Here is a 72,089-nt window from a genome sequence, read left to right on the forward strand (position 1 = left end):
ATTTGCCCTGCAGAAGCTCTGCAACCTTATACAATCCCATTTGTCCAGCCTTTCTTTGATTTGTTGTGTTTCCGGGTCTTTATTCAGAAAATTTCGGCCTGTGCCAAGGAGACCCAGGGTTTCTCCTATTCCATCCTGTAATGTTTTCAGAGTGTCTGCTTTGAGTTCAAGGTCTTTGATCCATTTGGAGTTGAAGGGGATCCAAATAGGGAAAGAAGAAATAAAACTCTCCCTCTTTGCAGATGACATGATCTTGTATTTAAAGAATCCCATAGACTCCACTCCCAAATTACTCAAGCTGATTCAAAACTTTGGCAAAGTAGCAGGTTATAAAATTAACCCCCAAAAATCAATGGCTTTTCTGTATGCCAACAATGAGAAAAGTGTGGCTGAAATTAGGAAAGCAACTCCATTTGTAATAGCCCCACAAAAAATAAAATACCTAGGAATTAACTTAACTAAAGAAGTGAAGGACCTCTATGATGAAAACTTTAAAATCTTGAAAAAGGAAATCAACACAGAACTTAAAAAATGGCAAAACCTCCCATGCTCCTAGATTGGAAAGATTAACATCGTGAAAATGGCAATACTCCCCAAGGCTATCTACAAATTCAACGCAATACCTATCAAAATTCCACCCTCATTGTTCAAGGAAATAGAAGAGGCAATCCACAAATTCATATGGAACAATAAAAGACCCCGAATAGCAAAAACGCTCCTCAACGGAAAGAACACTGCTGGAGGAATATCAGTACCAAATTTCAAACTCTACTATAAAGCCATAGTAATCAAAACAGCTTGGTATTGGCATAAGAACAGACCTCAGGACCAATGGAATAGAATTGAAAACCCAGAAATGAACCTACAGACCTATAGCCATCTAATCTTCGATAAGGGAGCTAAAACAATAGAATGGAAGACAGACAGCCTCTTCAGTAAATGGTGCTGGCAAAACTGGTTAACTACATGTAGAAAACTAAAGCTAGATCCTTATATATCACCCTGCACCAGAATGAGTACATTTCTTATCAAGAATGCCTCCTCCTTTGTTTCCCTTTCCCATCCCTTCCCATCTCCCCCTCCCATCCCCTCACTGTGCCCTCCCCCCCCCCAAAGTTGTAAAGTTCCTTTTTCAACATAACTTCTTGTACATCTCATTGTTGCAATAGGTCCACCTATATCCCTCTCTCTCTCTCTTTCTCTTTCTTTCTTTCTTTCTTTCTCTCTCTCTCTCTCTTCCTTCCTTCCTTTTCTTTTTTTCTTTTTTTTTCTTTTTGGCTGTTGTGGGGCTTGAACTCAGGGACTGGGTCACTGTCCTTCAGCTCTTCAGCTCAAGGCAAGCACTCTACCACTTGAGCCACAGAACCACTTCCCCTTGAAGTGTTTAAGAAGCAATTTTTGAGATTTTTTTTTAAGTCAGGCAAATAGAGTTTTGTGTTGTAGGCTTAGTTGACCTGAAACTTTCAATGCTGCAACCTCAGCCTTGTGAGTCACTAGGACCATAGCATTACCCTGCCTAGCTTTTATGGAAGCCTTTCCCACAAACCATTTCTTACCACAGAATCTGAACATATTAAGTACAATGCTAAAATCATTGGTGAGTTATTACTCCTCCAGTTTAATGGACTGTTCCAATGTAAATCATTTTCTGGGTCTCATTAAACACTCTTGTCTCTCTTTTTTCAGATCAGCTCTTATGGAAACCATACTTCTACTGCTCCTTCTTCAGTTGAGTGCTTACCTTCTGTGAAGTATCTAGTTTAAATGTGATATTTCAGCTATGGTGAATAATGCTGCGATAAACATAGTTGTGCTGGTAGCCTTAGTATGGCCTTGTTTGTGATCATTTGGGTAAATGCCCAGAAGTGGAATTTCTGGGTCATAGGGGAGCTTTATGTGGAGTCTTGAGGAACTGCCATACTGCTTTCCAACAATGCAGTAGATACCCTTTTGGCCACATGTCCTCCAGCAACTGTCATTATTAGATTTTTTATTATAGCCATTCTAACTGGGATATGAGGTGGAATCAACCCAGATGCCCCTCAGTAGATGAGTGGATCAAGACAATGTGGCATATATGTATATGTGTGCATATATATATATATATATGTATATGTGTGCATATATATATATATATATATATATATGAATTCTATGCTTCCATTAGAAAGAATGACACCACCATGTTTGTTAGGAAATGGAAAGACTTGGGAAAAAATCATATTAAGTGAAGTTACCCAGTCCCAGAGAAATTTAGGTCCCATGGTTTCCCTTATCGGCAATAATTAGAATACATATAGGATAATCTTATTAGATGAGCTGAAAAGCTCAAAACCATGACCATATAAGATGATGCTAAGTGAAATGAACCCCAAGATATGGATACAAGCGGTCTGTCTTTATTGTTATTTTACCGTGTGATTTTATTTTTTTGTTGTTTTTTCCTTTGAATGTTCTTTTCCCTATGGCATATCCCCTGTTGTTATTGAACTTGATTTTGGTACCCTGCATCTTGTATATATGTATGTCTAATCTGGGGAGGGGAAGGGGAATAACAAAATGCTGAAACAAGGATACAGGATGACCCATTGCAACAGGGATACCCAAAAGACACTATATTGGAAACAAACTTTAAAACTTTTGGGTGGGGGGAAGGAGGAGTGTAGGAGGTGAGGTAGGGAAGGGATAGTGGGACAATAACAAGGAAGGGAAGGGGTAACAATGATCAACATATAATGTACTCATTGCCTTATTCATGTAATAGTAACCCCTCTGTACAACATCTTAATAATAAAATGAAATTAACTATAAAAAATAAAAATAAATGTGATATCTCCCAATGATTCCTGACTTAGACAGTAGCAAAATAGCAAAGTGAAGACAAGTGAAGACAAGCCAGAAATGTGACAAGGCTTCTCCTTTTCCATGTTTTCCTACAACACATGATTAACTATAAACTACTAGTTTTCAAATTCATTTATTCTTTTTGACCCTATAAGTCAATGCTCTCATCAATTTTTAAGGCACATATAATCTTTGAACACCTTCTCCTAATCTATCACTTGAACATATTTCAGTGTAGTCTACAAAGTAATAATTCCTAACAACACATAAATCCCTTGCTTAATTTTCTTCAGTATTTTACTACTTCCTTTGATTCCATTAAAAAAATCTCATATTATACCTACTTTTGTAATTTCTTTTCTCAGTCTTCATTCTCTTAACTCAAATGTTGGGTAATTACAAAACTCACCAATGCTCACGCTTATCATGTTTAAAAGGTTTGGTTAATATTATTACCTGTAAGAGAGTTTTGAGGAATTTTATATAAAATTGAAGCCTTTGTATTTGTGATACTAGTTTTTGATTTTCTGTTTGATTTTCTTTCAATGCTGGTTACTATGGAATGAGTCATTTCAACTAAATGCTGATAATTGTAGGTTAGTTTCAAAGTTCTAACAAAAAAATTAGTTTGCCACAAAGTGCTATATTTTTGAAATTCCCACACTTGACATATTGTGGCCTGAAATTATATACATTTGTTTGTGCTTCACTCAATCAAGCAGATATATATATGGGACATGTGTGTAATTGTACACATACACATTGTATATAGGAACCATACATAGAGGACTTTTAGATGAACTTTTCTAATTTGAGATCTTTGAAACTTCAAGTGAGGATAGATTTGAAGTGCTCAGCCTTTCTTTCTCCCTTCCCTCTTTCTTTTCCTTTCTCTTCTCTTCCTGACCGTTCCCTCACCTCACCTTCGTCCCTTCTCTTTCCAAGTTGTGTAGTTCACTTTCAACATAGTGCCTAATGGGTATCACTGCTAGGCATTTCTTCACCCTTTGTCCCTTCATTTCTCTGCTCCCACCTCATTCTCCCCCAAACAGATAACCTTACATACAACACAAAAGGTACACAAAAAGACCAGTGACTAGGTGTGTGTGTGGGGGGGGGGGGGAACCAAGAAGCAAAATAACATAAAACTTACTGTTTACATTTCTTGGAGTTCATTTCCATAAACCTAATTTTGTATGATCATATGCCTCTAGATATTGAAACTTTGTAATCTTCTCCTAATTAGATCTCCTTGGGTCTCACTTTGTGAAGGTCTAGAGTCTTGTATAATTTATCATGTCCAGTGTATTTTTGTGTGTATGCAGTGTGTTTCCTTGTAGATTTATCGGTACTTTCTAATTACAACAAATGATAGAATCCATGCAACCTATATTTTGAAACTAAGTAAAGATCCAGAATTACAACAAATCAAAGAAAGACTGGAAAAATGAGATTGCATCAAACTGAAAAATTCCTGCATGGAAAAGGACATAGATAGAAAGATAAATAGAAAGATAAATAGAAGAGTTTTCCTAATTCTGTATTTGTTCACCCTTTGTACTTCCATTTTTTTTCCGCCTTTCCCTCCCTAAGTCAAATAAATGAACAAACAAGACAAGAAGAAAAGAAAGGCAAAACAGAAACAAAGAAAACCCCATTTCTATTTTCTGCAATTTATTTTTATAAATGTTATTTTATGTGATCAAATACACATAGGTATTGTGGCTTTTGTGTTCATCTCCTAAGAATAGCCTCCTTTGATCTCATTTTGTGTGAATGCCTAGAGTCCTGTATAATTTATAATTTGTCAGTGTTTTCTTTTTCAGATCATATATATTTTTTTCCATTTCAGGTAGTTTCCATTTTCTCAACAGTAGTAAGCATACTATCAAATTGGCTTTTGATCGCTTCCCACAATCTGTGATCAGAACTCATATATACAAACAAGTTTAGAAATTAAAATCCATGTAACCTTATGTGGGGAAGCTAGAAATCAAGTGCTCTTTATACATGTTTTTTACCTTTCTTCCATGGACGTGCTAAAAATTGTTCTCTTAATTCCAGCTGGCTATTTTGAAGTGCTAAAATGTAAAGTATCTTCTGAAGGAATGTGGTATTTTATGACTTAAAAAACCTCATAGCCTTACCATTTGACACTGAGTATAGGCAGATATCTATGAATGTATGTATGTATGTATGTATGTATTTTTGTGTCTATCTATCTATCTATCTATCTATCTATCTTGCTAATCCTAAAGCTTGAACCAAGGGATTGGACTCTACCATTTGAATCACAGCATTATTTTTTGCTGTTTCTGTTTATATGGTACTGAGGAATTGAACCCAGAGCTTCATGAATGCTAGGCAAGCACTCTATCACTAAACCACATTCCCATCCCTAGCATCCTAAAATTTCACTGGATATATAGACACACACAAATAAAGGCTACATCTTGTTTTCTGGATGGTGATATTAAATGAGGTTCATTAGAACTTTATGAGTGTCATGACTAGACAATGGAGGGACAAATATCACCTTCTCTGTCCCCTGTAGAGCTAGATACGGGGTCTTGTATATTTTATGATCTGTATCTAGATATCTTAAAATATGTAAATCCAAACAGAGAGATGGTCTCTCCAGTCAACATAAGAGTCTGTGAGTTCTATGAGAATTTTCTTGTGGCAAAATCATAAGAGCCCTTGTGGAGGATGACCCAAACCCAGATGCTACATTGTGCTTAAGTTTTACACAGATGTCTGCAAGAACTTGACATCTGCAGGAAGACCAGCATCTAGGAAGTGGTCATAGACTATTCTGACCATTTACCAGAACTTTATTTTTCTCTATATCTTCTTCATTCACTTCTGCATTGTACTTAGTTAAGTATCAAGGATGACTGTTGAAGGGAGGGGAAAAACACATTAGCTCTGTCATCCTGAACAAGTTACTTTCTGTCTCTATTTGTCATTGATAAAAAGAATATAGTTAATTTAGCTTGTGTATTTGTGTGTGGGAGAGGGTGGAGGCAGGTTCTATAGTCCTGTAACTCTTTAGAGCATTTTTCAACATAGAGGCTACATTGTATGTCAACAACAATTAATTTTTTGAAAGATCATGGTATAATTATTACACTGCTTTTGATGATCTAAAAATATTAGAAATAAAATTATATATCCTCAAAGAATTACTATGGTTTCCCCTAAACCTCATCTAAAGCAGAAAGCTTTAGAAAGCTTTTAACTACTTTTGTGAAAGTCGTTGTTTATATGCTAACTATATATCTGAAGATATATTTTGAATATATATATATATATCTGAATATATATGTATGTATTTCAGAATGACTTATAATGTCAAATATCCAGAGTAAGATAGCTCTGATCATGTTTTAATTTATTATTTCTCATATAGAAGACCCTATTATTTTACTATGATAATCTTAGAACATCTTTATACTGTGAAATGCAAAAGACTCTGGTAAAGTTGGCATTTCATCTTAGGCTTAAAGGATGAATATTTGTAAGCGAACTCTTTATCTTAGAATTGCAAACTGAAATAGAACACACAAGAAGAATAGGTAATGTTCTTATGCATTCACCAACACTTTTTAAACAACATATTGTCTAAGCAAACAATATATGGCACATTGCTACTAATGAAAGTGTAGATTTATTTCATATTTCAGTAATTCCCTACTATTATCCCAAATATTTGTTTTTTTCTATTTCAGGATGAGATAGATTATATTAATTTGTCTTCATCATCATGGCAAGAGATTTGTGATGAGTTCTACAATAGTGTGAGCAGAGGCTATACCTACACAATTTTCAGACTTCAATAAAAATAAAAATTAAATGTGGAATAAATAATTAAATAATATGAACTATTTAGGTTCAAGGAAGATCACTTTTCTTAGTAGCTTTCTCTAATATATTGTTTTTATTTATTTTGGGGGATGGGTTGTTGAACCAGAACTCAGAGCCTGAGTTCTTTTTTTAATAGTATATCATTTTAATAATAGTGTATTTGTTATTGATTTCTTAAAATTGAATGTTTAATATATAATTTTAATTTTTGCATCTATAGAAAAGAAAAAGTGAAACTAATTTTAATAATATATTTCATGAATTGTAAAATTGAGAAGCATTAGAATTTAAACAAATAATATATCATTGTTGTTTCATTTCTGTGAATTAATGTAATAATTCAAAGTGTATCCTACACTCAGCACTCATCTTTTTTTTTTCTTTTTTTATGAAAATACTGTACAGAGGGGTTACAATTACATGGGCAAGATAATGAGTACATTTTTAAATCAAACATTGTAGCCTCCTCCTTTGTTTCCCCTTCCTATCCCTTCCCATCCTCTCCCTATCCCTCCCCCAATTCTCCTCCCCCCCTCCCCCCCACCAAAGTTGTAAAGTTTGTTTTCACCATAACGACTTGTACATCTCATTGTTGCAATGGGTCCACCTGTATCCCTAGTTAAACGATTTGTTTTTCCCTTCCCCTCCACAAATTATACCAACATCAAATACAGTGAAAGCAGGGGTTATACCGTGGGGGGAGGGACATACAAAGCAACAAAGAAATAATCTTATAAATGTATTAGAAGCAATCACATGAAAGAAAAAAAAAACATTTGAATACCTATCTTAGGGTTCATTTCCCTAACATCAACTTATCTGACCTTTTCTGCTTGACTCAGACATATACTAGTTATTGCAAATACTGGAAACCATGGGACCTATGTTTCTTTGGGCCCGGCTTCCTTCACTTAATATAATTTTTTCCAAGTCTTTCCATTTCCTAACAAATGGGGCAATGTCATTCTTTCTGATGGAGGCATAGAATTCCATTGTGTATATATACCACATTTTCTTAATCCATTCATCTACTTTTTAAATGAAACATTAGGCTACTATCCATTCTGATGTTTTCAATTTCCTCATCTCATAAATAGAGAAGATTTTCGTTCATTCTTAGCTATTAGTTGACTGTCTTTAGGTAAAACATTTATACAACAAGATATATCTTTTATACTAGAACTGTAAATGTAAAGGATCATTTAATAATTGAATAAACCTTGATATTAATTTTCTGTACTTTAGGCATAGTTGTCTTTAGGAAAGCTTCTTGGTGGATACCACTCTATGTGCTTGTTTCAATAAATAATATACAATTTATATTATTACTATTATTAGTTGTATCATAAATAATGAGTAGCACTCAAAGTATGTATCATACATTAATTAACAATTCTAATATAAGTAATTGATTTATATGGCCTTTGTGAAACATACTTATCCCTCAGATGTGTTCAGTCTTCTTAGTTTATTGTTAATAATTTAAAAAATTCCTACCATGTCTATAAATATAGCATGAAGCAATCCCTTATTATCCTTGGTTACTTATAGGTCTATTAAACCACTATCAGAAAGATCTTTTTTTAAAGGCAAACAAATTAAGCTATGTACTTTAGGTGGAAATGACACCATTTAGTTGTTTGTTGTAGCATGAAGGCACAATTATGGAAACTATATGAATCAGTGAGCATGACTATTTCCCAATTCAATTTAGTAAGAGTTAGAAAATCACAACCAAGCTTTGTAGTTGTACATTTAATGAAATTTGCATATATATACAAATTCTTTAAGAAGTCTCCTCTAAAATTCATAATTATAAAGACTGAAAGAATGTGACTGATAACAGTAAGTACAAAATAATGTCTATACTGATTTTCAGAAACTTTGAAACCATCTACTATGAATTAGCTCACATAAGGAAGGCCAGATGAATTACCTCAGACCTCTTATTCAAGCTACTCAGGAGGTAGAGGGATTGCAACTCAAATCATAGATAATTTGAGTCCCACACTCAGGGTTCAATTCAAAGTACAATAAATCTTCAATTTATAGATAAAATATTCAATAATAAATATACAATAATATTTACTTATATATATTCACTTTGAAATTTCAAAGTGAATATATATAACTGAGAATATATGATTTCCTAAATACATCTTTTAAAATTAAATTAAATTAAAGTTTCAGAATTGCACTATATTAAATTTACATTTCTATCCTCTATCTCTGTATCTCTCAGTCTCGCTGTTTCTTTCTCTGTCTCTGTCTCTGTCTCTGTCTCTTTCTGTGTGTGTGTGTGTGTGTGTGTGTGTGTGTGTGTGTGAGTGTGTGTGTGTGTGTGTCTGTCTGATGGCACCTCAGTAGGTCAAGATAGAATAAGAAAAAATGTAAATATTTAAATGTAAGAGACTTTAAGAACCCTAATGAGTAAACTAGACTATATTAGACAGTGACTGAGAGCTAAGCACTGGCACTGAGAAAAAGAAACATAGATGGAATATTAAATCAATAGATATGAAGAAGAGATGAGGTAGGAAGGATATTGATATGTTGAGGGAAATGGTAGTCAGAAATTCTAAATTCTTCATCAGATGTTCACCTGGTTTCTGCTTTATGCACCCCTTTTTAAAAATATATGTTTGGTAATCATTAGTGAGAAACAAAAGAAGATATGCTTTACTTCCTGAGAGTTATCTTGTTTCAGAGTAAACAGAGACACAATAAACACAATGGACAGAAATCATAACTATCTTTGAAAATAATAATCAATGAAGAAACAATAGGAAGAACAACTGTATAGTGTTAAGGTGAAAAGGTGCTGGGAGGAGAGCAATTTGTTTCAAAAATACAGACAAGGATTTATTGCAATTGGGAGAAATGGGTGAGTTAAAACAGAAAATGCAGTCAAGTGAGAGATGTTCTTAGTAACATATGAAATAGGCTACTGAGTGTTTGTGCCAATGGAAGTGATAAAGTGGATAATAAAAAAATTTAGATGTAGGAAAGTGAAAGGGGAAAACTGTTGAAATAAAGTCTTTGAAAAAAAAATAAAGTCTTTGAATCAGTGACAGAGGATGATATATGGTACTTCAGTCAAATACATCCAATCTTTTAGACTTAATCAACTAGATTTATCAAGGTTCTAGGCACTGAGCCCTGATATACAGGAAGAGGTGGAAATTCAGAAAGGAACAATGTAACTTCATTTACATACATTTTCACACACAAAGAAATCTATAGAGGATCTGAATATGTGTATATCTTTGTAATAAAATATAATACATAATCTATACACACATATATATATATACATATACATATATATATATATATATATATATATATATATATATATATATATATATATATATACCTTTACTAACTGGGGCAAATTCAAACATACTACTTTCTATAATATGAAAATTAATAAACTGTATTTTTTATCTTCCAGCTGTAACAAGTATATTTTCAAGGTGAAATTATAGAATAAATGCATTACAAACTTTGTTGTATGAGTAAAAGTTTGCAAAGTGTGAAGACATCTCAATAAAACTATTTTGTTTTTTCCAGTATAGCTCATTGACAGTCTTGCACATAGATGCTGTACTACTTAATCTACATATAGAGGCTAGAGTCTCACAATTATGGAGTGTAATTTTTCTGGGAGAGACTATCATTTGTCCTTCTATATAAATTAATGATTCATTATTATAATTCCATATATTTATTTTATCCTGTTTGTTACAGAATAAGTGCTTATATGTTAAATACATTGTATATCAGATAATGGTATTAGATTTCTACATGTTAAATACATATTTAAAATTTGAATGCATGATAGCAATTACAATTTAAATTCAAAAGTGAATTATTTATTTAATTTGTTTGATTTAAAAGCACAATGATACAACGTATGGAGCATGAAACATAAATTATGTTTCAATTTTGTTATATCAATTTCTCCTGCTTTCTTTTCTTTCCATCCTTCCTCCCTCCTTCCCCTCCTTCCCCCCTCCCCTCCCTCTCTCCCTCCCTCCCTCCCTCCCTCCCTTCCTTCCTTCCTTCCTTCCTTCCTTCCTTCCTTCCTTCCTTCCTTCCTTCCTTCCTTCCTTCCTTCCTTCCTTCCTCCCTTCCCCTCTCTCTGTCTGTCTGTCTGTCTGTCTCTCTCTCTCTCTCTTTCTTTATTTCTTCATTTCCTTTTGAATACTGTGTCTCATTACTTATCCTAGGCTGCCTTGGAATTCACTGGGTGGTAAATTCTGGCCCTGAGATTATTGTCACTGTGCTGACACTGAAGTAAAATTCTTTTTGAAAATGTAGTCACCATTCTGCCACTATTGAAGCTTAATTTTTCATTAGTTTTTCCCTTAGCACCATTAACATGATGCCAAGCACCATCCTTAATATATCTAAATATCACTTAACCTTTAGGTATTTATTTGAAAAATTTGAATGCACTGTGATACATAATTGAGTGAATCGAAATTCCTTATTCCCAGTATTTCAATATCACCTTGTTAAAAAAGAAGTTATATGACTGTTTACATGTGCTATGATTATATGATATATGTATATAATTTTAAATCTCTGTCATTATTTTCCAATAAGAAATGCCACTCTGACTTTTGCACCTATAACTAAATTGTGTAGAGAAGCAACAGCTTTGATGCTTGGTCCTATTGGAAAACAATAATTTCTTTTACAAGATTTATTTAATTCATTTGCCCTAGGAAAGGTTTGGAATCATAAATGATGTATGTGTTTACTCCTGCCAATTAAATTTTCCCTAAAGTCTAAAGCAGAAAATCTACAGTATTGGCAGGGATTCAGCTCAAGTGCTTTTGCAGCCTTGTTAAATAGTCAGCATTCGTTATTTTTAGTGCTAGGGCAAGCCCTGACGAGACATGCTTTGCTCTCTTTATCCTCATACTTTTTGCTCTCTTTGTGTGCACACACGTGTTTGTGTGTGTAAGACCAGATGTGCAGGTTTGTTTCTTTCTTTCTTGCTTGCTTGCTTGCTTTCTCTCTCTCTCTCCTTCCTTTGTTCCTTCCTTTCTTCCTTTCTTTCTTTGTTTTTGGTCAGTCTTGGGGGTTGAACTCGGCCTGGGTGCTGTCTCTCAGCTCTTCAGCTCAAGGCAAGTGCTCTACCACTTAAGCCATAGCGCCACTTCCGGGTTTTGGGTGGGTAATTAGAGATAAGAGTCTCACAGATTTTCATGCTGGCGCTGGCTTTGAACCGCGATTCTCGATCTCAGCCTCCCTAGTAGCTAGGATTACAGGCATGAGCCACCAGCAGCCTGTTGTGCAGGTTTTGTTTATCTCTGAATCCTCTGCTGAGATTCTTTCTAGAGCCTCATCGAACTAAGAGTAGCAAGAGAGATGGAAACACAAATGTCAGAAACAAAGTAAATGTAAACACTGAAAGTGATCTTGTTGTCTGTCAATAACAAGAGGAGAACATAGGGTTGATAGGTTTTAGTGGGAAAACATGTTAGGTAGTATGGAAAGCGGCAACTCACTATAAAGATCAGGAAGGGCAGGTAGAGGAAAACACATCATCGGGGATTACAGAATCTTACAGTTTTAAAACCTAATAAGGGAGAATGTAAATGTCCAAGAAAATATTTGGAAATAATTTTATGCAAGGAAGGGCTATATTAATTGTCTTCTGGATACAAAAGTTTCAGTGTGTTCTTTGGATTGGGAGTTTTATTTTCAGAATGTAAAGAAAAAATAAGGATCCTGATCTTTCTTGACACTGTAGATGACCACATAACTCTGCAGTGGGGAATGAGATATAGGAGAAAATTATTTTAGAGGTTTTCATGGAGAACCTTTGCATTTCTAAACCCAGGGATTACATATGTCATGATCCAGCTGAATATTGATACCACCGGGACAGCAAAGCCAGCATTTTCTCAGGAGAACCAGATATTGCCAGGTTACTTCATGTTAGAAGAGATGTGTCCTTATGTACAGATTAGGGCTTGCAGTTGTGAAAAGAATGTGCAAACTATACATATTTAAAAGATTAATTTGCGCCCTGGTAAGTCAAGTTAATTTTGCTTATATGTTATAATTTAAGTGTTATATGGATAAACAATTAGAAATGAAGAGGGTAGGAATCCTGAGGAAGTTTGATTTGAAAACTTTGTATGGTGAACTGAAATGTTAATTGCCAGGGGGAGACAGAGACAGAGGGTGTGTGAGTTACACCTTGTAATTATATTCTGCACTCACTTTGTTTCTTCATTTTTCACTGAGGAGATTTTGATGAGAAATTCCACTTGTTTCACACTGAGTTGTCAGCAGATGCAAAAGCATAATCAGCTATAGTTAATTCATATTTCTAGGCTCTTTCAAAAAATCTGACTGCTCTTCAACTTAATGTTACTCACTTTTGATGATGATTCATGTAATGATTATTGATTACTAAGAGCAGACTCTGGGATAATTCTTAACAAAATATGTATGTTTCATAACAATAGATAATAGAAAAACTTTGTGATGAATAATCAACATTGAATCATTGGAAAAAAAGGTGAGTGGAAATCTAAATATTTATTGATAATAAGGTAGATAAAAATTCTTGATAAATTAAGCAACACAGAGCATATATGTTTCATAACTTTTGATTTTTTAGTGATTATTTTTTTTATCAGAAAATTTATTACGATGAGTATAAAGTTCAAACTTTTGAAAGAATGGCTTGTGTCAATTTGCTTATTGCATTAGTCATGAAGAAATACTCATACTTGTAACAAATTTATGAATTTACATAGCTACTGCGAATTGAAAAATGACATGTTTATTAATAGAAAATGTGGTGCTTAAGACTCTGGCAATAAAGTGATTTTAAATAAATGCACATAAAGTTGCATTTTTATTTATGCAATGTAATTTTGTCTCTACCTGCAAATGATTCTGATTCTGACTTAATTGAAGAAGGATAGGGAAATAGATTTATTAAAAATGTACTTTGTGAGAAGCAGCATAGGAAGCAATGGCATAGCATAAACTCACAACATTAGAGAAATTTCCATTTTATAAGAGAAAATGAACTCAGTAAGATCTACTAATTAGCCAAATATTTAACATGCAATGGTAGCAACCACAGATCTCTTTGTATCTTTATCTTATTGCTTCCACTAATATTAATGTTTATTTATCCTTATGTAATATTTTAGGGAAAATAATTTATTCAAACATTAAGTCTTACTTTTGAAAACATCAATATTGTAGAAAATTAGTAACATCAGCATTTTTGGTGAGCAAAATCAATGTTTTTTTCAACAATTGAAGTACAATTCTTAATTATTGTAGCAGAGCTGTGGATTGATCTGAGGGTCTCAGAGCTTCACAGTTACTAGACAAGTACTTGAACATTTTTTTGTTTTAGTTTGTTTTTCACATGGCATCTCTTGTCTTGGTCCAAAAGAGTTTGACTTGATCCTCCCATATCTGCCCCCCACCATCTCAGTAGCTGAGCTTATATGTAGTAACAAAATTTCTGGCTTGTCTTAAGAGATGGAATATTGCTAGCTTTTTGGCTTGGTTGGTTGGTTTTTGAGAATGATCTACTGTGGCCTTCAGAGAAGACAGGATTAGAGGTATGTATCATCATGGCTGGCCTCCTATACTTTATATTCATTCAACTAGAAAGAAAAGAATATTCATTTGTAAGGTTTACAGACTATATAAAACCAGATGGAAATATTGGTAGCTCACTAGAAATAGGTAATTATTCTAATACTTTATTTTGTTGGTATTAGGGTTTGAACTCAAGGTCTTGCTTACTAGGCTGAACTTATTTTTATACATTATGCATATAATTCACACATCAAATATAATATAGATTACATAATATATACTTGATAAATACTAATTAATAAATATTACCGTAGTTAATATTAACAACTACTCAATAAAACAAATTTAATATTTAAAGTATTAAAATTTGTTATATAAGGGGCATAAATCCTTCAACTTTTATTTTTGTGCTAGTCCAGGGACTTTAACTCAGGATCTGGTTGCTGTATCTGAGCTTCTTTTGCTCAAGGCTAATACTGTACCACTTGAGCCAGAGCTCTAGTTCTAGTTCTGGCTTTTTCTGATAGATTATTGGAGGTAACAGTGTCATGGATTTTGTTGCCTAGGCTTGCTTCAAACCACAATCTTTAAATCTCAGCCTTTTTTTTGATCAGCTAGGTATGAGCCCCTAGTACCTGTCTAAATGTCTTTTTTTGGTATATTTTCTAGGACTTGAACTCATGTCTTCATACCCTCTCTCTGCCTCAGCTTTCCTGTTCATGGCTGATACTCTATTACTTGAGCCTCATTTCTACTCTTTTTCCTGGCTAATAGAAATGGAGTCTTGCAGGCTTTTATAACTGAGCTGACTTCAAATTGTGAACTTCTAGGCCTTAACCTCCTAAATAACTAGGATTACAGATTTAATTTTTTGGCACCCAGCCCAGGATTATTTTGTTGTTGTTAAAAATGCTTTAAGTAGTTGTGCAAAGGATTTCAATTCAACATCTTGATAATGTCATCCATTCTAACATGCCTTTATTTGGAACCTATTAGGGCACTATAGATAGAATGTTGATTTCTATTCAATTAGCAATGTTATTTCAACATTGAATTATTTTTATTTTAGCATTTAACTACTGAAGTTATAAAATTAATATCCACTTCCAAAACCATTGCTATAATTGATGTAGAATTTAAAGTTTGCTAAGATATTCAGCAATATCTAGCATTTCTAGGTGAGCATTATGTGTATAAAAAAGATTTTTAGAATTCATACACATGTTTTTACTTTTCCAAGAATTTTAAAATGAGAATATGATTAAATTGTGCTCCTTTCCTTAACTTCATGTTGTTTTCTTCATTTCTGCAGAGATTGTATTTGAATATATAAATTTTACTGTAATAAGCAAAATTTTACAGCAATAAAATAAAAATTACAGTAATAAGATGACATTTGACAGATTTCTTAATAAAAGGGGGTATAAGGACACAGAAAGAGGCACACGTAATAGGACAGTAAGTCAAAGACATAAAAAATATCTTCAAGCTAGAGAGAGTTCTACAACAAATTCTACTTCCACAACTCATTAAGAAATTAAAATTGCCAGCACATTTATTTGTATTCTCTTGCTTCCAGAACTGAGACAATAAATTTTATTCATCCCACCTAATTGTGGGTACTATGTTCAATGGACCTAAAAAATTAACATTATATTTGATATTGAGAAGTAGATATTTGATGTAGAGGAAGGTAGAGGAAAGCTGTTACTCTTGCTTATGACAGTTATGAATTCTGGACCAAATATGAAAAAGATTTGAAAGAATAGAAATGTACAGCAAGTATTTGATGTCGGTATAATTTGTGGAGGGGAAGGGGAAAAACAAATCGTTTAAATAAGGATACAGGTGGAACCATTAGAACAATGAGATGTACAAGTCGTTATGTCGAAAACGAATTTTACAACTTTGGGGGGGGGGCGGGAAGGATTGGGTGGGGGGGCAGGCGGGGGGAGGATGGGAAGGGATGGGAAGGGGAAACAAAGGAGGAGGATGTACAGTAAGTGTCCTAGAACTCAGTAAGCACTATATTATCTGGTATTATAGTTCAGGGTTCCTAATTCATGTAAGATGAAGTGAAACAGAATGTTTATTAATAAATACCTAAAGAGGCAAAAAGTAACTTAGGGATTGCATAAGAGGGAGTTGAGTACTATTTCAGAAGTTGCTTCTTAAAAAGCCCTAGATTTAACTAGACATAGGTGGATGGACAGTGGTTAGAAACTGACCCTGGGCAAAAAGGTCAAGACTGAGATAGTGTATGTAAAAATGAACTAAATAAAGACTGGAGGCAAGGATCAAGTGGTAAACCACGTGCCTAACAAAGGTTTGAGTTTAAACCCAGTATGGCAGAGAAAACAGCTACATATAACAACAACACATTGCTTTAAATGAAAATGTTAAAATATTAGACTTCTTGATCTCATGTGGATATGAATAAACAATTTATCAGAAATTGGAGAAAATGAAATCTTTGCTTTAAAAATTAAAGAATTTCAATTTTGCAAATGTCCATATCGATGGTCACAAATTACTATACATTATCACCACTGACTAGGAAACAAATATATTTAAGACATTTCAAATATGGTTATGGAAACAAGTTGTCCCATAGGGAAAAATTAACAAAGTAAATAAAAGAAATGTCATAGTAAGAAAAGTAATTTGCAAAAAGATTTTAGAGCTCTTACATAGAATGATAAGATTTTATGTTTATTAGACTGATACATAATAAGATTGTCTTTTAGAGGACAGCTTGAAAGTTGGAGAACTTGAAAAACACGTATTTCTTTACTTTGTTCTATGGACACCTAGAGCAAAAGTGAAATTATAAGGGAATACAATTTGAAACAGAAATAACAGGATTATAACTTTTCATTCACTCAGTAGCTTACTTACTAACATTAAAGTATACAGCAAGATGATTTTTGTAAACACTCTGAATCCTTTCACTGTTCTTTTCTGTACTTATTACGAGTGAGGAGTCTTCAGTAAAGCAGATGTTAGTTTCCCCAAGGTGTTTATTCAGTATTCACTAACCTCATACTGCCATTTTTGCCATTGTTCGTTGTTATCAATTATTTGATGTTATCATTAATTAGTTTGCCAATATTGGTGCTATCAGTTGTTATTTTTACAATGACTGCGAAGAAAAAAAATTGAGATACGACAGTAATTTTATGATACTTAAGTACATTTTTAAAAAACGTATTTGTGGTTTAAGAAAACCATAGTGAAGGAAGTAGGGTACCATTTAATTAAGAAGGGTTGTTCATCAGAGAAGGGAGGGAGGGAGGGAGGGAGGGAGAGAAAAGAGAGAGAGTGTGTGTGTGTATGTGTGTGTGTGTGTGTGTGTGTGCGTGCGCGGGTGCCATCACTGCCCACAAACTTCCTCATAGAAGCCATCACATTGGTTTGATGGCTGAAGTCAGTTCACGATTTCTTCACCGAGAGTTAGCTGAGGATCAAGTGGCTGACATTCTCTTCCCCTCTTTAGAATCTGTAATGCAAAGACTTGAAAGTCAGGCTCCAAGGGCCCAGAGCAAGGCAGTGAAGGAAGAAGGCACTCTGAAGACAAAAGCCCATGATATTTTCTTCACACAGGGAAGAAACTGAAAGATGTGTACATGCTCACGTTATTCTTTGGATCTCTAGTGGTCCTAAGAGCTAGCTGGCTTTTTATGTTTACAGTTACTTCAGCCACACTTTCAGCAGCCTAGTAAATTGCAGATGCACGATGCATATTTTTAATGAATGTATATTTGAATAGGGAACAGTTGCAGCCATTCTTAAATTATTTAAAAGTAGAACATAGAACACGCCTGTTCTCTTTTGCTCCAGAGAATTAAAATTATGACTAGAGCCTCATACATAGGCGCCAAACAGTAGAAATACATTTCTTTTTTTAAAACTAGAAATTGTCTGCTAACTAATACAATGCCTTATTAGTGCTGAGCCTCTGCCAATGGAGTCATTGAACTAGGGATAAGATCCTTTAGAAAGGCTGTGGAGGAGTGAATGCAGGCACGGAATAGGCGCTGGCACTGGTGGAGCAATAATGTCTCTACCACTTGGAAGATCCTTCTTTATGGGACCCGCAGGAGCCATTCATTTCAGTGTGAGCATCAGGAGAGCTTGCTTCTCTTGAGAAACTGTTTGTTGCTAGCCCCTCAGGGACACTCTAAATCTCTCCACAGATCTATGCTTTGACAGTTGGGAACTTTCGAATCAAATTTGTGGTCCATTTTCGCAAATGCATACCATGTTTTATGACAGTTGGATATGCATATTAATACTATCTCGTGCTTATTTTTCTTTAAGCACCGTCTACGTATAGTCTGTCTTGTATTATTTCTAGTTATTTTCTAACACACATATATGCCTTTGGGAAAGGATAAAAGTATAAACAATGTTTCTATTCTGCTGTTTAAGAAATTCTTGATAAATTCAAAGAGAAAAAATATAGGTAACAGATCCTTTATTTAAATGCTTATGGAAATGGATCTTTATTTTCTCATTGCAAATTTTATCTTACCTCTTCATCCTTTGGCAGCCGACCTCCATATTCTTTAAGAGGAGCTTAAGGACATGCATTCTATAAATGTGAACTTTTATATACTTATTTTTTAATATATATTTTTATTGTAAAGATACTGTACAGAAGGGTTATAGTTACATGAGTAAGGTAATGAATACATTTCCTGTTGAGCATTGTAACTCCCTCCTTTGTTTTTCCCCTACCATACCTTCCCTCCCCACCTCCCCAACTTCTCTCTTCCCATCCCTGCCCCCCACCCCCCACCTCCTGCTCTGAAGTTGTAAAGTTCATTTTCAACATAGTATCTTGTACATCTCATTGTTATAATGAGTAAACCTGTATTCCTATTTAAGCATTTTGTTTTTTTCTTTCCCCTCCCCAAATTAGAAAAATGTATATACAAGATGCAGGGCACAGGAATCAAGTATAGTGAAAACGGGGTTTATACCATAGCCGAAGAACATATAAAAGAAACAAAAAACCACATTGTACATTATAAATATGTTAAAAAACAATAACAAGAAAGAAAAACCCTCGTTTCCCTATATTGGGGTTCATTTTGCATAACATCATCTTATATGGTCATATGTACATAGCTTTTGATCTTTTCTGCTTGTCCTAGACGTATAGTAGTTACTGCAAATAAGGGAAACCATGGGACCTTGAAGTAAGCCAGACACAAAGAAGTGAACATTTAAAACAAAATAATTTTAGGTAACTTCTTCTGTTAGGTTGTATGCTATTAAAATAGCTCTGATATTTGGAGGAAGAATGTTCTCAACAAATATTTTACAGGAAAATAGAAGAAAATGCAGGGAATTTTTAGGAGAACTTATTTCTGATTGAGGGACATTCTGAAATCAAAGCCTATGCCTGTGGCTTGGGTATAGAGTCGTATTCCTATCATGTGAGTACAATGAAAATTTTTTCTGGAATCACTATCTGTAGAACTAGAAACTGATTTTGAAAGATGGGCTGTAAATGCAAAAAAGACAAAAAATATACAAGAAATATACTATGGAAAATAATTAAAATGATATCATTTGAGTATGCAAACTCATATGATGCATATGGGGGATTTTCCCTACTTTTCTCTCCTCTGGCCCCATCCCTCAGACACAGATATGCAGAAATGTTATCCATGATTAGTGAAACTGTCACTTTTCAATTGGAACAACTTTTCCAGTAAAAGTCAATTTATGTCTCTGCTTGACACTCACTAACAGATTTATTTAGCAAAAAAAAGATCCCACAAAGTTTTGTGTAAGTGAAGGAAATATTTATTTGAGTGTATGTTTGTGTGTATATGCTGATGGAAAAAATAGGAAATGCTAAAAATATTGCAACCAAGTCTAGGAGAGGGAAGAATATTTTCTCTTTCAGTGTAATTTCCTTTGCTGAAGTGCCGATAACGAAGGACAGATTAACAAGAGAAAAACGAATATCACGAAGGTTTACAGAATACTAGACTTTACACCTGTACGGTATTTTCACAATAAAAAAAGAAAGAAAATACAAATCATTTTACAAATTACCATATTATTTCACTCACTGGCTCTTTGTCAATGTTTTAAAGATGATTTAAGCTACTATCCATTCCAGTAGAGAATAAGTTACCACAGATTTGATACAAAAAAAATCAAAGATCTGGCTGCATTCAGCAATCACAACTTATTGGTGCATCTTCAATAACGGAGGAATATGGCTAAAGTGAAAATAATGCACTGTAAAATTTAAAGCTAATGTTATAGTCTAGAGTTCTTAAAAACTGTTTATAGTATTGAGGTGGTTTGGCCAGTTTTATTATAATTGTCACCACAGACCTGCATAATTATAGTGAACTTGTATTTGATTACTCTATAACTCTCCCATCAACTCTTGATGATGCCATTCTCTCTTTAAAATAGTAACAATATATTTTTCTATTTCATGTCACAAATATTTTATTTTCCTCAAGATAAAAGTAAAAGTGTTGGACTAAAGATATCCCAATTATCAATAACTTGACTCATTAGCCAATCACCAAAAAGGAAAGAAAAATCCCAATGTTTGAAAACCAATCATCTAGCCCACTGTTGGTGAGCAATGAGGTTCATAGTTTGACTGTATTAAGTTAGCAAATTATTATACTTGTGTTCAGTACAAATACAGGTTTAATATTTAACTACTTTTGGCTATTCTCCATTTCTTCATAGAAGATACACACACACACACACACACACACACACACACACACACACATTCAGGCAATTCCTCTGGCAGAACTCTTTGAAATGAGCTCCCATAGCTAAATGAAGTACAAGATTATATGACTCTCTATTACTTGATGTGGATATTTCCATGAATGGTTGAAAGGACCACTTAGGAAATAAAGCAGTGGGTACAGAGGAGACTGACTCATTACACTGAGCAGATGTTCTTCGTCTAAATGATTAGTCAAAAGCTGTAGTGGTAGGAATTTTGCTATTTAGCATGAAGCATGACCTGCACACAGAATTTGGGCCATCTCAGACTTCAGGAGGCTGAATTTAAAAGCTATACTAGAAAAAATCTCCCATAAACATTAAAGAAAATCTTCTTTATTATCTTTTTCCTTCCTTCTTCCTTCTCTCTCTCCCTCCCTCCTTTCTGCCTTCCTTCCTGCCTTTCCTGCCTGCCTTCCTTCTTGTCCTTTCACTCTTGCTGGGACTATCACACTCAAGGCTAGTAATCTTACCCCTTGAATCATATCTCTTTCCCCAATTTTGCTAGTTAATTGGATGTAAGTTTTCAGATTTGTCTGTTTGATCTAGCTTTGAACCATGATCCTCAGATCTCAGCTTTCTGAGATTACATGCTGAGCCACTGACACCTACCATGATATTCTATTTTTAAGTGTGCTTTTGTTTTCTTTAAAATTAATAATTAAGTGGGGTGCTGGGGCTCTTGCCTCTACTACTAGCTACTCAGGAAGATGAGAATTGAGGCCTACAGATCAAAGCCAGTCTGGGTAAGGAAAGCCCATGAGGTTCTTGTCTCCAATTAATCACCTAAAAAGCCGGAAGTAGAGTTGTGACTGAAATACTATAGTGCTATCCTTGAGCAAACAAAACAAAACAAAACCTAGGGACAGCATCCAGGCCGTGTCAAGACTGGCATAAAAATTAATAATTAAGAAAACATTAGTAATCAATATTAAAACCAAGTAGCATTTTAATATTTTGAACAGTACTTAAGTGATTTTTCAATAACTATAAAGATCTACCAAAAAAATTTTTAGTAGCAATTCACAAGTAGCAGGCACTGATTTTATCCATGTCATCACTGGCCCCTTGTATCAATGATCTTGTTTCTAGCCTTAAAGCGATTCATCTGAAATCTCCATTCACAGAAGCAGAAACAAAATTTTTTGCCAATGGGAAGAGAAGTTTTATAGAAAGTCATATTAAGTGACTTTATAGTAATATAGTGTTACTGTGTTACTTCTTCAGATGACATTTAATTCAAAACATGTAATACATTCAACTGAATCTGTGTGCAAAACATATACCTAAAAGTCTATATCATTTTATACACACAAGTGAAGTATTATTTCAATATTTTGATTACAGTTAAATATTTAAAATTAAGGAGCATGTTTTTTCAATCAAGGTGTCTTTCTTATTCCCAGTTTCTCATTCTCAGTTTCTTGAAGGAAAGAATAGAGTTCAATAGTGCATTTAATTGGAATTTAGATTCTTTAACAGTCTGTCTCCTATCAGAGTGGTTTGAACTCCTGACAAATGATCTGTTGTATTGAAGTAGTCATTGAAATAGGAAACTGCTAGTTTAAGTAAAAGACTCAGAAAGTGTAGAATTGCAAATTACTAAGAAGCTATTCACACTTGAGATTTCAATCCCTTTGAAATTTTTATAATGGGGAGACCTGCAAGAGTTTCTCTAAACCAGTGATGGAAGAGATTAGCAAGGTGATGTGACTGCTTAAATTTCTCAATGAGGCAAAAGTCAATTCCCTGTGTTCATTACAGCTCAAAAAGGGGAAATGGTATACATATATACATATACATATATGTATATATATCTGTATTTATAAATACATCTACACATAAACGTAGGTGCATAGACAGATGTGTATATATATATATATATATACATATATATATATATACCTATATATACCTATATATATATATATATCTATATATATATATATACCTATATGTGGATATACTTTGGTATTTGTATGTGTGTGTAAACCAATATACATAATTACATGGATATGGATATACATAGAATAGGATTCAAACTAAGAGATTAATAAATAGAAGAAAAAAGAACAAGGGAAAGGAGGGTGAATAACTATAAAATAGATTGCAACTATTTATGAAAACAGCACAAAGAGCTTCAATGAAAAGCATTAACTATTAAGTAAGAGGATGGGGGTAAGTGGGAAGGAGAAATAGGATTAATGGAGGATGGGCACTAGATGGAGGGGGGTTGAGCTAGCCAGGACAATGAATACCTTCAAAGTGTTTACCACCTCAATGAAAATAGAAAGAAAGAAAAAAAAAGAAACCCTTTGTGGAAGGGTAAAGATGGATGAGTAAATGGTAGAAGTTATAATTGTCAATATGTATAGAAATGAATGCCCCTCCCCAAACCACATAACTAATGTTAAGCTAATTTTAAAGTGTAAACAAATGTTTCAATTTTCCAATGTACTTAAATCCTGTACTACAATTATAGCTCATTGTCTTAATTATTTCTTCTTACTTGAGTTCTCTATTCTAGGAAGATCAATCACAATTTAGCACTTATACAACAATAAGAGTTTTCTCTTGTCGGGAATAGTGATCCATTGCTGGAATTTATATTCCATCTGTCATTTCACCAAATTCTAAGTGTTTCTCTTTTTCAGTATTGCACTGTGAAGTAATTTCTTTTAGGATAATTCGTTTAGATGATGCTGAGCTGTTAGAAAAGGAGAGTATTATTTTTGCATTCGTTGATGTAAACTGCTAGGTGAACTTAGACTTTTGGATTCTCTTCTGAAATTACATATTTTCTTTTTAAAATATAACTTGCTGTTAACTCAGCAAGTTTATTTCAGTGTGAGCCCTTCAACAATAGGTATCTCCGGGACAAACACCAAGGCCAGAACTTGATCACCTTGCTCTTTTCCGTTGTTCTCCATAATTTTAAGACAGTCAATATATTCTTTAATTTTCACCAGGATAGATCCATATCATAAAATATTTAAATAACTCTCAGCATTTTAGTTGTTTACTGTTACTAGAATTTCTCTGGATATGGTGTCTACAATATTCCTGGAAATACTGAAGATGTATTGAGGATATAAATTGTTGATTGAGCACTTGTTTAACATGTTGGAGGTCCTGGTTTGATCCATAGAATGGAAAGAAAAAAATCTTGAAGTATATGTAATTATGTTTTCCAGACAATATGACATATTTGCATAACTGAACAAGTAAATGAAAATAACATGATTGGACAGTAGGCTTTCAGATATTTTTATTACAATGTAGAAAATGTAAGAGTTTTGGTTATATTCTGGCATTGTTCTAAGACTATATGCAGTGGATCATATTAATTCATTTATTTAATCAGGTAATTATTTAGCTAGTTATTTTTCAGCTGAGAACTGAAGCATTGACTTATCTCATTGGTACTGTAGTTTGAAGCCCCAACTTATTCCAAGAACTCTACCACTTGAACCATTCTCACAGCCATTGTTTCTATTTTATTTTTGAGTCTCCATGACTTTTCTAAGGTTAATCCTGAATTCTTGAGATTCTCTTGTATCTACTTCCTAAATACGCGTAATTACAGGTGTCTGCACCATTCTCCGCTCACATCAATGTCTATGTATATTTCTTCGTTCCAAAGATGAAGTTTATACCAGAAATCAAATTTATACTTTCCATCAATTTCAAGTTTCAGTTTCCTAAAGATGACTTTTAGTTCATTTGCTCTGACTCTAGGATTATAACAAGTTTCCTAGGTATATTCTGGGCCAGTGTCTATTCTTTAACCCAACTTCTTCCATTAAGGTAGGGTAATATGTCTGAGCTCCAGGATTCAGGTACAGGCAGCTTTCTAATGCACCAAAAGTAATACTAACAAGTTAGTGTCAAGGGAATTTAAAAGTTCTCATATCTAAGTTTATCACCTTGATCCATATCTAATATTTCCTGAGAGTGTCTCATATTCTTTTATCACTTGTTGCTGAGTTCCCTTCTCCTTCTTCTTTTTTAAATTTTTGACACTTAGAAGTTTGGCTTCTTATTTTTGTGCTTGGCCTATATAGTAAAATTTCATTATATTTTTCTCCTAAGTATGTGTACGCATAGCAGAAAGGAGCATTCTTGCTTCATGTGCTTGCTATTTTTTCCAGAAATACCCCAAATACCCACTGTAATGTGTGAAGGTGCCTAGCACATGACAGAACAGATGAGAGGTCCTCACAATACCTGCAATAGTTGTAGAAACAATAGCAGAGAGACATTCCCCACATGATTTGACGAGGATAGTGAAAGCCAGCAGAACAAAAAAGAATGGAATGTGAAATCACTCAGTAGGAAAACAAAGATCCTTTAAAAATAATTTTATTGTCCAGGTCAGGTACAGAGAGGTTACAGTTACAGTCAAGGTAGTGAATATATTTCTTGTCAAACATTGTTACCCCTTCCCTCTCTCCCTTCTTTCTCTCCTTCACACACAATTCCCCCCCGAAGTTGTAAAGTTCATTTCAAACATATTTTCTTGTGAGTATCACTGTTGCATCGGTTTGCCTCCTTTTTTGTCTTACTATTTTGCTGTTCCCCTAATTCAGATAAATGTATATACAATACACAGGGTACCAAAATAAAATACAGTGATAAAAAGAAACTAACCATAGAGGAAAAAAGAAAAAAAAATGCAAGAGCAAAGAAATAACTTCACATAATACATTAAAAGCAACAAGAACAAAGAAAAATGTCTTGCGTCCATATCTTGGAGTTCATTATGCCTAGCATCATCTTATGCTCATAACAATTCAGTTAGTGTTATCCTCTGTTATGACTATCCTAGACATATACAAATTATTATAAATGAGGAAAACCATGGAGTCTATGTTTCTTTGGGTCTGCCTTACTTCACTTAACAGGATTTTTTCCAAGTCTTTCCATTTCTTTATGAATGGGGTGATGTCATTCTTTCTAATGGAATCATAGAATTCCACTGTGTATATATACCACAGTTTCTTGATCCATTTATTTACTGAGGGGTATCTGGGTTGGTTCCATATCTTAGCTACGGTAAATAATGCTGCAATGAACATGGATGTGCTGGTAGCTTTAGAAAAGATACTCGATGCAATGTATTATCATGAAAAAAATTCTCAATGTGTCTATTCAAGAAATTTTGTGAATATGAACTACTGTAAATGATGAAAATTAGTTTCCTTTTACTCCAAATGTGCTCTGTATTTCTTTACATCTGGAATGTATTTTCTTCAATCCTCTTCATCAATCCCTTTTCAGACTTTACAAACTCAACCTCCAGAAGTAAACCATTCCTAACTTTCCATGCTCTAAAACTCTCATTTCCCATATCATCAAGTTATTTAATAGTTTTCTTCAGTTCTTAGCTCACACATTTATCTCATTTAACACTTGGAAAACCAAACTGAACTATCAAACCCATTTATTTTACACATCTATTGTCAGCATAAATATTTTACAATTAGCTGGTGCAAACCAATGGTTGGAACCAATTTTCTTTAATTTTGGCTCTTTTTGAAAGCCAAGAACACATGTTGCTCATATTTCTACTGGTTTCATTTCCATAATGAGTGGTTTCAAATAGAGTCATTAAATGCTTGTTGAATCTAATTGACTCAGCTATTTTTCTAATCTACATTCCTACCTCAATTCCTAGAGAAGTGTATTCTCTAAGCTGGCAAGGTAGTCTTCCTTTTAAAAGCAGAAACTATATCTTTCCTTTAGGAAGAGATGAATAATGACTTCAATTTTAAGACCATCAATGTTACAACAATAGTGGCTAAGAGTCTGAAACAAAAAAAATCAGAGATCTGAAGGTTAGAGCCGAGAGAAGTATCCCTCCATTTAGTATTTTTAACTGCTCTCTGAAATAGAGAGGGAAACTGTTTTCTTCTTTCCAGTTTCTAGTTCCATACTGATATTGGTACACATGAGAACATATTGTACTGTCAATTACTTTTTTATAACTAATAGCTTTGTTTTCTAAGTTAAGATATTTTGTAACCAGAATAGGCAAAAATATGTCTTCTATATTATTTTACTATTTTATTATTATTTTAGTACTAACCATATTCTGATTAATGCGTGGATATAAATTTAAATCATCTGATAGAACAAAGTTAAGCAAATGGAAATTGAATTAGAATCAACACCTTGAACAGTTGTTTAAATCATTCACCATAAGTACTGACAACTTAACTCTTAGAAATGAAATTCATTTGAACAGTTTGGTTACATTGTTTTTAAATCTCGCTTTAGCAAGGACAGTCAGAAAAAAATCATAGTACTATCTTTAATACTCATTTAAACATATAACTGGATTTTTGTTGTAAATGTCATTAATGTCATTATAATTAAAATTATGATGTTTATTATCACCATGTCAGAGATGACCTTGCTTGGATAATTTGTTGAAAATCTCAATTAGCTATTATCAAAATTAATTTCAAACATCTTTTTTGTGATTAGAACTTATATAACCACACTGGAATATGAATAGCCTAAATGTCAGTTGTTGGTGTGGAGATAATGAAAATATTGATTTCTCCTGAAATATAAAATTAGAATAAAATAGTATGGGGGAATTACCTGTGGTGTTATACATAGGAATGATGTACAATAGAGGTTTATAGATTAATATATAATGAAGAGCTTTCTTTTATTTAATAATGATATGAGGGCTATTTTTTTAATTTAATTTTATTTTATTTGAGAACATACTGTACAGAGGGGTTACAATTACATGGGCAGGATAATGCATACATTTCTTACCATGAGGGCTATTTTTATAAGCCATTGAAGTTAATACCTAAGACTTGTGGAAACCAAGCATGTGTATGCTATTGCAACATGGATCAGAAATAATTCAAGATGTACCTGTTCAAACATTGATGCACTCTTTCCATTGCTTAGGAGAAATACTTATATTGGAATTAGACAAAGATTCCTCAGGTATATAAGTTACCATGTGGATTGATTCATCATCCATATAGAAAATGCATGTCAGCATATGGAATAGACATGATCTCAGGAATAATAGCATTCAAGTAGTTGTGATGCCTTTACCATTACCACAGTATTAAAATGTTTATCTTATAAACAAGAGCATCTAACCCTAAGGCTCAGTAAATGCCAGAAACTTTAACAAATTTGAGAATTTTGAGTAAAAACATCTATTGAATGTACTTAAAAAAATCATTTGTATTATTGGCTGAAAGCCACTGTAGGTGATTTAAAAAGCATTTTTTTTTCCTGTTAGGACATAAAGGAAGCCATTTTGAGTATTAAAAATAGTTTCAATTAATTTCTGTTTGATCTCAGTTGTTAGGAAAAACGAGAAAGAGACTAGGGTAGCAAGCTTTACTAGCTTGTGTGATTTTGAAGACTTATCACTGAGAAACCAATGGAATTGCTAAAGATATATTAAAACATTAGGATACAAGTAGTGTAAGCCAAATGAGATTATTTCTAGCTATTTCTATCTAACTTTCGTTCTTAAAATAGTAAACACATAGAATTAGTGTTATGTGCTGAGTAATATGGGCATTAATTTAGTTCAAGAAGTATAATTTAACCACTTGGTGTATGAACTGTAGATTCATTACGATACATGCCTCCTTACTACATAAACCCCAGTTAAAGTTAAAAACAAAAACAAAAACTAAAACAAAACTCTATGTGACTGTCTTTCAGAATCTATTGGGTGAGTATGGTTATAATGACAACTCAATAAATCTAACATAATTCCAGGATCATATCTACCTCACACACTTGGAACAATGCTAATTTTTTCTTGAACATTCAGTAAAAAGGAACTATTTTCAGAAATGTTTAATTTAGACCTGGTTAGTACCCAAACCAGCAGTTTATGTAATGTTCTGGTATTTCACTGAAATTATGTTCCTGACACTGAATAGACTTTTACCTCTGTGTATCTTATTTTATTCCATCATTCTAACATGATTTTGGGAACCTATGTATCATCTGCATAATACCATGAGCATTAAATATGTATACTTGTGACTATCTGAACACTGCTCATCTTCAGCAAGAGCAGTTTCAAATGAGCAGTTAAAAATCCTTCAATGGTCTTTAAATCTTTTACTTTTTCTTCAAATTCCATCTCCTCTGTTGTATTTACCTATTCTGCTACAGACCTAATATTGTTAAAGTGGAATTTCCATCCTGTTTTATTCAGAGCTCTTGGACTTACTATACTGTCCAGTTTTATTAGCTAAATCTCATGTGGGGATGATTCCATGTAATTTATTCTAACATTGAATTTTAAGTGTATCTCAAAATATTATCATACTTTATATTGAGCAGTTGAGTTACTGATGCCTGGAATCTCCTTCACTGTTTCTTCTGATTAGTGGAAGGCTTAATTCACCCCAGGTATACATTAGTAAGCATTATAATGTTAAACCAATTCAAAAGGAGATAATTCAGATGAACATTATTTGAAAGGAGATTAAAATTGATATGAATCTCTGCAAAACTTTTCACTCACTTCTTTGTTTTCTATCCTCCATCCTTACAACTCATTTTCCATTGCAAGGTATGAGAAAAAATATCTGAAGGAACAAATGCACAAATATTATGTATGTAAAAGACTTAGGAAAAGTCATTCTGGAAAATCCTGTCAACTGTTCTCTTAAAATCTTGTTACAAATTATACATTTGGATTCTTGTTATTGTGTCTCATAATGGTTTGTCAATCCCTGAACTCTATCTAAAGACAACACTGATATTAAACTGACATGAATTTATATTTTCAATATGAAGAAAACACCTGTATTCCCAGTTAGAAGAGACTTCATTAGTATCAGGGGTATTCATATGATAATGGCAAGGGGGTCTGACTTAAACATATGTATAGATAGGTATTTATCATTACTCTTAATCACTCTTGGTATTACACTTTCTGTGTTCTTGGCTCTTGTTTACCATTCTAGTTATTTATAATTTGAGTCTACCCTTTATGGGGGAGCATTTCTTTCAAGAAGGGATGCATCCTGCTACCAAACAAATGTTAAGTCTTGAGGTAAGGACGTATTACTTACCTCAAGATTGCATACCTCATTTTCCTTAGTCTTCTCATCCTCAATCTTATACATTATTTGTATTTCTCAAGGGTCAATTTCAGTTAACCTAACATTGTAGTTAATAAGGATGGAGAGAGGGTTGTGTTCTGGAAATCCTAGCTACATTGGAAGAAGAGGCAGAAGAATTGGAAAGAAGATTACAACCTGAATGAAGTTATTAGTATCCTATCTCAAAGCCAAATGAAAACAATGATAGAGGCTTTGCTCAAGTGGTAGAGCATTTGTCTAACAAGTGCAAGGCTTTTGGTTCAATTTCCAAAACTAAAACAAAACCTGTTACTTAAGTGAATATATTCATGTCAGACTCCCTGAATTAATGGCGTCCAACAACTGCTTTCCAGCTACATGGCACAAGTTTCACACAATGGACCTCTTTCTTCAAATTTCTTTTTTTAAATTCTAATATTATTTTTTATTGTCACTGTGATATACAGAGGGGCTTCAGTTACATAAGTAAAGTAGTGAGTACATTTCTTGTCAACCTTATCACCTCTTCCCTCAATTTTCTCCTACTTTCCCTCTCCCAACTCCCCCCTCCACCCCCCCCCACCCCCCGCCAAGTTGTACAGCTCATTTCCAACATATTGTGCTGTGTATATCGCTGTTGCATTGGTTCCACACTTGTCCACTGTCTTACCTTTCTGTTGTTCCCCTTCCCTTCCCTAATTCAAATAAGTGTATATAAAATACCAGGGTACCAGAATCAAATACAGTAGCAACAAAGGATAGATCATAGGGAGAAGAACACACAAAAAGAGACAAAAATCATGTAGTATATTTAAAACAACAACAAAGAAATACCTCTTGTGTCCAGATCTTGGAGTTCATTTCCCTTATATGTTCATCTTATATGATCATATGTACGTAGCTACTGAGCTATTCTGCTCATCTGTTAAGATTATTCTACATGCATACTAATTATTGCAAATAAGGGAAACCATGGGACCTATGCTTTTGGGGTCTCGCTTATTACACTTAATATGATTTTTCCAGCTCTTTCCATTTCTTCACAAAAGGGCAGTGTCATTCTTTTTGAGGGAAGCATAGAATTCCGTTGTATATAAAAACCACATTTTCTTGATCCATTCATCTACTGAGGAGCATCTTAGCTATGATGGATAATGCTGTGATAAACCAAAGAAAGGTTGGACAAATGGGATTGCATGAAACTGCAGAGCTTCTGCATGGCAAAGGACAAAGCTAGTAAGATCACAGATTGGGAGAAGATCTTCAATAGCTATAAAACAGACAAGGGCCTCATATCTAAAATATACTTAGAACTCAAAAAATTAAATGCCACGAAAAACAAATCCTCAAAGAAAAATCACCCCATTAATCAATGGGCTAAAGTCTTAAGGAGAGACTTCTCTGAAGAAGAAATAAGAATGGCCAATAGACACATGAAGAAATACTCAACTTCTCTGGCCATAAAAGAAATGCAAATCAAAACAACATTGAGATTATACCTCATCCCAGTTACAATGGCTACAATCAAAAAATCTAATAACAACACTTGCTGGAGGGGATGTGGACAAAAGGGAACCTACTGCATTGTTGGTGAGAAAGTAAACTTGTTCAACCACTCTGGAAAGCAGTATGGAGGTTCTTCAAAAGACTCCACAAATAGCTCCCCTATGACCCAGCAATCCCACATCTAGGCATTTACCCAAATGATCAAAAGCAAGGCCATACTAAAGCTTCCTCAAATTTCTTTTGAGGATAAATTATATTATTTTCTGTGATTGTTCTAAGGAATATATATGTTGATTTAATTTCTTGAGACAGAGTTCAGAAATCTTTATCCACCCAGAAACTGAATTGTGTTTTTCTAGTAGGATGGAAGTATCCTGTTTGAAGTATTTCTGTAACCTGTTTTTATAAGGTCATGTTGATAAATATGCATGAGCCTTGTAAGTTAAGTCTTAATCACTCAAAAAAGAGAAGGTAATGATCTGGCTCTGGACTTCTTCATTCCTAACCTGCAGCACTAATGGGAAATATCACTAGCTGTACATTGTTAGAGATAAACAAAATCTGTTATAAAGTCTACACAATAGGAATATGAATTTTAATTCCCCCCAGAGTTGTTAGGATGAATTTGAGCATTATGTAAGCAGCAAAGTGCATTTCTTTGAAACACAAGTATATTTTTCTTCATAATTTTCACTGGTGCTTTTGAGACAAAATAAAACAGACTTCAATTACTCTTACAAATGCTTGTGACCCAAATGCAAAAAATATATACATGTTTCCTTTTCATAAGAAATCAAATTCTTTTCCCTAATGAAAAAAATGAAAAATGTTATACAATTCTGATACTTATTAATACAAGTTTTGTTACTGAATTAACATTTTTTTTTGCTGTAACTGGAGTGTGGCTCAGCAACAATAGATGTGATTCTTAAGTACAAACCCATTATAGCTGAAAAGTAAAAGAAGAAATCTTTGTTGTATAGATGTCTGTGTGAAAATTACATAAAAATATATGTAAAATAGTTACAAAGATAATATAATCAACAAATTCTGAACCAGTACTCATATAAAATTGATTTAATTCTACAAAATTAAAAGTACACAATGTTAATTCATTTTAGTCTTTGTTGTTGACATAATTTTATCCTGTAAGCTTGAGATATCAATGTTACTTATTGTTCATAAGTGTGTGTGTGTACGCATGGGAAAGAGAAAGACAAAGGAAAGAGGAAAAGAGAGGCAAGGGAGAAGGAGAGAGAGAGAGGGGAAAGAGAGAGAAGGAGAGAGAGAGAGAATGTGTGTGTATGCATGGAGGCTCAAAGACTCAGGTCAGCTATCCAAGGAAAATGCAGGGTCAACATTTCATTCAGAGCCAGGGTTTGCATGAAGCAAATTACAAGTAGTAGTTAAGAATCTGAGAAATTCATCATGACACTTTGAAGTTTCATTTTGCAGAGGAGACAGACATTGGAGTAATTACCACCACAACAAGCAGTCCATACTTGCTGCTTAGTATTCTGCAGAGCAAAACTTTGAAGAATGGCTTAATAAATAGTTTGGAACTTGTAAATAATGATCATGAAATTCAAATTAATCTCTGAACAGAACACTTAGTATATAGGCTGCTTTCTATATTGAACAATATTTCTTTATATAGCAATGGCTTTCTCATCTTTCTCATTCTGTGAATAGTACTGTAACTAAGCAGACAGCTTTGAACTATTGAAATAAAGATGATGTCCTAATAGTATCCCAGAGTCAAGTGCACAATCAATCACTCAAAGTGGTGTAGAATGTAGTGAAGTCCCTCTAATAATGATCATGGAGGTTCCTCAAAAAATTGCAAAGAGAACTACTGTATTCTCTAATGTCGTGATGGTGGCCTGATCACTAAATGAGATATCTCATCCAAAGGCATCTGCTCTCTTGTGCCCAGCATCATACAGTTTATGCACATGAATCCCACAGCCTACAGCTGATTGACTCACATTTGCATGAAAGAACAATTAATCTGATTTCATAAGGATTATAAAAAGGAAAATTAAAAATCCGTAATGCAAGAGCTACTTTATATTAAAAAGATGAAGAAAGCAGAAAGTTATTAAGTTCTACCCTGAGTCTATTATGCCTTTGACTGCTTTAGCTGAGCCAACTTCTCTGATCTTTCTGAAGCAAACCACTTGGTATGACTTCTCTAACTGATGATCTGCAATTTGTACGGTTTCCTTGTTCCTCTGTTACAATCCTGATGACTGACAAGTTTCTTCTTTCTTATCTTTTCATCCATTGCTGCAGGCATGTATTGTGACAATTTACATTCTGTCTGTAATAGTGATTTTCCAGCTTTTTTTGTTATTTTTTAAAACATAATTCTTGAAAAACATATAAAGTATGTCACTCAGAATCATTGTTTTCTATTCTCTGCATCCTTCACTTCCAGGAGTTATGCATTCGCCTTAAGTTGTAAAAAATGTACATTTATAACTGAGTTACTTTGAAAGCATAATCAGATCTTGAATAGTCTTAATACACTCTAATTCAGCATATACTAACAGTAAAAATTCTTTTTACTGTTAGTATATGCTGAATTTGGATAACTTTCTTTCTTTTAATACACTTAAGATTTTTCTAAAAAGAATAATATTTATATGGTCAAAGTTGTATTTTCACTAATATCATTTTATGGACAATTAGTGTGTTGAGAACAAAAAATGAATAAATGAATTGATACAAAATGGGGTTTTGGTAATGTAATAGATAAAAATTTAAGTAGTTATTAACAATCCTTTCAAGGTGGTTCCAAATGTATTTCAACCCAATCATGCAGAGAAAGCCACTAATGGTCTTTTTTAAAAAAATGAGTTTCAGTGTCTTTTCTGTAGGTAAGTGTGTGTGTGGTTAATGTGGTATATAAAAGCATATGATTAGACAGTGCTTAATAAATTCAATACTTTGTTGTATTAGTAATACCCCTATGCTATTGAATAAATGAAAACTGTGGTATAGAAGTTATCAATATCCTGGATACCCTCATGAAAATTTTATTATTCAGAGGTACATGGACTGGTCTTTATATTTTTATTCTATACAATTTTGGTTCACTGGCTTTTCTGTGAACTTTGTAAACAAGGAATGTGAATCTTCAGCTTTGTTCTTTCCCAAAATTGCTTTGATATTTTTGGAATATTTGGTAGTTTTATAGGAATTTTGGCATCATTTATTATTGATCCAAAATGATATAGTTATTAGACTTTTCATGTGACTTCATTTTATCTATAGATTGTATAGACATTTTGAGCAAGTTAATTCTTATGATTCACATCCATCAGAATTTTAAATTTTATTTATATTCATTTCTAATTTTTCATCATTGTCTTATAGGTTTTTGGGTATAGATTATTACCTTTATGGATAAATATTTTACAAATTATTTTCTCTTTTAGAGTATTGAGATTGCTTTCTCAATTTCTTTTTCAGATAATTCTTTGTTAATGTTTGGAAGCACAATAACTGAATATGTATTTTATGTCCTGCAATATTATCAAATTTGTTTATTAGTTCTGATCAAATTTTGATGTATCATATATGGCTTTCTAGATAAGAGATAACACAAACAAAAGATTGGGAGAAAATATTTATACTCCATAGATCAAATAAAGAATTGAAATCATAATCCTGCCCAAAGAAAACAGAAAATCTCCTTGACACAAGTCTTGGCAATGGGTTTTACAAATTACATTGAAAATATAGGCAACAAAGCCTGAGGACTACATTAAAATAGAAAATTTCTGCACAGAACAGGAAACACACAATAAAATGATAACACAAACAAAAGAATGGGAGTAAATATATTTTAATTTTTAATAAGTTTTTATTGTGAAAATACTGTACATAGGTGTTATATTACATGAGCAAGGTAATGAGGACATTCCTAATCAAGCATTGTTGCCTCCTCTTTTGTTTTTCCCCTACTACCCCTTCCCTCCCACCTCCACAATTACAGTTGTGCCCTGCTAAAGTTCGTTGCAAAGTTCGTTTTTCAACATAGTGCCTTGTACATCTCATTGTTACAATGGGTCAAGCTGTATCCCTATTTAAACATTTTGTTTTTTCCCTTCTGCTCCCCAAATTATACTGACATCAAATACAGTGAAAACAGGGGTTATACCATGGTGGAGGAACATACAAAGAAACAAAAAAAATCACATGATACCTTATAAATATATTAGAAACAGTAGCAAGAAAGAAACAAAATATTTGTATCCTTATCTTGGGGTTCATTTTACTTAACATCATCTTATCTGGCACATAGCTTTTAACCTTTTCTACTTGTCCCAGACAAATACTAGTCATTGCAAATAAAGGAAACAATGGGACCTATTTTTCTTTGGACCTGGCTTATTTCACTTAATATAATTTTTTCCAAGTATTTGTATTTCCTAAAAAAGGGGTCATTCTTTCTGATGGAGGCATAGAATTCCATTATATATATATGTATGTATGCATGCATGCATGTATGTATGTATGCATTTACCACATTTTTGTGATCCATTCATCTACTGAGGGGCATCTGGGTTGGTTCCATATCTTAGCCATGGTAAGTAATGCTGTAATAAACATAGTTGTGCTGGTAGCTTCAGTATGGTCTTGTTTGTCATCATTTGGGTCAATGCCCAAAAGTGGGATTGCTGGGTCATATGGGAGCTCTATGTGGAGTCTTTTGAGGAACCTCCATACTGCTTTCCAAAGTGGCTGAACAAGTTTACACTCCCACCAACAATGCAGTAAGGTTCCCTTCTGTCCACATCTGTTGTTATTAGAGTTCTTGATTATAGCCATTCTAACTGGGGTAAGGTGGAATCTCAATGTTGTTTTGATTTGCATTTCTGTTTTGTCTAGAGAGGTTGAATATTTCTTCAAGTGTCTATTGGCCATTCTTTTTTCCTCTCCAGAGAAGTTTTTCTTTAAGTATTCAGCCCACTTATTTATCAGACAGTTGTTTCTTTGAGGACATGTTGTTGGGGGATTTAATTTTTTGAGTTTCAAGTATATTCTCAATATGAGACCCTTATCTGTTGTATAGCTAGTGAATGTTTTCTCCCAATCTGTGGGCTTTCTATTGATCTTCTAACGATGTCCTTTGCCATGCAGAAGCTCTGCAGCTTCATGCAATCCTAACCCTTTTTTGATTTGTTGTGTTTCTGGGTTCCTACTAAGAAAATTTCGGCTGTGTCAAGGAGCCCTATACTTTCTCCTTCCTGTAATGTGTTCAGGGTGTTTGCTTTAACATCGAGGTCTTTGATCCATTTGCAGTTGATTCTGGTGCAGAGTGATATATAAGGATCGAGCTTTAGTTTTCTACAAGTAGTTAACCAATTTTTCCAGCACCATTTACGGAAGAGGCTGTCTTTCTTCCATTGTATTTTTTTTAGCTCCCTTCTTGAAGATTAGGTGACTATAGGTCTGTTTTTCATTTCTGGGTTTTCAATCCTATTCCATTGGTCCTGAGGTCTCTTCTTGTGCCAGTACCAAGCTGTTTTGATTACTATGGCTTTGTAGTAGAGTTTGAAATTTGGTATTGATATTCTGCTAGCATTGTTCTTTCTGTTAAAGATCATTTTTACTATTTGGGGTCTTTTATTGTTCCATATGAATTTTTGGATTGTCTCTTCAATTTCCTTGAAGAATGAGTTTGGAATTTTGATAGGTATCACATTGAATTTGCAGATAGACATGGGAAGTATTGCCATTTTCATGTTGGTCCTTCCAGTCCAGAAGCATGGGAGATTTTGCCACTTTGTAAATTCTGCTTTGATTTCCTTTTTCAGGTTTTTAAAGTTTTCACCATAGAAATCCTTCACTTCTTTAGTTAAGTTAATTCCTAGATATTTTATTTTTTGTGGTGCTATTACAAAAAGGATTTGCTTTCCTGATTTCATTGTTGGCATACAGAAAAGCCATTGATTTTTGAGTGTTAATTTTATACCCTGCTACTTTGCCAAAGTTTTGAATCACCTTGACTAATTTAGGAGTGGAGTCTGTGGGATTCTTTAAATACAAGATCATGTCATCTGCAAATAGGGAGAGTTTTACTTCATCTTTCCTTATTTGGATCCCCTTTATGTTTGCATCTTGTCTTATTGCTGTAGCTAGGCATTCTAATCCTACATTGAAGAGAAGTGGAGAGAATGGACATCCTTGTCTCATTCCTGAGTTTAGAGGAAATGGCTTTAGTTTTTCACCATTAATTATAATGCTGGCTGTAGTTTTGCCATACACATCCTTTATTATATTGAGGAATGTTCCATGGATTTCTAATTTTTGCAGGGAGAAAATATTTATATTCCATACATGGGGTAAAGAATTGAAGTTGAAAATATGTAGGAATAGTACGTAACTCAATAGAAAGAAATAATAACTTAATTAAAATGGACAATGGCACTAAACAGACTTTTATAGAATAAAGAAAAATATGACTGGCTTCCAAATGAAAGCTAACATTGCAATGTATTGTTTGACAATGCCTTGTATCATCATTTCATTTTGATTCCATATAATTTTTTTCTTTATTTTCTGCTAAGGTCTTTTAGTTCTGGGATAAAATATGTAATACTTTAATAACTTCTGTACAATTTCAGCTTTCATTTAAGATCACAACCAGGAAAATTATGGGTTGGCATCTGGACTTGGGATTTTAAGCTGCAATCTGCTATCAATATGGATGAGCTGAACAAGTGTATGAAGCCCATGATATTATGGCAACATTTCAGAATCATGAATTCTAAATCATGTGGATGTGACTCAGACACAGAGAAGATGGAGAATAATGTTATCTAGCTATATTTACCTAGGACTGGAATCACTCTGTTAGGAAACATGGAAAATAGAATAAATTCAGAAAATATATTTACATATAGTCATACTATGTGAGGCTAAATTTCTTATATGCCTCAGAAAATAAATTAACTAGAAAACAACAATCATATCCCCAATTTCATTGTTTTCCACTCCTAAAGTACTGAACAATTATTTATAACGTCTAAAACACATCTATCAATCCCTGTTTCTCTCCCACGCTCTTTGTCTCTCTCTGTCTCTGTCTGTCTGTCTGTCTCTCTGTCTCTACATTCGTGTGTATATGTGCTCTTGGAGAAAAGTAAAACTAGCCTTTAAAGTACTTTTACTAGAATACTACAAGAAAGTTTCTAAATGCTAGCCTTGTGTGAAAATTTGTGAAATGTTGGCTTAAATAATTTAAAATGCATAACCCAATGTTTAAAAGTTGGTAGATTTCATATGCGCCATTATGGTTTCTTCTTAACTACTTGGAAATCTGTATACATCTCTGCATTACAACACTTAATATTTAGTATTTTATTATTTTATTTGATCCATTTTTAATTTTTATTTAATTTTATACTTTTATTTTAACCCAGTATTTCAAACCCAGTTCCTTGTGTTTGAACTCAATGATCTCACTTGTCTGCAATACTGAAGACTGGTGAACTGCCACTTGAGCCACATCTACAATCTAGCTTTTGCCTGGCTAATTGGAGATGGAATTAGGTAGTTTTTTCCACCCACACTCTCTTGGAATCATGACTCTCCAACACTCAATCTCCACAGTAGCTAGTATTCCAGGTGTGAGCTGCTGCCACTTAACTTCTTAATTTATATAAGATGCTATATTTGAAATTACCTAGAGTTCCTATTGCTAACCAACCATATGTGTACTTATTTGCATACATCTTTCTTCAGGTTGTAATTAAGAAGGTCATTATTCATAAGTATTAAATGATCCTGATTGCAAGTCACCTTCATTATGTATTATCTCAAATTATTAGGTATGTGCTACTGTGCTGTGTTTACTCTTTTTTTTCTGTCCTTCACGGGGCTTGAACTCTGGGCTTGGATGCTGTCCCTGAGCATTTCAGCTCAAGTCAAGCGCTCTACCACTTGAGCCACAGCACCACTTCCAGTTTTCTGGTGGTTAATTGGAGATAAGAGTCTCATGCACTTTCCTTCCCCGGCTGGCTTTGAACTGCAATCCTCAGATCTCAGCCTCCTGAGTAGCTAGGATTACTGGCCAAAGTGGGAGGGAAGGAGTGGTAGGGGAAAAGCAAAGGAGGAGGAAACAATGCTGGGTAAGAAATGTACTCATTACCTTGCTTATGTAACTGTAACCCCTTTGTACAGTATTTTTACAATAAAAAAAACTTAATTTAAAAAAGAAAACACTGCTTAATGCATATTCATATTAGATTAACAGCTCAATTTCAATGAGGTTGAGCAATGTATTTTTGTATACATATTTGTATAGGTCTATGTGTATAAGAGTTAAACTTGAGGTAATGTGGAATAATTATTGACAAGAATTTGATAAAAGTATACAAAGAGACAAGGTGAATTCCAAGTGCTATGCTTAGACACTGAGGTGCAAATCTGTAGCTCAGAATTGATTTAAAAAATGTGTTGGTTTCAGAATAATTCCTTATTTTATTGATTATGCTTACACTTATTAGTACTGAGTAGAAAATTCACATAGATTTCATTGTTCCTGGGGAATTAATGGAATATACTCTTTCACTTGTAATATTTTTTGTTCATGACAATGCACTTAAGTTTTACCAGTTTCTTTAAATTTTGTTAGAAAAAAATATTCAAAAAAGGCAGGTGGAATCAAGGGGAAAAGGATAGAGTATTGAAGAAGAAAAGATGGGGAAATGCACACAAGAATCCAATGTATATCCTACAAAATTAAGAAGAATGAGAGAAAGGGTGGGGAGGGAAGGGTGAGAATGTTGAAAGGGATGAAATTGATAAAAAAAAATACACTGTATTTATAAACTGCTTTGTTAAATAACAACTCTTCTATATAAGTTCTTAAATATAATGATTCTTTTCAAAGTATTATTTTATTTGCTTTCTCAGAGTGCTCAACATAGATGAAACAGCCTCATTCTTGCTGTTCTATATTCTTAACCAGGTGCGGCTTAATCAGTAACCTGAAAAGTTGATGTCTTTCCACCATTTTACCTATAAGGAAGAATGAAGTCATATATGAATGGAATTGGACATGAAAATGTTTGGCTAAGTAATCCAGAGTGAAAACACAAAGGTTTGTTTTTTTTTTCTCTCACATGTATGTAGGATGGAAACTAGAATGAACAAATGAAAAGAAGGAAGAAAAGAAGCAAGGAAGAAGGAAGGAAGAAAGAAAAGAGAAAGGAAAGGGAAGAAAAGAGAAGAAAAAACATTATTGCACAATTAGGATTGTGTTTTGACGGAAATAAGGGAAAGAAGAAGAGAGAAGACTGAAGGAATTATACATAAAATACAATGATTTTAAATTTCTTAAAACACAGAAAAAGCAGAAAAAGAAACAGAGGAGGTGAATTTGATCAATACATAACATATATTGATAACATATATGCATATGTAGAATGAAATCTTCATATAATAAATATATAATAAAGAAAACAACAAGAATGAAAAAAACAATGCTAAGCAAATAGGTAGTGCTGCAATTAGAAAGGAGGAACAAGCACACAGCCAGCTCCTTCGGGTGTTGAGATAAATGATATTACTCAGCTTTAACCTCTGCAATCCTTCATCTATCACCAATACATTTCAGGGGTAAAGGGTGACCTTGTCAACAGTTCACAACTCAGACTTTTCCTTTTCATTGGTCAGATTTGGTGCATAATGTCTTATTGCTTGCACAAACAAAGTCACTAATTTATGGAGGATGTATTTCTTCATGCTTCCTGATAATAAGCTTGGCAGTGAGGCTAACCAGAGGGAGCATCACCTTCATGAACACATTTTTCCTGCAGTAACTAATGGGTAATGGAAATAATTTTCTACAGCAATAGTTTTCCTGCAGCAACCTGGATTTCATCTGAATCTATGCTACCCACTCAATGAGAATGGGTCTCATCTTTCATATGATTTTCTGACACAACAGGTGTCTGACTGGTCTGATTCAGGTCTTCTTAGACAATGTTCAGGTATTTACTAAAAAAAAGTTTGAGATCAGCTCCATCTTCTGCCATTTCATTCACTGCAAAAATTATAAGAGGTTTATGGGAATGCATATGATCAAATCACAGGAGAATGTCATAAAACTCATTGTTCTGAACAATTAATATACACTCAATATAGAAAAGAAGTCTGACACTGATCATCTACTTCAAGGACATACCAGAAATTTCCACTAGGGCTGGGAATCTGTGACTCACGCCTGTAATCCTAGCTACTCAGGAGGCTGAGATCTGAGGATTGCAGTTCAAAGCCAGCCTGGGTAGGAAAGGCTGTGAAACTCTTAGCTCCAATAAACCACCAGGAAACTGGAAGTGGTGCTGTGGCTCAAGTGGTAGAGTACTCACCTTGAGCTTAAGAGCTGAGGGACAGCACTGAGGCCCAGAGTTCAAGCCTATGACAAACCACAAAAAAAATAAAAAAAAAATTAAACTCTTTCTTTTTAATAGACTCAGATGGGATTCAAACTCTGGCTCTGGCCAGGAGCTCTTTCCAAAGATTTTAGTAATTTGTTTATTTTTTAACGGAAACGTGTAGCTAAAGTTTCTACTTCCTTTTTTCCCTCAGGAGTACTCACACCTGTTGTCTAGAACTTTTCGCCTCAACTCATGCTTACAGACTACAGCAATGGCCAGGAGGAGAGACTTTGCGTCTGTCATGCTGACCTTGGCCTTATTTTCAGCATTAATTTTCTTGTTTCTGGTGACCCAGAGCACCATAGCTTCCTTCTCACTGGTCAGGCACTCAGCAGGAGGAGCAGAATTTCAGATGAGCCCCGGTCCTGACCCCACCACAGAGCAAGCTATTCCTCCACAACGTGCCAATCCCTGTTGCTTTTTAATAAATTAGAGTGCAGTGATATATTCATAGGGAAAGAATGCCTGAGATTTCACCTGGTTCCACAGGGTAGACAGCTCTGTTAGTGGAAATTGACCTTTGCTGTTTTTTTAAATGTTACAAATAGAAAAATTAAAATTTTGGGATATTCTCTTAGGTCATGTGGCATGATGAATATACAGAAGCAAATTAGCACAGGGATTATTAACTGTGTAGATCAAAGGTGAATCTGAGGATTCAGTTATTTGAAAATTTCAGGCTTAAGTTGACAAATGCTTAATACATGGAGTTTATAAAAATTGTAATTTTATGTATTAATTATCTGAATTCTTTCAGTTCATGAATATCTATGTTTGTACAAGAAAAGAAAGGCTGGACTTTCCACTCTTTGGTGTGAACAGGTTAAAGTGACTTCTACATATTTAGAAAAAATTCCCATTAATATTAATAGATGTAAAATAATAGGATTATTTGAGCCAATAATTCCATGTCTCTGTGAGAATGAGATAAAATTAAACACAGCTAATGTCCATTTTCAGACAGTATCGAAGTTTGAACTCAGGAACTCACATTTCCTAAACTGATATTATTGACATTGTACCCCTAGCAAAGTTTTTTGCAGTTCCTTTTTTTCCTCCGAGTCACCATTCTTGTCTGGGAGTGATCTAAATATACTAGGTTTAGCAGTAATAAGATAAGGGATACATACTACTGTGTTTAGCTTTACTTTGAGGCTATCCTGGAAACACGATCACAACAATCTTAGCCCCAGAGTATCTACAATGTAAACAATTATGCCTGGCTCAATATCATTTTAAAAAATTAAAAAAAGATATTGACAACTTCACTTATGCTCCATTTCCCAGAATCAAAACTCAATTTCCCTAAACTGTTCAGTTAAATGTATAGAAAATTTACCAAATAGATACGAATCATTTTTGAAAATTATATATACAGTTTGTGTCATAAAACCTTTCAGAAGTTTTGAAAACTGACAGCCACGTTCTAAAATAACATCTCAAAATACACTACCCAAAATAGTATGATTGACAGAACATATTAATTAATATATGAAATGATTAAGTAGAAAACTTATTCATACTCAAAATGATTCCTACTCATTATTGACAATTTCCTTTAAAGTAGTAATGCTTGATATTTATCATTATGTTTTCTTTAAAATACAAGTAAGAGTTTAAAATTGGTAACATATCATTTATAAAACCAAGCAATATCATTGTCAAAATGTATACAGTTAACATAATAGATCACTTCTTGAGTTCTTACTTATAATATTTAATGCAACATGTAATTTATTTGACCTTACTTCCCAATATTTAGTAATTTGTTTAGAGAATGATTAAATGTTATGTAAATTTATTTGGTTTCTGGGTTTTTATTCAGCAAGCAAGGCCATCATTGTAAATGATTTATTTACTGCTTCTATATAAAATAAATTGCTCCGGAAATATTAACTATAATGAAAGTTGATAAATTATGTACTTCAGAGCAAATACATCATTTATTATCAATTCAAATGAATGAATAATTTACTTTATTCTATGACTCCCCAAAAAATCATGAAAAAATGTGATGAAATAGATCTCCTACATTCCTATAATACACTTACCTGCATAATCAGTGGAACTGGTCACTTAGACACAAACACATTTGTTTATTCAAACTTTGAGAACCAGCAATCAGTAGACCAAACATCTCCATAACTGTTTTGCAAGACTGAAGTAAAATGTCCTCCGGGAGACCTTATTTGAGAAAGACTATTTTTATTGATCATGCCTTCCAAATCCTACATTTCCATACTTTTCCTCGATACATCTATGAATTTCTAATAAGTCAGATTACTAGTAATATGCACTTTAAGGTCCATTTTTTTGGGGGGGGCATTGATTCCAATATTCCTTTTCCCTTAGAATCAATGCCAGAACAAACAGACATACCACTTAATGTATCCTAATTGGTAGTACTGTATTATTACTTCTGACTACTGCATGATTGTCCAGGAAAGAATGAAGGGACTACCTCATTTCCTCTCTTAACGTACTCTCCTTTGAGTTTTTATTACATAAAAAATCATCACTTAATTTTTCAAATCATTTTTTATGATCACCAGTTGTGGCAGTTGGAAAAACAATTATGATAAAACAGTGTTTATGTGTCTTGATGGAGTTGTGCATGCATATACATAAATGTCTTAAAATGCAATGTCATTTGACATAATAATTGTCCCTGAGTTCAGGACATTATTAATGAGAACAGACAATATTGGACATGTTTTTATTGAACATGCTTTTATATGTCAGATGGACATATTTTTTAAAAGTAACATTAAGCACAGGCTCGCTAAATGGCTTAGACCTAGTCATAATATTTTGGTTAATTTCCTTCATCCAGGCATTTGTACCACATTAATAAGGCTCCTATGTAATAGTGGTGCATTATAACAAAAATTATTGTAAATTGTCTGTCCTACTTTTAGACATGAGAATCTAAAGATGAAAATGATGCAAAAATAAGTATGCATATTCAAAATTTAACTCTAACATTACAATGAAAAAAAAATGCTACACAGAGTTCAACCCTAAATTGGATGAACATATTTATACCTATTTCATTAGTCAAATACACTGGTACAATTTTTGTTAGATAAATGACCAGGTTCTTAAACTTATTAATATGTTAAATTTAAAAATAACCTTTTCTTCCAGTTGAAAATGAAGACAGTCTTTCTAAGCTACTTTTATGTATTATTACTTTCATGGTGCCTTTTGTGGTTTGCAAAACATGATGTACATAAATATGTCTATTCCTGCACGCCATTCATATCTTCACTGGTCTAATTATTATCCTTCATAGTTTAGTATTCTAGAACACAAATGAAGGCAATATGTGTCTAGGTTACTGAGACTAGTCAGAAGGTAAGTATTAAGAGAAGCATGTTGAAGACATTATTTTTTACCCATGATATATTTTTATGCAATAGCACACCAGAAATTCTTGCTCATGGCCAATTGTAACTGCATATCCATCAATCAAACTTTCCCCATTCTTCCCTCACCCCTTCACTACCTGGCCACTGTTATCCATCTTTACTTCCATTAGATAAGTGTTTTAGATCCCACATAAAATTGACGTTAGAGAGTATTTGTCTTGTCTTTTGGTGCTTACCTTATTTCTGAAAACATAATTATCCTCAGCTTTATCCATATTTTCAAAATTGGAAAGGCTTCACAAATTATATATATATATATATATATATATATATATATATATATAGTCACAAATTATATAAAGAAAAATATTCAAATTGTGCACACACACACCACATTTTTAACTCATTCATCAGCTCATGAACACTTAGGTTCTATCTGTTTCCTAGCTTTTGTAAATAGCTGCATAAATTTGTGAGTGAAGTAATTTTTCAACAAGAATTCTTCATTTTTCTTGGAGCATCCTTGTATAAAAAAGTTAAATTTCTTTTATTTTCTAAAATAATATTTGAATGACTTATTAGATCCTAATAGCCACAAACTTAACTAGCTCTTTTAAATCCCTAATTTAAAAAATATGGCAAATAAAATCCTCTTCATACAGCTACTTAAAATTAAACTCATTCTAAAAAACTTTGACACCAAACTCATAGTATTTTCAAGTGAACTAGCAGTGTAGTGGGGAGGGATTAGTGAGAAGCAACAATGACAATGAAATTCTGCCAGAATCTGTAAACTGAGAGACATATTAATTCCAATGGAGAGGGTGAAAGTATATTTTTTGTGACACTTTACAATAGGAGAAAAAAATGAAAAGCAGAAAGCTGAAGCAATAGGAAGATGAAAAATAGCACTTATACTCTATTGAAAGATATGTAAGAGGACTTCACTAAAGCATTGAAAAGCTAATCATTTTTAATTTATTGGTTAGAGCAGACAAAACTTAGAAACCATGTGATTTATATCTTTAAAAAGATTACAAAGAATTGTTTTCCTACTGAAGTAGAACTAGTTTTCACCAAGGAGGTTTGTCCTACAATATAAATGTTGCTTAAGAGCAGTTATCAAATTAAGATACATGTACTTATTTCCAAATGATAAAATGTATCAACTGAAGTAGAAAATAAAACTCAAAGGCACAACTACAAGCACAAATAAATATGCATTGAAATATGTAGCAAATGTTAATATACACATATAGTCATACATACACAAAACTATCACAAAAATCAGGTCTGTCACTGTAATTATGTAATCCAATGTAACTTACTCATATACATGCAGAAAGCAAGTCAATGCATAAATACAAACTTAATAAACATGAATATAAATACATACTATATACACACAAAAATAGATATGAACAACTAAACACATACATAAATGCATAAACTTATACTTACAAAAGACTTTAATATTAAAAAATCAGCAGACAGACTGGAAATGTAGATTAGTGGAAGAATGCATTTTAACTTGCAAAAGACACTGGGTTTGATCCTTAATAACACGCACACACACATACACACACATACACATACACACAAACACAGAAATATAGATATATAAAGATAAGTGTGAATTCCAGATATTTAATAATGTCTAAATTATTCTCAAGAATTGGAATATATCAACAGTAGAAATATTTTCCACCTAAAATTTGAAAGATATATATTTTGATTGTTTAAGAAAAATAAAAACTGAGTAGCAAACTCTAATAGACATATCAAAGAACAAAGTGATATCTCTTAAACTTTTTGTTAACCATTGGTTGTGTTGGTTTGAGAATGTAAATAAATTTCTTCAAACATATTTGATGTCCATTTGTTGAAGACCTTAATCATTATCCTAATTTTTCCAACATTTATACCTAGATATGACGTCACATGTCATACACTACATGCCTTTCTGTATTTATCTTTGGTAACAGCTTCTGTTGTTTTTCTCTTTCCAAATATTCAGATTAGAATGACAAAATGGAAACTTTAATACTCCTTAGCCTATTGGATTTATGTATTCATTCAAATATTTTTAGTTGATTTGTTTTCCTCTGTTCAAAGCTCACTCACTTGCACGTAATAAATTAAATATTTAGTTAAATTATCTGAGGCATTACAAAGTAAACTTATGGGTGTATTGAAAATAATTGTAAAGATTGCCATTAATTCGAATCAATTCCTGAAATCACAGATGAAGGAATACAATGAGAAGAAATATGAAAACTGGCTGATCCAGCTTCCTGCCATGCTGTCCCAAGGGAAATAGCTCCAGTGAAAGGCTTCTGATCCCACTATGCCATGCATTTCTGTCCATTTTAATAGTGTAACCTTGTTCCGCTAGGTGACTCTTCTTGTACAATATCTGACTCTGTGTATGTGTCCATGTGTATTTATACATATCTTTCTGTATGTGATGATTTCATCATTATTTTTCTGAGTTATTTTATTTATTTATTTTTATCCTGCCAGCTATGTGTAAAGGGCTCTTTTCCCACCACATACTGAGTTGAGTGAATGTGTGATCATGCATGATCAAACTACCTGTGCCAATCTCACAAGAAATCCTTCCAGGGAGAATTTTTGTTTGCTTTGTAGGTACCTGGTTTCCTGATAAACAAGAGAATCATTCAAAAACAACTCCTAGCTTGGAGAGTTGCTGAATGTTAGGTTATTTTACACTTGGGTTTGTGGTTGTAAATTTTGTTTTGTTTTCCTCTACTTTATGTCTCCCCACTGTTTGAAACAGGTGATTTCTTATTGTCTCTGTGGGTTCTGTTTTCTTCTATCTTTCCTTTTAAATAGGATTTTAGGCCCTGAATTTTGTGCATTCAACTTACTTCTTTCATTCCCTCCACATGTATAGAGCCCTGCATTTAGCAAATAGATTTTACAAAAAAGAAGCCAACTTGAGCAGGGTGCCAGTGGCTCATGCCTGTTATCCAAGCTTTACAAGAGTTTGATATCTGATGAATGCAGTTCAAAGCCAAGTTGGGCAGGGAAGTCTGTGAGATTTTTATCTCTAATTAACCAGAAAAAAGCTAGAAGTTGAGCTGTGACATAAGTGGTACCGCATTAACCTGGAACAAAAAATCTCAGGGAAAGCATCAAGGCCCTGGGTTCAAGTGCCCAGATTCATACCAAAAATAAAAAATTAAAAAGTACACACACATACACACCCATTGATACACACACACACATATAGCTCTAGATTTTAGAGATTTCCAGTTATTCGTATGATAGCATCAACTTAAATTGTAGTACCTTAATTTTTGTAGGATATTTGGTATCTGCATATGTATTATCTTTTCAATAAAATAAGGTCATATTTCTTATGTAATATTTTACTTAATTAAAGGTATTCACATTACATTTTACATACTTTATTTTTCTACACAGGAGGATATATAATAATTTAACTAAAATATGGAGCCAACAATTGATTGTAAATACTACAAAATTAAGAAACGTAAAGGAAGGGGTGGGTCAAAGGTGGGTGAGAATGTTGAATGGGTAACATTAATCTAGATGCCTTGTATTCAAAAACTGCTTTGTTAAATGGTTCCCCTTTGTACAACTGTTTGAAGATAACATTTAAAAAAACACATCTATAAGATGACTGAAAGAAACAATATAGACAGTAATCAGCTTTTTTTTCTATGAATCTTGACATTGAAATAAATTTATATGATTGTAGTATGTTTTTTGTCCAGTAATACACTTGCCTTTCTACTTCTTTTTATTTTTAATTTAATTAATGAATAATTTATCTATTTACTTAGTTATTTTGCTTCTCCTGGGTCTTGAGCTCAGGGTCTGGTCGTTCTTTCTGAGCCTCTTTGTGCTTAAAGCTAGAGCTGCACATCTTGAGCAATAGCACCACCACTACTAGATTAGAAACATTAGGGTTCTGACTTCTGGCTTTTTCTGAATAGTTTATTAGAGATAACAGTCTCACAGTCTTTGTTGTCCGGGATGGCTTCAAGCCACCATTCTTAGATCATAGCCTCCTGACTAGCTAGGATTACAGGCATGAGCCACCCGTACCAGTCACTTTTCTACTTATTATCATCTCTTGTATATGAAAAATAAAATGCATTATCCTGTTTATTGACTATCTCAACACTTCATAAAGCTTATATTTTGAACATCATCTCATATCTCATAAATATTTGAGATTTTATGTTTTTAACAAATATTTACTTTAAAAACATTTGGCTCAGTGGTAGTGCGCTTGCCTTGCATGCCTGAGGCCTTGGGTTCGATTCCTCAGCACCACATAAGCAAAAAGAAAAAAGCCAGGGTGGCGCTGTGGCTCAAGTGGTAGAGTGCTAGCCTTGAGCTGAAGAGCTGAGGGACAGCGCCCAGGCCCAGAGTTCAGGCCCCACGACCGGACCCCAAAAAAAAAAATAAAAAAAAAAACATTTAATGTCATCACAATGTTACATTGCACAATTTTAATCATAAAACACATTATAATGACTTCATAGTTTTCTCGAAATAGGTATTAAATGGTCAACTACAACTTAATGATTTGGGATTCAATTTTCTCTTCAGCAAGTCTTTCTTTATAGTGGACAAACCTCACCTTCATTGCTGAATAGATGGTGTGCTGCGCCTAGCTGTCTCCTGACACTCTGCCTCTGAAAATAGCCAACATGTGCCGTTAAACCCTTTGCTAGTGTCCACATTGCAATATTAAATTTCTTCTTATCATTGGCTAAGATAATTTGTGAAGTCTTTGAGAGACAATGGTTTCGAAACATCCAATTATTTTACCAGTTAAAAATCAAACAAGTCCATTGGATGCATATTCAGGCTACGCAAAATGAAAAACAACAATAAATCTGAAGTTTTACCTGGAATCCTCCAAAACCAGTTTATCAGCTTAGGTTTCTGACATGATGAAAACTCACTTACAAGCAAATGTCAATATTTATAATAACACTATCTAGTAAGTTGGAAAGATAGAGAGAGGCATGGAGGAAAGAAAGAAAGAAGGGAAGGCAGGCAGGCAAGAAGGCAGAAAAGAACTAAATCAACTTAAAGCAAAGCATTAGTACTAATGTACAACTCTTACCTAGTTCTCTGTCTGATAAGAAAAAGTAACTTGATTGATAACTGTTGGTTCAGCTATTTTGAAAGAACTTACTCAAATAACTAGTTGGTGTTTTTACACTAAAGTGATCATGTGGTTGAACAGTCTTTGCTGATGAATGGGAGATAATGTGAGTCTGTGGTCTGTGAGGTGAGTGGATGGCAGTTCAGCTGAATGCTGTGTCCTGCCTTTTTCCTGCATTGAAGGAAATGTGTGAGAGGAAGATAGGAATTACATAAATAAATAGAATGTCAAAACAAAGATGGAACACCATAGGGAATTTAATCAGTCTGTAATTACTGGACCATAACCTTTTAATTAAGGGTCTAATTTGAAAATTGGGTTGGTTATTCACAAGGGTCTTTACTTCTTATTATAATTGCCATTAATTAACCTAAAGTAACATTAACAATTCCTCAATCAAATGAGCCTAATAATTTGAAGGAAAATAATAACCAACAATAGGATCACAGACTACATAAAAATTCTATAAAACTTAACCACTGTAGAAATCTATTGCAGCTGAAATACTAAATGCCATACAAAATCATTTATAATACTACTGTGCTTACTCAAGGTAGAAGTAAGAGCTTATGTCATACACTGTTGGCTCATGACTGTAATCCCAGTTGCAAAGTAGGGTGAGATCTGGAGAATACTAGTCCCTTCAAGCCTGGAGTCCGGCCAAGATCTTTAACATAACTAGAAAAGATTAGGTGTGAAGACGTGGTTATAGTGGTGGTATTCCAGTTGAGGGACATGAATCTCTGAATTCAAACTTCAGGTCCGCCAAATATATGTGTGTGTGTGTGTGTGTGTGTGTGTGTGTGTGTGTTTCATTTTATTTTACTTTAAGGCATACACTCTGCCTTGATCTCTTTATTTTTTTGAAATTCTTTTATTGAGATTAGGAGATCACATAATTTAATTTTCACAGTATTGTGGAATAGTGATACTTAAAGTCACAAATACATTTTAACCTTCACAAGGCAAATTGTCATTATCGTGGTCTATAAAGTTTGTGAATTCTATGAGCTTTGACAGTACAACTATTTCTTCTACATCAGGTGATATTTACATTTTTTTCCTTTTGCTTAGTGTCAGCTGTTCCCTCTTTTCCTCTCATTCCCTCTCTCCCATCGCTGCCTTTGAGTTGCTTAGTTTATTTTCATCTATGTCCAGTGCAGCTGATGGGCCCTCTGTTGTATGTTTTCCGGTTTGCCTCAGATTCTGTCTTCTTTCTAGCTTCCCTCAGATGCATGCATATATATATATATACATATATATATATATATATATATACACACACATATATATGTATATATACACGACATATGTGGTCAAAAGCATGGAGTCATTTAGTAATGATAAAACAAAAATGAATGGAAGTCCTTTGTTTCTTGAGTCCTGTTTACTTTGTTATATCTCCTTGCATTTTGGCTTTAGCATCCACATATCAGGGAAACCATGTGCCATTTTTCTCTCTGCTCTTAGCTTACCTCGCTCAAAATGATTTGTTCCAGTTTCATCCATTTCCTTGCAAATGCCGTTATTTTGTCCTTTCTAATGGCTGCATAATATTCCATTGTATATAGGTATCACAATTTTTGGATCCACTCATCTATAGTGGGGCATCTGGGTTGTTTCCAAATCTTGGCTATTGTGAACAGTGCAGCAATGAACATGGAGGTGCATGTGTTCTTGTATCCTGGTTCCTGTTGCTTAGGCTAGATGCCTAGGAGTGATATGGCTAGGTGATAGGTGAGGTCTATATTTAGCTTTCTGAGGTACCTCCAGACTGTTTGCCAAAGTGGTTGTATTAGTGTACATTCCCACCAGCAGTTCAGTAGGGTTCCTCTTTCTCCACATCCCCTCCAGCAATTGTCATTGGCTGAATGTAGGATGTGGGCCATTAAATAATAGAAAAATCAACTAAAATGCAATATTTCATTTCCAGTTTGGTTATTTCTCTTTATCTGGAAAGGTAGAGATAAAAACTTGCTACCCAATGCATATTAAATAGGATTAGTAACTGAAATCTCAAGAGTATATATAATACATTGTGACTACTTTATAGCATGAAAATTCCTTTTGAGTAAGAGTTTACAGTGCTAAGATAATGTAATTATATTTAAAAAATACTAAATTAGACTCTGCCATGAAAGGTAAGTTGAATATAAATACATGTGTATATATATATGCACATGTATATAAATGCACACATATGAACACATAGATAAAGATGTATTCTTAGTGAAAGTTCTTGCATAAACTCTTTGCTTTCTGTCATTTTTTTATATATCTTTTTAAATGAAGTTTGGACTAACACACAAATGTTAACTGAGATAACTGAAAAAAAGGAATAAAAACTTAAGTTTGTTCATGGTTTCACAGGTTTAAAGCAGTAGTTTCAATCAGTTAACCTGACCATTAACTTTGATTCTGTAAGAAGGCACTATATCATAACAATAGTGAGAGCTGGAGAAAGTAGCTCACCTCAATATACCCAGGAAGCAAGAAGAGAGATACAAATGTGTAGACCACCAACGACCTAACATACTAGGCTGTATGTGCTTAATGCCCATCATCTCAAATCCATTAATATATTTGTTTTCGAAGACTATTTGTCCAAAATGGCACATTACTAACAGAAAAAAATAGCTTGCAAAACAAGACACATCTGTGTGTATAGTTAATAGTTATATTCATAATAATATGAGGAAAAGCTGTCTCATTGTTAATATTCATTTTTAATTGTAATTACATTATAACATTCCTTTCTCTACCTATCTCCTAATTATAATCATATCAAATTTTTATCTATTTTTAAACCAATATTAATAAATTGAAACAAATATCAACAAATTCAGAAGTCTTTCTTATATTTCTAACACATCATAAAAGTATAGGTTATTCGAATATTTTTTAAGGTATCAGTTTCTCAACACTGGGAAACAACCATACAGTAATTTTGCTGAATTAAATAGTATGGCACTATTTGCTCCCATTCCTTCAGATTAACTTATGAGAAAAAAAGAAATGTGTTGGTCCCTCTCTTGATTTTTAAAGAAAATAGCACATCCCACTGAGAACTTCAACTTTCCAATCAGTTCTCCCCAGCAGATTCTCTTCCTTCATCGAGTAAGTCAGCAGAGACCTGCTAATGAAGAATTACAGATAACAGTTTCCCGTTCTTTAAGCCCACCAGGAAAGAAATGAATTTATGTTGCTGTTTTTGGCAAGGTAGCTCAAGATGTGTTTTATAAAATCTCATTATGATTATCCAGTGATCAAAATGATTTTTTGCTAGAAAATGTAAATCTCTAAAAGATGAAATATGTAATTTTAGGAAACCAAGTCACTTTTCAAAGCTTCAAATTTTAAGAATCAGCATATTGAAAAAAATATAATTTCTAGGTGTAAGTGAATAAACTTGGCAGGTTAAAAACATTATCTTTAAAATATATTTTTCTTTAGAATCTAATACAGGACACAAAGGCAATTGTCCATAGTAATTTTCTCCAATCTGAGTATATTTTTATTGTAGCAAAAATCTAATTTCAAACAAATAATCATTAAAACACAAAGCTGTTGCAGATAAAGACTATATGTTTCATATTTTCATGAATGAATGGAATGGAAAGAATACATGTAAGAATGTGTATTTTTAAATCATTATAGGATTGACTTTTTTGAAACTTTTGCAATAATACCTACCAAATTAATTTTAGACGCACTATCTGTCTTTCCAAATTTAATCATAAAAACATTTGCCTTTCTGGTACAATCAAATACAGAAACAAATCTGTTGGATATTCAGCAGTAACAAACTAATTCCTTTCCCAAATACCGGGACTTTGCAGGAATGATGACAACTGGTATTTATGTTACCGGGAAATCGTTTGGTCCAGAATCATCCTTCCTTAACTGTATTACTAACATTATTATTCTTTATTATTGTGAGAATAATGTACAGAGGAGTTACAATTACATGGACAAGATAATGAGTACATTTCTTATCAAGAATTGCTGCCTCCTCTTTGTTTCCCCTTCCCATCCTTTCCCATACTCCCCACCTCCTCCCACCGATCCTCCCCCCCCCGCAAAGTTGTAGTTTGTTTTTCGCCATAACGACTTGTACATCTCATTGATGCAATGGATCCACCTGTATCCCTAGTTAAACGATTTTTTTTCCCCTTCCCCTCCACAAATTATACTGACATCAAATACAGTGAAAACAGGGGTTATACTGTGGGGGAGGGACAATACGTTAGAGACAATTGCATGAAAGAAAAAAATTTGAATACTTATCATGGAGTTCATTCACCTAACATCAACTTATCTGACCTTTTCAGCTTGACTCAGATATATACTAGTTATTGCAAATAAGGGAAACCATGGGACCTATGTTTCTTTGGGCCTGGCTTACTTCACTTCATAGAATTTTTTCCAAGTCTTTCCATTTCCTAACAAATGGAGCAATGTCATTCTTTCTGATAGAGGCATAGAATTCCATTGTGTATATATACCACATTTTCTTGATCCATTCATCTACTGAGGGGCATCTGGGTTGGTTCCATATCTTAGCTATGGTAAATAATGCTCCAATAAACATAGTTGTGCTGGTAGCTTTAGTATGGTCTTGTTTGTGACCATTTGGGTAAATGCCCAAAAGTGGGATTGCTGGGTCATAGGGGAGCTCTATGTGGAGTCTTTATTCTGTTGCTGTTGCTTGCCACTCAGTTGAATCTACAGAGAATAGTAGACGTTGCTCAGATAGTGTGATCTTTGAGATTACCTCTTGAGATTTGACAGCTGTACTTTTGTACTTAAAGGAATCCTGAGCTATCCAATAAAAAGTTCAATTTCCTTGTTGTAGATCTAAGTGCAGGCCGTGCAGAACAGTCGGGTGTAAAGGCAGGGGGCCTGAGACTCCTTACAAAGCGATTCAGTCCTATCAGCATCAAATAAATAATACTGTTCCTCAGCTGAATGAAAAGTGTGATTCATCTAAATAAAACCACATGAAAAGATTGAATAAAAGCAACAGAACTGCCCAAGTGAAGTTCCAGGAGCACCGACTTTAGACTTATAATTGCATTTAGTCACAGGAAAAGCTTTTTCTCTCTCTCCCTCCCTTCATATCTCTCTCTCTCTCTCTCTGCATCCATCTCTGTGTTTCTCTCTGTCCCTCTCTCATTTATCTCACTTCCTGCCCCTCCAACAATCCATCCTCCATTTCTTCCTCTAGGTTCTTTAATATTCCTATAAATGTAAATTAATGTCTTGGAGTTGTCTCTGCCAATCGTAAATGTTTTAAATTGCTGAGTACTTGCTAGATACTCGGCACTAGATTTTAATATTATTAATCTATTAATCTAGAAAATAACTTGCAATCTGCACTACCATTTAGAGAAGCTGACATAAAGGAAATTAAGAAACTGACTAATATACCATGGAAAATGAAAGCACCAACATTGGATCACATGCTGCTTGGCCCATTTTCTAAATTAGAATACCACGTACAGCTTCCAGAAGCACTTTTTTCTTTGTTTTTTACTGTCGAAGTGATGTACAGAGGGGTTACAGTTACATAAGGTAATAAGTTCATGTCTTGTCAAAATTGTTACCCCTTGCCTCATTTTTCTCCTACTTTCCCTTCCCGAGCCCCTCCAAGTTGTCCAGACATATTGTCTTTTGTATGTCACGGTTGCATCAGTTCCCTCTTGTCCTTTGTCTCACCACTTTGTAGCTCCCCTTTCCTTCCCTAATTCAAATAAACATATATACAGTACCAGAATACCAAAATCAAATACAGTAACACTCTTATACTAAAATACATTTGTACACAGATATTCATTTTATTCATGCCTTCTCTTCACACTGTTTCTTAGGAGGCACCAACTTCTTAACCCTGTATACAATTAGAACCTGCTTACATAATGCTTTCTAGTAGCTATCAAAATTGATGCTATGTATAGCAGATTGAAAAACGATAAATATATAAAGAGATATCTACATATTTAGGTATTTGTTATAACCCATCCTTGCTTCAGTTTAGCATGTAAGTATGTAGAGAATTGTTCTTTGCTGGCCGATTCTAAGTCCTAAGGGAGCCAAAATAGTGCCTGGGGTCAAAATAGTACCTGGCAAGTAATAGATCTTAAATTAAGAATTGTCAAATGAAAATCACAATGGAAAGGTCATAATTAAAATTCTCTTTTCAGGACAAGTAGGGAACGATTGCAACAGTGATATTCACAAGAAAATATGCTGGAAATTATCTGTACAGCTTCGGGGGTTGGGGGAGTGAAGGTAGGAGAACATGAGGAAAGGGGTAACAAGTTTGAAAAGAAATGTACTGATTACCTTACTTATGTAACTGTAACCCCTCTGTACATCACCTTGATAATAAAACATAAAAAATAAGAAATTCATTAATTACAAAAGGAAAAAATTAACAGGACTAAGAGTGTGGTTCAAATGGTCCTGAGTTCAAACCCAATTACCAAACACAGAAAAACAAATTAAATTAACCAAAGATATAAAATAGCAACTTTGGAAGATCTTATACACATGAGCTCACAAGATTTGGTAGTTTTTAACGAACTTTATACAACTTTGGCATGGGGAGGTGGGGGGATAGAAAGGGATGGTAAGGGGAAACAAAGGAGGAGGCAACAATGTTTGATAAGAAATGTACTCATTACCTTGTCCATGTAATTGTAACCCTTCTGTATGGTATTTTCACAATAAAGAAAAAGAAGGAAAGAAAAGAAAAAAAGAAAGAAAGAAAGAAAGGAAGGAAGGAAGGAAGAAAGGAAGGAAGGAAGGAAGGAAGGTAGGAAGGAAAAAAAGATTTGGTAGTTTTTAAATGCCCACTAAGGTTACCCATATTTATTTTTACTAATATAATTAAATTTAAAAGATTCCCAATATTTAGTTGATCAAATGATGTATGTGAACAATTTATGTCCTTTTAAACAGTGTAAATTCATAAAAAAAATAATTTTTGGTGATGGAAGGACCTTTTCAAAGCTTGCCTTTACTGGGTTTCTATGCTATCATGTGGAAGAAATATGTAACAGATTTTGCTGACTTTTTGTAGACAAAGTTAAGCCCTTGAGTTTAATTATCCTTATGAGACGCTGAAAATAAACTAAATGTCACATGTGCTGTCATGAAAACACCCTTCATAGAAATCTCTTTGCATTTGAGAATAGAGTAATTATATTGAGATATTGAGCTTCTGAATGGTATAACCCACTGGGATTACATGGAAACACTATATATAAAATCTTAATAGATTGTCTTAAATTATATGGAAATTGAAAGGCCTAAGCAATAGCTAATGGCCTCTGTTTATTTCGCTGCCCAGTAGGTTTTTGCAGGGACTGACATTGTTTATTATCTCATTTAGTTGAACATTTTAAATTCCTATTGCTTAAACCTATTTGATTTATAAATGTAGCCTTTGGACTTGTATATGATGAAGATTTACTAAACTATGAATATCTGGGATGTTATTTGTTGATCAAAAGCAAACAAAGAAGCCATGTACTGATGTCTCAAGTCTGTCTCAGCTACTCAAGTGGTCAAGATTTGAGGAAGAAGTGTGAAAGCCATCCTGTGCAGACAGACAAATTGAATTATAGATTTTGAATATGTTCTAATAACAATAGACAAAAAAAGCTGTGTTGCTTTTACTTCCAAAATGATTATGTTTAGCTTCTGTCATCTTTTTTTCCAAAAGGAAAACTAGAAAGTTCAGGAAACATGGTTCAAAGTACAACGTTGTGACATTCTGACACAAAACATAAAACAGCTACCATGAAAGAAATCAAGAATTGGAAAATAAAGTAAATGTCATATGAAACATCTTAAATACCATGTTCTGTAACATCTAATCTTGAAGAATCTTAAAAATTTTTGACAATTATGAGTATTCTCGCTGTTGAAATAAAGGAGATCACTGGAAAGATGTGGAAATGCCTCCTGCAGGTTTTTCTCATTACATTAAGGTAGCTTTGAAGTAGTCATAATTAACAACTATAAAAGAATGACAAAGTAGTCCTTTAAAGTTATGTCATGTGGACTACAGGATAACTAACAACTGTAATTATATGATAAGTACACAAAATGCTTATTATTCATAGGAAAAGTCTTTCAGCATGTGTTAAATAAGCACAAAATATCAAAATAAGCCAGAAGCATTTGTGTTAGACTGTAATATTTTACTTTTTGTCTCTACCAGGAGAGATTTTGGCTTGGTTATTCATAAAAACTGACTTGCATAAATCAAAATCAAAGTTAGGAAAGCATAAATAAGTAATACTATAACTGAAGAGGGAGGATAACAAGAGAAATGCATTTAAATCATATATAAAAGCAGTTGTACTGGTGAGAACGGCAGAGTTTGCAAAGTTGATGAGGACTGATCGCTTTTCCAATAAAATTATAATGTTGCGATTTCAAATATCACAGGACTAAAACCTCTTTAAGTCAGCTGCTCAGTCATGCAGCCTACAATAATTTTATTTAAACATTTCTCTTATAAAACACCTGTGCTCGTGAATTTGTTTTTATGAGATTTTAAGAAAAAAAAAATCTCCGTTAAGAGCGAATAGTTCAGATGTTCAAGAAACAAATGAGTTTTGTCAGGGGTAGCTTCGCAGTAAGGAGCAGACAGCAAGAGAAGGGGGTGAATACAGTTGTTAGATACAATGTAGTATTTGAAAATGTGTAACTTGAGAGCATGGAGGGGCTTGGAAATACTAGGGGAGAAAGATGGAGGGAGAAACATTGATCAAGATGCACTGTATTTATAAACTAACTTGCTGAATTAAAACTTCTTCCTGTGATATAAAGATAATAATTTATAAAATGCTATTTTACTTAAAAAGAACACAATAGAATAATAGGAAGAGGATACTACTTTTATCTTTCCATCTGTTCTCACAAACTATGAGTTTGATTACAACTCAGGCAGACTAAGAAGTTTGGAAAAATATTGTAATGCTATGTTTAAATCTATGTTTAAATCTCTCCGCTAATAGAGGAATCCAATGAGATCACTAGAGCTGTCACTTAGCATTCACAGCACAATTAGTTACGTAGCTTTTATCTTTGTCAGACAGAAAAAAATCCAGGATAATAAACTTTCATGAAAAGAAATTAATGAATTTGTTATTTGGTTTACTCATTGTGATGTCTGTAATTGATTTTTCTTTACTTTTTTATCTTTAAGAACATTATTGAGTAAATGGAAACTGTATGGCTTGCTAAATGTAATGCTTTCATTTCAGTTTTCTTGATTGTAAAGATAATAAGCACAGAGTTGTTTTTTTCTCTCTCTGACTTAGAGAACTATAGCATCAATTTGATGCAAGCCAGCAGCATGGGTGCTTCTGAACAGAGCTATTAATTAAGCTTTAATTGGTAGATGTTTTGTTTCTTACTCTCCTGGCACCGTCTAGTTGATGTTTAGTCATTAGATTCAATTAACTATGAAGTTTTCTTAGCCTTTAAATATGGTTATTACACACTCACTTCCATTTTATTTGAGTTCCATGTGAAGGAATTTGGTTGGAAGGTTGAGCAACTGTTAGGGTATATATTAAGGAATGTAGAACTTTCTACTATTGATGTGTTTATCTAGCCACACAATCAAAAAATTATTTTCCAACTGTTCTTGCGATGCTCTCCTTCCAGGCCCTTCTAGGCTTTGGTATATCTCCCTGTCTGTAGTTTGCATTTCCTTCACCATTAGACCATTACTGTGTATCAGTCAAGTGTGTTCTCTACATTCTATCATCTTTAGTGTAGTTATGAAGCCATTTTTTCTCTTGCACATTCAGGCAGCTGCTCCTATAAACAATCCTACTCAGTAATCTATCTTGCAAAATCTTCTGTGTAATTAACGTAACAAATGTGACTTTTAACTGTTTCCTTAATAAAAGAACCTGATTCAGGAAACTAAATATATACAATGACACATTAACTACAAATAAAACCTTGAAATAACTAATTTGTTTCATGGATTATCCAGAAGGGGATGGATACCTAGGTTATACTGTTTATTTTATTTAATTCAGAAACCATGATTTTTAAAGTGAGTCATCTTCATAGCTTTATGAGGTATTAAAGAGATGAGAAAAACCTTTTGAACATAAGAAGAGAAAGAATATAGCTGTATTAAACCAGAATGAAGATTGAGTTAGGCTTACAAATGGTGCATACTAATAAATTAATTAAAATATTAGTACACAGAAGTGTCGATTATAATAGTAGATTATAGTAGTTTCTGCTGCTTAAGTCAATTTTCAAAATTAGCCAATTTATCTCTTCCTTGATCACAAGAAATTATTGGAGAAACTTATTATATGATTAAAAATACAGTTGTTGCATCTTGTGTTTTTCTTTTATCATATAGTAGGTGGTTTGGGAAAACAAAATAACAAAGCATATTAGTAGTATTTAGGAACCATTGGCACAATGTAACACAAGTGAAAGTGAGTTTTAATTCATTATAAAACATAAACCTATCTATTCCCAGATTCACATAAGTCAATTCAAAGCAGCATTGCGTATTTCATGCAATGAGATATCTCATCTGCACCTAAATTACTCAAAATAAACGTACATTACGAAATATTGTTGGGTAAAAACCTATTAAATTTGGAAAATTGTATGAGAAGACAGCACATTATTTTGTTATGAGACAGTAGTGGACTAGTAAAGAAGAGGAGGAAATATCATGATTTGTCATGAAAGGAAAAAGCAATACATTTCTGAAAAAAGTATTGGATTTCAGTGAACTAATTCATGATATGACATTCCTATCTTTGAAAATGTATTTAAGACAAATACATTTCTAATAAATCTCTCCTAAAGCACATGTTCTGGAGGAAGAACACATCTAGGGAAATCTATTTTATTAAATTTGATGCCAACTGCTACTATTAATAAAAATAAATCAAAGAAACAATGAAGTAAAGCAAATCTAAAATCCTGTGAAGTAAATTAATTGAGTGTGTTATTGGATCTGTATTTTAATGTAAATATTAATCATTGGACTACTTGAAAATCACTGTTCTTCTCCGCAAGCATGTCATTAATATGTCCTGTACCTATTAGAACACCTTCCACACACCAATAACAAACAGAACACTCAAAAATGCATTTGTAAATTTCAAATAACAATCCGTGACTTCTGGTCCTAATTTGAAGTGAATCAGATGGATTTCTCTTTCATGTAAGTATATTTGTATTTTGAATTAAAAAATATTTATACTCTTGATTCTGAAGCAAAGAAAAAATGGATATAAGAAAAGTTTACAAAATGATTTTATGAAGTGTTGGAGAAGTTTCAAACATAAAGAAAATCTGCAAGACTATCCCAAAGTTTATTGACCAAACTGTTATATTTGGTTATTTTCTTTTTTAAATTTTATTTTATTGTAAAGATATGTAGTACAGAGGGCTTACAGTTATATGAGTAAGCTAATAAAGTTTTCTGTCCACCTTCATACTCTGTAACTATTTAAATCAACTTCGTAATGTTTATCCACTATTTTACAACCCATGGGTAATTATTTTAGAAATCTATAATTACAACCTGGTCTCTAATCAAAGTGATTCTAATCTATTTCTTAGCATTTTCATGACTTGTTTATAGTTTTAATAGTTTTCTTATCAATGTATTTATGTGTTACATATGTATTATTTATAATCACTTGTTGATTACATGTATGGTCTAATGACTGTTTTATAATCATTGTGTAGTAAACTTTAACTTGTCACTTTGTGTTTTGATAATCCTTTAACACTAGACTCAAGGAGACTGAATCTACCTCATGTAGAGGTACTTATCAATAATCTTATAATTTGATGACTCTTACTTTCTCACACAACAAGGTATCATAGTACTGAATGTTTCCTATATCAGAACTGACTTGCTAGCCATAACTCTCACAGGTACTATGATAATTTTAATCTGAATATGAATCTTAAATATCCAAAGCAAAGTAGAATATGTTCATTGTTATTGATGATATTGAAAGTTATTATTTCTGTTCCGATTTGTGCAAACAGCTGTGGAATATATATGCACAGGTTTGTATACAAATATTCTAAAACATATATCTTACATGTATGATTAAACTAAACTCACAAGTTTCTACTGAACTCATATTAGTGACAAGCTCTTTCACACCTTCACTTCTTTTAAACCTATATCACATTTGTGTGTTGGTGAAACTAGCTCCTGGCATCACTCTACCATAAGTAGGATGTGTTGTTATATCTTCTATATGGATACCACTGTGAAAAATGTTCCTATTAAGTGATATTAATTTTGAAGTTATTTTCTCAGGTTATTGCATTATTCTGTATTATTAGTAAAGAGAAAATGTTGGCGTGGTGGGGGAAGGACAGCATAATGATATAGACCAGATATACACTCTGACAAATAGAGAAATAGGTAAGTAAAGTACAGAAGTTTGAGTAGAACTATAGTATATATATATATATGTATACACTATATATATATATGTATACACTATATATACTATATATACTATATATGTATACATACATATGTAAATATGTATACACTATATATATAGTGTATATATACTATATATATATAGATCATTCTTTTTTAATTTCTAATTTTTGATGATTCTGTCTTCTTTTCTGTATGTAATGTATATTCATGTATATGTCTTCAGGAAGTAAAGAACTTGAGGGAAATAGAATGAAAAGTGCAGCAGTGGAACTCACTGGACACTGATGAAAGTGAATTAGACAACTCATGGGTGGAGATGGGAGGGAGGGACTGAAAGAGAATAAGGGACCAGAATGCACTGTAGGAAAGGAAATACACTCACTACCTTTGAATTTATTTGTAATCCCTCTGTACATCACTTTTGTAATAACAATACAGTGGATGTTTTAAAAAATAAAATAACATTAAAAAGAATAATTTAGGATGATTTTTTTGTTCTCTAATTCCATAGGAATTAGAAAAAATAAAAATAAAAAACAAAAAATTATAAAAGATGCAGTTGGTTACATGAAAACTTAAGAAATGTAAAAATATAAGTGTGCTTCTGATTTCTCAACATAATTTCTTCCTTGTTCTGAGGTGTGGAAAATGGTGAACCCAAATGATTTATCAAGAGTGTGGTTTGTTCTCTTTCCTTTGTGTCCAATTATGTTAATAGCAATGAAAATAACCACAGACCCAAAGTACAGAGATTGGGAATAAAAATCAAATGTAACTTAAATGATACTTAGTAGCCAGAAACTTTTTATAGAAGTGAACATAGAAATCATTCCATAAGAGAACAAAATTTGCATTACAAAGAAAACTACACTAAGAACAAAATCCTGAAATATTTTAAAAGAATCTTAAAAACTAGCTATTTCAAGAAAAGAAAAATGCCTAAAGAAGAAATCTAATCTTAGCAACCTTTTATCTCTCTTAAAATGACTAAAAATAGGACTCCTCTAGGTATCCAGGGAATTTATCTGTCAAGTTGACATTTATTCTTTTTTTAGACACTCGTGCATTACTAAACTGAAACCTCACTGAGAATTTGTGCAAGATTATCTAGGGAATCTTTCTGAAACTATAATTTATTAAACTTTTAAAATACATCATTTTTATAAGGAGAATATGGCAATTTTACTACTACTCTGGTAAAGTAACTTACGTAACCCTTAAGATCACAGATGAAAGTACAATATGTGTTGTGGTATTTACTACAATCATACTTATAAAACGTGTGTAAAGAAACATGATACCATCACACATATAAGGAAAATGCTACAAAAGTAGCCGCTACATTAATTTTTAAAGATAACACATTTGTGTGCAAATGAAATGCAATAGTTCATATATTTCTGCTGGTAATGCATAGTATCTGACTTAATATTTTTGTTATAAATTTGAAAACCAATGTTAATGATTCAGGTAAGTCATCGTACTTTTGCTCTTAGTAATTCTGTGTTGGTAGTGCCTTTTTGATTATTTTTAATCTATTAATTCAGGATAGCTCAGAGATCTCTGTTTCATAATCAAATTAAGTTATGAGACAATTCCTTTCTAATTTTTTTTATCAATGTTGCTCTGAGTTGCCCTTTTCTTTGACAGAGAGAAGGAAATGCCTTATACTATGCATAATGCAATGAGCAAAATTATGTTTTAAAAATATAATTGACGGGGGGGAGAAAGGTGAGACACAGATGTTTTCTTGACACAGGATTATTTCGATAATGGATAGAATTCTAATTATGTCATTGCAAAACAAACAGCTAATTTTCCATATCATTTTTGCCACCATAAATAAACTTATACTAGATAGGTGATAATATATGAGATAATATAATAGATAAGTCGATAATATACTAGATAGCTGATAACTTAGTAATAACATGTAGGGAATTCCTGGATGCTGTCTAGTTTGCCATAGTGATTTATTACAAAGGGAATTATTAAGTTATTCATTCAAGTATAATTATATCCTCCTGTATTCCACTGATTATACCTATTAATATATTGTACATAGAAGAGCAATGTAGAATTAAAACATGTAAAATTTACAATTATTAATTTCACCTCTTATATTTAAACAGACATGATAGTTTGATTTAAATTTTTTTATTTCTGCCTCATTCTTTATCTCTCTCTCTCTCTTCTCTCTCTCTCTCTCTCTCTCTCTCTCTCTCTCTCTCTCTCTCTCTCTCTTTTATTCTCTCTGTAGGTTATGGGGCTTTCACTTTGGGCCTGGACACTGTCCCTGAGCTTTTCAGCTCATTGCTAGTGCTCTACCACTTGAGCCACAGCAGGATTTCTGGTTTCCTGGTGCTCAGAGTCTCATGGACTTTCCTGCCCAGGTTGGCTTTAAACTGCGATCCACCAGATTTCGGCTTCTTGAGTAGCGAGGATTACAGGCATGAGCCACCAGAACCTGGCTGACTTGAATGTTTTTATATTAACAGAGTTTTGGAATCTGAGGCCAAAACATTTAATTGTGTAATATTTGAAGAAAAATTCTATTGGTAAGTATTTTCATTCTATTGTTTCTGTGGATGTATAGAATTTTAAGTAATTGAGGTTTGTTTCAGACAACAGGGGTAGAAGGGTACAGAAAAGCCCACATTCCCTGGGTGAGAGTCTGTGCTTCCTAGTTATAAGCACGATCGACGGAACACAACAGCACAAACAGAGACTAGAAAATAAAACCAAACAGACAAATAACAGAAGGAAAACCTGCGCATTAATGAAATTTAGCTATTTTTTAATACACCAGACGGCCCTCACAAAACGTGAGGCAAAAAAAAAAAAATTGAGAAACATTACTTCTTGGAGACAATAATGAACTGGATAAAGTAATATTACCTCTGATTTACTTGAGAAAAATCCTGCTTTATATATAATAAGACAGAAAATGTAAGAGGTTGAACAATAAGTTAAAAATTAGGTCAGAATCAACATCCAGTTCAATAGTTGGCTAGCTGTTTGTGCTATTTTCTTTGTCTTATCACATGAGTAAGATCAAACTGGTCAACAAAGCGTATAACACATTGTAGAATTCAGCAGCAAAATATTAGAAGATGATGCAAAATATACACATTAGAATTTTCAAAAATAAAAATATATTCTGCAATAATAAGAAATTTAACAGAGCGTGAAGACTTAAATAGCTATGACAACACTGAAAGACAAGATAGGGACAGGCACATTTGCTTTCCATATCCTGGAACCTTAAGAAGAAGAAAATGTGCAATTATTTTATGGTATATTTATTAGCATGAAGACTGGGAAGGAGGAATATGATTAAGCCAAGAAAGAAGTGAACTATGATGAAGTCCAAACGTTTGGCTAATTCTACAGAGATGATTGAAACATGACTAACCAATTAAAATTGTCAAATAGTCAATAAGAATAGACAGATATTTATTCTCTTCCTGAATTTCTTCATAGGAATTCTTGGATAAGTACCTTTAGTTTTTCACAGTTCTTTAAACCTCATAGTAGAGGATCTCAAAGTCCTGTTATATTCAGTATATTCTAAATAAGGCCAATAGCCTCATTTAGAGATTACATCAAGATAAAAACTAGGTTTGTTTGAGTTTTTTCCCCAAACCATAATAAAGCTTAAAATTTCTAAAGTTTAGGTCTACTGAATTATTATATGGTCTAAACCTAAGCTTAACTCTGCAGAGCTGAAGGACCAATTGTAAACAGGAAGCACATAGCTCTAGTGCCATAAGTGATTAAAAAGTATATTAAGTATAGTATATTGAATTATTTTTACAACATTTACTAAGCTAATAAAGTTCACAATGTTTCTAACATTGTCTCTGTACTTTTAGATGTTTATAAATTACTGTGCCAAAACAATATTTTTTTTACAATCAAGCTGTATTAAGTAGTTGAATTTTATGGGCAGTTCAAATATATGAAGTCCTTTATTATAAATGAGGAAACATAAAGTTACTTTTGTTTTAAGAGATGTTTCATAGAAGCATGTTACTTTTATGGTGGCTAACATACACAGTGTTTACTGAACAAATTGAAAAAAAAGAAAACCACAGATAAAATTGTCACTGAGATAAAGTGTTTGCAAGGAGATTTTGTGCTTAGTAGAAAAGTGTTTTATATATGCCTGTCATAATGCTGTGTTTGCAGTTCAGTAAATATATGGCTGAAGCCAAATAACTGTGTCAGCAGTTGATTACAGATCAATATGTTCACGGTATTGCTGAGTGCTGAATTAAGAGGAAAAAGTTCAGAGACAAATAATATTGATGACTCAAGAAATGGTTTCATTTATGATATGCTTCAGATACTATGTAAGATAGCATAATATGTATCATGTAATAGTTGCATTTTTAAATCATTACTGATTAAATTAACTGGTCATTTGTTATTTGGCAAAGCCATCCTCTAAAGAACACCTATACATACAGCTTTATGATAATAAAAGATAGAAAAAGTCTAGGTTAAATGTAATTTATCAACAACATTAATAATAAAACTGTTATTTTTTAATTTGGATATTTCCAATGTTAATGTGTATGATTCCACTATTGAGTGAACTTACCAGTTGGTGTATTGTACTTCATGTCTTATGATTTAGCTTTATTCTTCAACTACTAGAGTTTAAATTTTTTCCCAAATGTTAGAATGCATATTTTCCACTTTATTAATAATGGCAAATAAACAATATTTTCTTGAAATTTCAGAGAATAATTACATTTTTAACAATATTCTTTTAAAACCACAATGACTTTAAAGATAAATTAATTTTTAATGATTCATTTGAATAGTGATCTATTTTACAGAAAAAAAAAACTTTCAGAATCATCAATGTTTGGGTGGTACTGGAGCTTGAATTCAGGGTCAAAGTGTTTTCCAACAGCTTTTTTTTTTACTTAAAGCTCATGCTGTAGCCTTTGAACCTCAGCTTTACTTCCTGTTTTTTAAGGCTAATTGGAGATAAAATTTAATAGACCTTTCTGTTTGGGTGAGATCTGAACTGCTATCTCAGATCTCAGACTCATGTATAGCTAGGATTTAAGATATGAGCCCTCAACAAAAAGCATTATTATAAATTTTTAGGTAGGCAAACTGATTTTGAGATGACAAATGTATGAGACAGTGATATTAATGGCAATATTCTCAAAATTTGATAATAGGTCTATTTTCATGGCAGCTATATGAACAAAAAAGATCATACAGTTTCACTACAAATGGTAATCCAGTAACCAAATATCTTGTACAAATATCAGGGGTTGTAACTGATGCTATGTACATTAATTTATGCAATTATTTTCTGTCTTGTTAGCTGATTAGTCTTAAAAATTTATTCCAACACTGTGACCATGGTTTTTCAGATTTAAATTTTTTTGCCCAATTTTCTTTTTGTGGACATCAGGATAGAACCCAGGTCCTTGTGCATTCCAGGGCTTTGTGCTAACAGTGCAGCAATGTACCTGGATGTGCAAGTGTCTCTATTCTGGTCTGAGATGTTCTGGGTAGATGCCCAAGATGGTCATAGGGAAGATCCATGTTTGGTTTGTTGAGGAACCTCCAGAATTCCGTCCAAAGTAGTTGTAGTGCTTTACATTTCCACAATGGTGAAATAGGGCTCCATTATTCCAACAGCCTTGCCAGCATTTGCTGTTGTTTGATTTCACAATATTGACCAGCGTACCTGGGTGAGATGGTATCTCAAGAGTTTTTCCCATGCATTTCTTATGGCCAGAGATGTGAGCATTTCATCACGTTTCTTAGACATTCTTACCTTGTTTTAAAGTTACTCGATTCTCAGGATATTTATTTTACTTTATTTATTTTTGTATTTTTTTATTGTAAGAAATACTGTACAGAGGGGTTACAGTTATATGAGCAAAGTAATGAGTCCATTTCTTATCAAGCATTATTGCCTCCTCCTTTGTTTTTTCCCTACCATCCCTTCCCTCCCACCTCCACAACTACCCCCGCCCTCCCCAAGTTGTAAAGTTCGTTTTCAATGTAGTGTTTTCTATATCTCATTGTTACAAAGGGATAAATTGTATCCCTATTTAAGCATTTTGGTTTTTTCCCTTCCCCTCCCCAAATTAGAGAAGTGTATATACAAGATGCAGGGCACTGACACCAAATACAGTGAATACAGGGGTTATACCGTAGGGGAGGAACATACAAAGAAACAAAAAAAAATGACATGTTACATTATAAATACATATTGTTAGAAACAATACGAAGAAAGAAAAAAAATATTTGTGTTCCTATCTTGGGGTTCATTTCGCTTAACATCATCTTATATGGTCATATGTCCATAGCTTTTGACCTTTTCTGCTTGTCCCGGACATATACTAGTCATTGTAAATAAGGAAAACCATGGGACCTATGTTTCTTTGGGCCTGGCTTACTTCACTTAATATAATTTTTTCCAAGCCTTTCCATTACCTAACAAATGGGGCGATCTCATTCTTTCTGATGGAGGCATAGAAATTCATTGTGTGTGTGTGTGTGTGTATGTAGATAGATAGATAGATAGATAGATAGATAGATAGATAGATAGATAGATAGATAGATAGATAGATAGATAGATAGATAGATAGATGATAGATAGCTATATATCACATTTTCTTGATCCATTCATCTACTGAGGGGCATCTGGGTTGGTTCCATATCTTAGCTATGGTAAATAATGCTGCAATTAATATAGTTGTGCTGATAGCCTTAGTATGGCTTTGTTTGTGGTTGTTTGGGTAAATGTCCTAATGAGGGATTGCTGGGTCATCGGGGAGCTCTATGTGGAGTCTTTTGAGGAACCTCCATACTGCTTTCCAAAGTAGTTGAACAAGTTTACACTCCCACCAACAAAGCCATAGGATTCCCTTTTGGCCACATCCCCTCCAGCATCTGTTATTACTAGATTTCTTGTTTATAGCCATTCTAACTGGGGTGAGGTGGACTCTCAATGTTGTTTTGATTTTCATTTCTTTCATGGCTTGAGAGGTTTAACATTTCTTCATGTGTCTATTAGCCATTCTTATTTCCTCTTCAGAGAAGTTTCTCTTTAAGTCTTTAGCCCACTTATTTATCAGGCTGTTGTTTCTTTGAGGATACATACTTATCTCTTTTCTGAAAAGTCTCTACTTACTTCCTTTGGCCATTTAGTGATTGGTTTATTAGGCTTCAGAGGGCTTAGTGTTTTGAGCTCCTTATATATTTTGGATATTAGGCATTTGTCAGATATATTGCTGGTAAAAGATTTTCCCCTAGTCTTTTGGCTGCCTTTCTAGTTTAGTAACTGTGTCCTTAGCTGTGCAGAAACTTTTTATTTATTGTAATCCCATTTGTCAAGTGTCTTTCCTATCTGCTTTGTCCCTGGGACTCTTTTCATAAAGTTTTTGCCTAGGCTTATAAATTCTAATGTCTTTCTTACTCCCTTGTGCAGAAATTTCAAGGTCTTAAATCTGACATGGTAGTCTTTGATCCACTTTGAGCTGACAAACAGGCATCCACAAGGATGTCCAGTTTTCCCAACATCAATTACTGATGGGGCTATTTTTCCTATTGTATATCTTTATTTCCTTTATGAAATATCAGATAACTGTAAGTATATGGTTTCATTTCTGGGTCTTCTTGTCTGTTCCATTTATCTTCAGGTCTTTTTTTGCACCAATACCAACATGTCAGTATGATGTTGGCTGTGGGTCTATCATACGTAGCCTTTATTATTTCAAGGTATGTTCCTTCTATTCCTACCTCCTCCAGAACTTTCAACACAAATGAATGTTGAATTTTGTCAAAGGTTTTTTCTGCATGTATTGGAATGATCATGTGGTTCTTGGCTTTGGCTCTGGTGATGTGATATATTTATTGAGTTATGTACATTAAACCAACCTTACAGCTCTGAAATAAACCCTCCTTGATCATAATGCATAATGCTTATTTTGTAGAATGTTTATTTTCAATTTTTTTCCTTCATTCTATGGCTGTAGATTCCTAAGTGTCTTCCACAGTTATATTCATAGACTGCCACCAAATTGCTATTCTTTCTAGACATAAAAAAGGTTAAAATGCCATACATGTGCTGATATTTTTATGTTTTTGCTCTTAGGAATATTCATGTAATAATACATACTTTAATATATTTTACCATGTATATACTAATTTTTATAGTTAATCTTATATTCTTACATATATATTGTCAATTATTAATTCTAGTATTGCCTAGTGTTTCCATTTCTTTAAAATTTCAGAGGGAAAGATGTGAACTATACATGGAAAAAGTGGAGATAAAAAGCACTCAAGAGTATGAACAAACTGATGTCGATTAGAGTGATGCACCATATATTCCAGGAAAGACATTTAAAGTTTCTCAGGCAGAATTCCCTTAAAGAAACTATTATTTATTTTGTTTTAAAACTGTTGTACAGAGGTCCATTTCTGGTCAAACAATTTTACCTCCTCCCTCATTTTCTCCCACTTTCCCACCCTCCCAAGACCCCTCCTCCCCCATGCTGTAAAGTTCATTTCCAACCTAGGGTCTTGTGAGTATTGCTGTTGTATTGTTCACCCTTTGTCCTTGGTTTCACCATTTTTTCATTCATCTCCCCACAAATCAGATAAATGTATATACAAGACACAAGGTACCATAATCAACACAGACTACAGGGGATAAAGCAGAGGGAAAAATCACATAAAGATCCAAACACATTGATTGTTGGTGACTGTAACATGCAACATTCACCACTGGCTAGATCAATCCAGCAAAAACTCAACAGAGAAACCTCAGAACTATACAATTGCATAGACAACTAGACTTAACAAACATCTACAGAATATTTCACCCAGCAGCATTCTTCTCTGCAGCACATGTAGAATTCAATATTTGGTATACGC

This window comes from Dipodomys spectabilis, unplaced genomic scaffold, assembly GCF_019054845.1.
Source record: "Dipodomys spectabilis isolate Male_0828 unplaced genomic scaffold, ASM1905484v1 ptg000075l, whole genome shotgun sequence".
Lineage (NCBI taxonomy): Eukaryota > Metazoa > Chordata > Mammalia > Rodentia > Heteromyidae > Dipodomys > Dipodomys spectabilis.